At 35.7% G+C, this 72,089-nt stretch overlaps 1 pseudogene; it reads right to left on the reverse strand.

The window, feature by feature from the left end:
• Window positions 1-23,888: 23,888 nt before the first annotated feature.
• Window positions 23,889-39,440, reverse strand: LOC101694580 (annotated as a pseudogene).
• Between the last annotated feature and the right edge of the window lie 32,649 nt (window positions 39,441-72,089).

Genomic DNA, 72,089 nt, shown 5'->3' on the forward strand with positions numbered 1-72,089 from the left:
GAGGGGGTTTGGGAGAAGGGGGTGGGATTATGGACATTGGGGAGGGTATGTACTTTGGTGAGTGCTGTGAAGTGTGTAAACCTGGTGATTCACAGACCTGTACCCCTGGGGATAAAAATAAATGTTTATAAAAAATAAAAAATTTAAAAAAAATCTGTAAAAATAAGCACACTTAATGACCTAATGTGATGCATGTATATGGTGTACATATGGGTGTACATATATATTTTATGTATATATATAATATATATTACATATATTATATACACAGATAATGTTGTTATAGTGGCACAATGATCAAGTGTTTTGATAATATGTCCTATGGAATATTCTAGAAAATAGTTTTCCCAATAGTTGTTTTCCAGTCATCATATCCATGTCAACATATCCACATTTTAAGCCATGAGATGGAGGGGGAGAGAAAAAAGGGTATGTTTCTTCACCTTGGAGAAGGTTTCCTGAAAGTCCATATAACACTTCTACCTATATCTGTCTGTCTATAATTTAGTCACATGGTTCTGCCTAATTCTGAGAAACGATGGGCCTTCTAGCTGAGTGTCAATGTCCTAGCAGGAAATCAGTATTCTGATCATTAGAAAGGTAAGGAAAATACAGATTTGTTTGGCATCAACATTTTCTGCCTTCCTGTGTTAAAATGAAGATGCTCTTAGAAAGAGAGTGTTTTTGTTACTAATGTAGAATCAAACTCATAAGTGAGTATTGTAGAAACTAAGGACACTAGTCCTGATTTGAAACACTGCTCTAGGAGAAGAAGCACTTGAACATCTAAGGGACAGCATGAAGTAGGGAAGAATGTATGTTTGAAATAAAAAAATGTAGAGCTGGAGAGTATAAAAAACGGCAATGTAAAACATTTTCCTAGAATCAGCTCTACACTGAACTTTAAAATAATTCTGAAAGTCATCAAGGACAGAATATATTTTAAATTAAATATCCTGAGATGAGATCTCTTGTATTTCCTTAAAGAAAAAATTTTGGAGGGGAGGGTATAAAAAATAGTGCATTGATTTACAGAAAACTCTAATCCATTGTGAGACAAAAAATTTGCCACTTGGAAAATGTAATATAAATATTTTTGCTTAGGAAGGAAATAACCATACTACAAACTCTAAGCAATATTATAAAAGTGGCAAGAAAAACAAAATTCTTAAATCTATATTATCATAGTTCTATATGTTTTTTGACATGATTTTGTGTAGAAGATAGTAATCTATAATGACTTAAATGAGATGTGAGGGCAAAAAAAACATATGTCTGTTGGACAAATATAATCATTCTTAGTGATTCTATTAAGCTACATGACAGATGATATATTCCATGAGTTAATATTTAAATTATGCCTCATCTTTTCCATACATAATTTATTATCATATCTCGGCAAATCAAAAGTATATCACCTGATTAACTTTTACCCCCAATTATCTTAAAATTCTTTTATATTTGTATATCTTAGTTTCAAAGTTATCCTTCAATAACATTTTTCTTGCATTAAGTATATATTACAGAAATAATATTATTATAATTTTTGTTCTTTCAGAATACAAATGATTTGGGGGGAAAAGTGGATTGGTGAATAATTTTACCCTAATAAATTAGGAAAATCATTTCTTATAAATATATAGAATACAAATGGCACAAAACATACTAATGATACAGGAAAGATGGCAGAAGAATGTCAGGAGATTTCTAAAAAGGCAGTCATATATACTTCATAACCAAACAAAATTTGATAAATTAAGAGTATACTAATATATAAGCTCAGAAAATTATTAGTAAAAGCAATAGCTGGTAAAAATTTAGAAAATAATCTTTGTCCTCAGGATACCTGGACTCCAGATAGCAGGAGTACTTTGTTACTGAAGTGTTTACCCATTGGCATTCGGAGTATTGTTTGTAAAACAAAAGATATTGATTATAATGTCTGACTTTTATTAAGTTCTCATACATTGTTTCATATGATATTTGCAACAATCATATTGAAAGCAGTATCATTATCTTCATTTTACAAATGGAGAAACTGAACCTTAGGGAATGTAAATAAAATGATGATCACAAAACAAGCCAAGAAGAGAACAGTGAAGGAGCCTGACTAGTTGAAAGTTTAAGTCCAAATTCTTAACCACGCTAAGTATTGCTTTTGTGTGTGTGTGTGTATGTGTGTGTGCAAGACTGTTTTTCTTGCTGAGGAAGTTGCTGTGCTAAAAATCCTGGATGTAAGTAAGAGAATTAAAAAAAAAAAAAAAAGACATACCTCAAGGAAAAGAATGTAGTAAGGAGTAGAGAAGAAGTATATGAATTAGTATTTTTATTTCATAAAATGTAACCATCAAATCAAAAGTGTCACATCACAGAGCATCTTGAGAATTCAGTTATGTATTTTTGATGCTGTACCAAATCTCTTGACACTTGGCACTTTTAAAAAATATCAATTGTGCTGTGGAATCTAAAACACTATCAACAAGCATTTTGCATTTTTTTACATTAAAATCTATTGATCTTTTTAAAAAATACAATGTATAAAGGTGTTTAATTTCAACAGGAATCAATTTACTTTCTGTTTATCTGGTATAAGGAGTAAAATATGGCCCCATAATCTGTCTCGTTTGAAAACTGGACAATTGGACAACTTTTATACTACTACTATATCTCATTCATCTTTAAAATGGTAATAAATATAAAACTTATTTAATACTGTTGTTGTTTTATATGCATTAATATATGAAAGATCTTGAAATTCCTGGAGCAAGCTTTTAAAAATAAATTTTAGTTAAAGTTATTTTTAATATTATAAACATTTATAAAAAGTGGCCTATTTTCTTTAATCATGGTTCACTTATTTGAAAATAACAAAAAACAATGTTATTTATTTTATTTTTTTAATGTTATATTAGTCACCACTCAGTACATCATTAGTTTTTAATGTAGTGTTCCATGAATCATTGAACAAAAACAGTGTTTTTATTAAAAACAGAATGTCGAAACATAGTCTATGAGCTTTCTAAGTATAAGGACAGCAACTCCTTCATGTTTGTGTTCCCAAGACCTGGCACATTGGAGGACTCCACATGCTTATTAAGTAAGTTAATCAAATATCTAATGTAGGTATACTTAAATATTTGGATCCAAATATTGAAAAGTTGTTCATCTTAAAATAATCCAATAGTCCTATAATGGTTGAAAACTTACAAATAACTTCTACATATGATCACGTGCCCTTATTACAATTCCCTCTGATATCTAAGGCCTTTAAATTATTAATTCAAATATTTATTGAAATTGTCCCCTGTAAAAGACATTTTACTAGGTGATATTTGAGAGTGAGCATAAACATGTAAAAGATACAGTTTCTTTATTTAAGAGCTTTTAATCTATGACCTTAATTTAAAACAAGTTTTAAAAACTGCACCATAAATTTCCAGTTTCCTTTTCCATATACATGGAATTTGGAAGTGCAATTCTGTCCTCACAGCAACTAAAAAGCTGGCAGCCTGAAAAATCAACTTTTCTTAGGTCCATATGAGGGGGGAGGTCATAGGGCAAACTACAGCCCCTTAAACTGGAGAAAAGACAGGTGAAGAGAGGGTGTGATGGCTTACAGGAGCAGACTCGCAGGTCGAAGTGGGAACAAGTTCCTGATACGTCATGCCTGGGTACCAAGAAAAATTGAAAAGTTACAACTCTTCCAAATGGCAAATCTCCCAACAATTTGAAGACACAGAGTAAACATCAGAGTCAGACATGGCAGGGATGTTGGGATTATCACACCAACAATTAAAAAATACCTATAGTAATATGCTAAGGGCTCTGAAAAAGAAAGTAGATGGCATGGAAGAACACCTAAACAATGTAAGCAGAGAGCTGGAAATCCCAAGAAAGAACAACAAGTTAATGCTAGCAATAAAAAAAAAAATATGTATCATGTCATGGAGCAGACAGAGTAACTGAGTTTCTTGTCTGTAAATAGACATTAACAACAACTCCTACCTTTGACTGAAATATGTCAAAATTTGCATATATTCATAGGTGTGTGAGAAATCTACATAAATGTGGCAGTTGCATCACAAAGATTTTCTCTGTTCCCTTTCAAAACACAACTAACAATTAAGGAATCAAATTGTGCTAGTCTACTAAGACAAAGGCTGGCAGAAATGAAAACAGCAGGTTTGAAGGAAGGAAAGCAGTGATTACTGAAACATCCAAGAGGCAGAAGTTAGAATCTATGTGCTTACAGGAAAGTTTATCAATACGAAGTACCCAATCTGCCTCACAGATCCATGGGAGAGCTAAGGCTTAAGAGACTCAGGTGGTGGTGATGACAGGAAGTCATTAAATATCTATGTACTTCATATCTCCATTTTAACCAGTTTCTGCTCTTCTTTTCTTGGACACAGGATAGAACTAACTGCACTTTCTGAGCCTCTCATGTATGGTTGGGACATGAGATTCATCCTGGTAACTAAATGTGAGACAAATTAATCTATGTCATTTCTAGTCTGAGAGAATAGCCAATATGAGACTCTCCAGAGATTTCTTTTCTCTCCAGAAGAGTGACTGACAAAATTTAAGATGGTTGATGAGCCGTCATGATGAGTCCTATCATGAGGAGCAGAAACGGAACTCAACCTGTAATAGTCAAGTACATGATTAAGAAATAAACCTTGGTTGTTTTAAGGCTGAAGGTTTGGAATGGTTTGTTACTATAGCCAAATCTACTCTAACTTTATTGATAATAGTCTAGACATGGAACTGATAAACCTTTCTCACTTTGCGTACCTGGGAAAGTCTCTGCATCTCCAGGTCAATTGACTAGAGGAACTGAACCAGGAATGTTCCAGGTATGAGGTCACCAGGCACGGCAGAGAGTTAATGATAAGTTAAAGGACTGAAATGAAGGGTATGTGTGAAATACAACACGCTAAGTAAAAGAACCTCTGATGCTATCTAGCATGAGAAAGCTGACACTCGGGTATTTGTCGGTGAAGTATCTGAAGAATGTTCTTCAGAGAACATGTCAGAGAAAGACCTACAGATACTGATACTTAAAGTTGTCCCAATGGAAAGACCCACTCATTGCTTTACCATGTTATAGTAGTGCATCTCCCTCCATCCCATATATACACCAAACTGCGGTCAAGTCAATGATAAATAATGAAGTCATTTATTTAAATTAGCATTTAAAAAATTTTAAAAGGAAAATGTCATAATCTAAGCCGAGTATGTTAGACATTATTAGTTTCAGTTATAGTTTTACACGCCTGTGTGTGCTGGGATATGATGCAAAAAGTATGTATTAGTAGGGCTGCTAGATTGAAAATAAAAATTCAGGAGGCTGAGGAACATTTGAATTGGAATGTAAATTTCAGAAACTAAAAAGATGATGGCCCAAATTTTAAAAAATCAACAAAAAAATTGCAAGATTTGATTGAATGAAAAACTCTTGTTTGGCTTTGTTCTTATCTCAGACTTACTTATTTTAGAACTGGAAGTTTGCACCTTTTAATCAATTGAACAAACAACTTGAAAGTAAAACAAAACAATGTATGGAAATCACATCATTATGCTATACACTTTAATCTTGCACAGTACTGTATGTCAATTGTATCTTGATAAAATGGAAAGAGAAAAATATGAGGATAATAAAAGCCAAAACGTGGAGAAACATCACAGGGAAAGTAGGGATATAGAGTATGGATCCAGAGTACAGTCCCACATATTTTTAAAGAAACTAAAAGGAAATTGTCCAAGAACTAATGCAAGGGCATTTTCAGAACTGAAAAACTGTCATAGGGACTAGTCATAGGGACTATGTTCCACACTACAAAAAGTAAACCACTGATATTACATTACATCACTGTGGAATTTTTTTAAATTTTAGGGATAAATAAGACAAAGCCTTGTTTTATGCAAAGGCCTAAGAAATGAAAATGAATAAGAATCCTTACATTTACTAGAGGATAGTAGAGCCATGCAATAGCATGCAATAAAAATATTTTAAAATCTGGAATTCTACACACGCAGACAAACTCATCATCAAATGTGAGGTGAACAAAGTTAAAAATACATAAAGACCTTAAAATGTACTTTATCAGGGCAAGAGAACAGACTCAAAATTAGGAGCATGAGAAACAGATACTGATGTCATGAAAATGTTGAGGAGCATTCCTAAATATAGCTTGGAGACAGCACAGAATTTAGATTGGAACAGAAGGGTTCTAGAAAAAAGAAATTTAGTAAGGGAGATGGTACTGATTAACCCAAAAAAGTAATATTCTCATTAACAATCTGAAATGGAAAAGGAAGCTATTTATGATGGATAAGTGATAAAATCTGTAGAACTGACAAAGCGATTGAGGCATTTGAAAATATGCAATATTTTTAACAGATATTTGAAAAAAAATCTGCTTCTGTAGACAGAACGACAAGTAGGTAGATGGGATATAAGCAACTAGTAGTTCCTGGATGTTATGTTCACTGTAAGTTCAGAAGTGAAAAATAACACAAAACCCTACTTGATTTAATGGTGAGTGAAATTTTCATAATTATAACTATAATGTTGTATTAAATAAAATTATGGTTAGGCCGACTTATAGAGGGAAAATGAAAGAAGACTTAATGCTGCAAAAGAACTACATCCCGCTCTACCATAACAGAAAGACAATTGATATTATCTGATCACAATAAATCAATAAATAATAGTTCAAATATACTAGTCCAAAAAGGGGTAAACAGACCAGGGTAAAAAACCAAGAGTTGAAATTGTTAGCCTCTGAACAGCAGAAATGGGGAAAGGTATAGATGGTATTAAAGCTATCAATATGCTCTACTAGTGAATTTAAATTAAACGCAATGTGACAACTGGTAAGTTGGCCAAGGTATTCATCTTTTATCAGGGCTTTGTTGCAAATGCATTCTAGCAGATGATTTTCAATAATTCTGCAGTCCTATGTATATTACTATCATAATAATATCAAGGTAGTAAGATAATATTTGGAACCTAATCTTGTTTGTAAAATAGTAGTGTAAACACTACTAATTCACTACTAATTCACTGCTGTAGAAACGTTACATTCCCACAGTTCCACACATATCCTCACACACCATTTATTGTGTCACTTGCCTATCACACATTTTCTGCATCTATAGAATGCTTGACTTTGGAAATAGTTAAAATGTCATGGTATCCTATGTAACAGGTAAGACTTGGTTAAGAGTAATTGAAATCACCTTTTTCTAGTGTGAATTTTGTATTATATTGCTCTTAAATCTTCATAATTTTTTGTTTTATTCCTATCTCAAGAGAACAGTGTTAATGAACTTTAATGACCTATGTCTGTAGTGTGCAATGACATGTCCTGTAGTTGGTAATCTTAGGGCGAGATCAGATCATCAAAATCAATTATTTCCATTACACTTTAATTTAGACAAATAATATTTTATTTGCAGCTTTAGGTACAAATGTATGCTGTTGCTACAGATTTGTGGTCAGGTCTCCAATATTAAATATGTCCATTTAATCAGATTGTTGTATTATCATTGCACACACACCCATATTAACTGTATTGACCTCAATAACTTCTTTGGCTTCTCTTTGTTACAAAGCTTATCCTTATTCCCTGCTGAACAGCATAGAGATTCCTCGTCTTTCCTTTGCATTAAATCTATAGCATTTAGAGTGTTTTTTTTTTTTTTAAATAACAAGGAAACCATATGTGACAGAAATTATTATTTCATATGGGCCATGTAAAATCTTCTCCATACCAAACTTTATTTGTCCTTCATAAGTCACGTTTTGGGTTCATACTTAAGCTGATGAAACTCACAATGGTGTACAAACCATCCTAAAGTCCTGTAAAAATACTTGCATTTATGTTTGGAATTCCTTGACATCATTCATCACTACCATCGACACCCCCCAGCTGACTTACCGTCACCCTCTCTGGAGGACTGCAGTTGTTTCGTGGAAACCTACTAAGAGTTTCTGCATATGCTATTCTGGTTTTCAGTAATGCTTTCCTTTTCCACCTGGTTACGTTCCACTTGCTCTTCTCATCTCAGCTCAAGGGTCATTTCCTTGTCGCCTTGATTTGGTGAAATGCCTTTAGTACAGGATCATGAGCTGTGTCCCTATTTTTATTTTTTTTAAGAGAGGGAGAAGGAGGGAGGGACAAAGGGAGAGAGAATCTTTATTTAAATTTAATTTTTTCAGCGTTCCAAGATTCATTGCTTATGTACCACACTCAGTGTTCTATGTAATACGTGCTCTCAATCTTAAGCAGACTCCATGCCCAGAGCAGAGAGGGACATGGAGCTCCATCTCACAACTCTGAGATCATGACCTGAGCCAAAATCAAGACCAACTGAACCACAAAGCCACCCCAAGCTGTGTTCCCTATTTTGCAATATACTTGTCCATAAACTATTTTGTCAGTTTTATCAAAGGTCTTTAAACTCCATGGGTACAAGGGTGAGTTTGTGTTTATTCAGCACATAAAGTTAATATAATACTTATTGAATCAATGAATAATAGTTCTGTTTATAAATTATAATTATTAGTATGTGTCTTCTAATGCTAAAGTTGAAGTGCTGCTTTGTTTTAACTTACTATTGTAGACAAATAAATTTGTTTTTCTAATATTCAGACAAAATAATTACAAATGGATCTTATGGATTCCCCTCATTTAATATTCCGCACTGCATTATGTTCATTAAAACGTTTCTTTCTGGGCACCTGGGTGGTTCAGTCGGTTAAGCGTCTGCCTTTGGCTCCGGTGGTGATCCCAGAGTCCTGTGACTGAGTCCTGCATTGGACTCCCTTCTGCCTCTCTCTCTCTCTCTTTTTCTCTGTCTCTGTCTCTCATGGATTAAATAACAAAACAACAACAACAACAACAACAAAACAAAAAACCCTTCTTTCTATTTAAGAGGTAAACATACTGAAAACATAACTTGAAAACATCAGTTTCTTAAAATACTTTTATTTTATTATTATGTGTTCATCATGTAAGTGTACTCACTCTTTAATTCCCATCCCCTATTCCTCCACCCACTTCCCCTCTGGTATCCCTCAGTTTGTTCTCTATAGATAATAGTTTATTTCTTTGTTTGTCTCTCCTCTCTCTCTCTCTCTCTCTCTCTCAATCTCTCTCTCTTTCTCTCCCTCTCTTTTTTTCCTTTGCTCGTTCGTTTTGTTATTTAAATTCCACATACGTGTGAAATCATGTGGTACTTAAATTTCTCTGACTGACTTATTTTGCTTAGCACTATATTCTCTAGCTCTATCCATGTTGCAAATGGCAAGACTTCATTCTTTTTATGGCTGAATAACATTCCATGATCTATATAGGGATATGTATCTATCTATTTATACACGCACGCGCACACACACACACACACACACGCACACTCACACACACATCCCACCTCTTCTTTATCCATCCATCTATTGATAGACACTTGGGCTGCTTCTACAGTTTGGCTATTGTAAATAATGCTGCATAAACATAGGGATGCATGTATTCCTTTGAATTAGTGATGATCTAGTGTCATTTTGTTTTTAACTTGAGTAACCTCCATACTGTTTTCCACAATGGCTGCATCAATTTGCCTTCCCACCAACAGTACATATCAGTTTTCTTTTAGATTAGGATCAAGCTGTGACAGTAACAATCATTCGAAGCCCTAGCCTCCTTTGGATACGAATATGCTGGGATCAAGGAGCGAAGTAAGTTTTATACAATGGGCAAGAGATAAATAGAAAGAAATAAATGATTGAATTATTGCCATTCAGCAACTAGTGGTTGAGCATTCCAGTGTCTTCTGTCCGGGTAAAGAAATGAATCAAATTGATGTCCTCACCAAGTTTACCATTTTGCAGAAGAAAAAAGTGATTCATAAAAATTACAATATATAGTAGCAAGGGATATAGGTGTCCTAATATCTGAGAAACAGATGTTACCATTTTTACTTCACATTTCCAGAAACGATTTTTAGCAAATATTACATTCCTGGGATTGAAAGTCTGGGGACTCTCTCGGACTAAAAATGAGGTACTAATATATGCCTCCCCAAAGGCTTGTCCCACCCTCTACATTCTAAAATACTGTCAGTCTTCTCTGTGTCTTTAAATCCCGGTATCTTTAAATTAAAATTGATTGCTTTCATGAAATGGAGTCTGCCCACTGTTTAACATTAATAAATGAATGATATATTCTTTTAATTGTGTTTGCCAATCTGAATTTTATGGAACACTTTCTCTCCACCCCTTCATAATCCTTTTGTGCATGTGTTCAGGGTAAATGCTAGAGGGGCTCCAATTTTGAAGTGTTAAATTATCAAGTGAAATCATAAGAGCAATTTATAAAAGAGATAGCTGGAAATTAAAATACAAAAACCGCTCAAGGTAAAATTCGTGGGGGAACTCTCTTGTCACCACCATGAGACCCTGCAGAACAGATGGAACTGACTCTCTAGCTTCTGCTTGGGTACCTGCTGTTTAATTATACCCTAATTAATTAAAGGAAAATTTCCTGTGTGGTTTCAGTAGTAGTGAGCAGGAGGGCAGTCAGAAAGAGACACTTGAATTCAAAAGACTTCAAAATGAACACTAAGAGGCTCAGGATAGCAGTTACTGTTTACTCGTTGTGGTCATTTTCTAAGAGCAATTGTTAAAACAACAAATTGACTCTCTCACATCCAAAAGAATACATAGTATGTCTTCTTTTCAGTAAGTTCTGGAAATATTTTATTAGTATTTTAAGGATCACTAATACATTTTTAGTAAATACATGAGGACTTTTAAGACCAGAGCAGCATGCATAAAGTTAATCTCAACATGTTACTTTTGTGGTTATTTCAAAAGAAAAAGAAAAAAAAAAGAAACTTCTTTGGCAAATATTATTTCCGGGTTTAAGGTTTCACTCAGGTAATCTCTCAATCAGCTGCCTGCAAAAGTAGTTGATAAATGCAAGTAGATTGTATCCACTTCAGTGAGTGGAATGGTAGTAGGGAGGCATTGTACTAATCAGGTGATCAGTAATAATTTGTGGCCTTGCCATGCCCATTCTGTCTGTGTTTGCTTGTGCATACATACTTCTGGCTCTTTGAGTTTCTCTTCTTTAACACAGATGTCACTGGAGTATTACAAACCTTTTGACTAGCTATATAAAGGCAGAAAGATACTTTTTATAGAAAAACAATTAATAGAAGAGCATATTGGTAGTTTGCATTAGATAGGGCTGAGTAGATGTTTATGCATCTGTTGGAAGTGTCATCAATTGGTAGAGACACTTGAATTCAAAAGACTTCAAAATTAACACTAAGATGCTACGTCCATGAGCTCAGGACGTAAATGCTAAAATGAATCTTGCATTCATCAACTGTCCTTTATGTGTGGCCTTGGAAACATTAAATAATATACTTATTTAAATAAATAAATGAAACTTAATTGAAATAAATTAAACCTAATTCAAATACATTTAAATAAATGAATTAAATTGTATAAAATTAATATATGGTGTTACATATTAATTTGTTTATATTTAATTTTATAAATAAAATATATAAATGTGCTATATAAATGCTATATATGTTTATTTAGTTGTTATCTCCTTATTGATTGGGTAGGCTTCATAGAGTAGTATAAAATCCAATCTCACACAACTTACAATGTATTTGTAGAGCTTAAGTCAATTTAGTAAGCCAGATAAAAATATATACACCAGATCTCCATCTATAATAAGTAGCATGAGATAGATTTTTGTTCTCTTTGTTACTTCTAGGATTGTATTTGAGAATTACAAAGAATAGAATTACTGAGTGTGAAATATAATTATCACTGTAGGAAGACTATCTGACATCATTTATTAATATTAATGTGAATTACTGATACTATTAGTGATTTAGATGGATGAAGCCTTAAGAGTTCTCTTAACTCTCTTACATGAATGTGGACTTGAAACATTCAGTAAGCAATCTCTCATTGTAAGGAATATTAATCAAGAGTTACTTTTTCTGCTTATGAATATATTGTACATAGAACATTGATAAGAATCCCCAAATAGAGGAGTCAAGATGGTGGAGAAGTAGCAGGCTGAGACTACTTCAGCTAGCCGGAGATCAGCTAGATAGCTTATCTAAAGATTGCAAACTCCTGAAAATCCATCGGCAGATCGAAGAGAAGAAGAACAGCAATTCTGGAAACAGAAAAACAACCACTTTCTGAAAGGTAGGACCGGCGGAGAAGTGAATCCAAAGCGACGGGAAGATAGACCCCGGGGGGAGGGGCCGGGTCCCAGCAAGTGGCGGAGCAACGGTGCACAAAATCAGGACTTTTAAAAGTCTGTTCCGCTGAGGGACATTGCTCCAGAGGCTAAACCGGGGCGAAGCCCACGCGGGGTCAGTGTGGCCTCAGGTCCCACAGGGTCACTGAAGGATCGGGGGTGTCTGAGTGTCGCAGAGCTTGCGGATATTGGAACGGGAAAGCCGGCTACAGAGACAGAGCTGACAGTAAGCTCACAGCTCGGTGTTACCTTGAACTGGTCGCAGGCTCGGTGAGCTCGGAGCGCAGCCAGAGGTCAGGCAGACGGGAGTAACTGGGCGCTGTTCTCTGAGGGCGCACTGAGGAGTGCAGCCCTGGGCTCTTGGCTCCTCCGGGCCGGAGACCAGGAGGCCGCCATTTGTATCCCCGTCCTCTGGAACTCTACGGAAAGTGCTCAGGGAACAAAAGCTCCTGAAAGCAAACCCAAGCGGATTACTCACCCTGGCCCCTGGTAAGGGCGGTGCAATTCCGCCTGGGGCAAAGACACTTGAGAATCACTACACCAGGACCCTCCCCCAGAAGATCAAGAAGAAATCCAGCCAGGACCAAGTTCACCTACCAAGGAGTGCAATTTCAATACCAAGGAGAGCAGCAGAATTCCAGAGGAGGAGAAAGCAAAGCGTGGAACTCATGGCTTTTTCCCTGTGATTTTTTTTAGTCTTGCAGTTAATTTAATTTTTTTCTTTTTCATTTTTTGTTTTTTTTTTCTCGTCTTCTGGTAAATTTTTTTTAACTTTTACCTTTTTCTTTTTTAACGTTATTTAACTAGTTTAATATATATATTTTTCTTTTTTATATATTTCTTTATTTGTTTTCTTTTTTTTTCTTTCTTCTTTTTATTTTCTTTCTTCCTTTTTGAACCTCTTTTTATCCCCTTTCTCCCCCCTCACGATTTGGGATCTCTTCTAAATTGGTTAAAGCATATTTTCCTGGGGTTGTTGCCACCCTTTTAGTATTTTACTTGCTCCTTCATATACTCTTATCTGGACAAAATGACAAGACGGAAAAATTCAACACAAAAAAAAGAACAAGAGGCAGTACCGAAGGCTAGGGACCTAATCAATACAGACATTGGTAATATGTCAGATCTAGAGTTCAGAATGACAATTCTCAAGGTTCTAGCCGGGCTCGAAAAAGGCATGGAAGATATTAGAGAAACCCTCTCGAGAGATATAAAAGCCCTTTCTGGAGAAATAAAAGAACTAAAATCTAACCAAGTTGAAATCAAAAAAGCTAATAATGAGGTGCAATCAAAACTGGAGGCTCTCACTGCTAGGATAAATGAGGCAGAAGAAAGAATTAGTGATATAGAAGACCAAATGACAGAGAATAAAGAAGCTGAGCAAAAGAGGGACAAATAGCTACTGGACCACGAGGGGAGAATTCGAGAGATAAGTGACACCATAAGACGAAACAACATTAGAATAATTGGGATTCCAGAAGAAGAAGAAAGAGAGAGGGAGGGGAGCAGAAGGTATACTGGAGAGAATTATTGGGGAGAATTTCCCCAATATGGCAAAGGGAACGAGCATCAAAATTCAGGAGGTTCAAAGAATGCCCCTCAAAATCAATAAGAATAGGCCCACACCCCGTCACCTAATAGTAAAATTTACAAGTCTCAGTGACAAAGAGAAAATCCTGAAAGCAGCCCGGGAAAAGAAGTCTGTAACATACAATGGTAAAAATATTAGATTGGCAGAAGACTTATCCACAGAGACCTGGCAGGCCAGAAAGAGCTAGTATGATATTTTCAGAGCACTAAATGAGAAAAACACGCAGCCAAGAATACTATATCCAGCTAGGCTATCATTGAAAATAGAAGGAGAGATTAAAAGCTTCCAGGACAAACAAAAACTGAAAAATTGCAAACACCAAACCAGCTCTACAGGAAATCTTGAAAGGGGTCCTCTAAGCAAAGATAGAGCCTACAAGTGGTAGATCAGAAAGGAACAGAGACCATATACAGTAACAGTCACCTTACAGGCAATACAATGGCACTAAATTCATATCTCTCAATAGTTACCCTGTTAATGGGCTAAATGCCCCTGTCAAAAGACAGAGGGTATCAGAATGGATAAAAAAACAAAACCCATCTATATGTTGCCTCCAAGAAACTCATTTTAAGCCCGAAGACACCTCCAGATTTAAAGTGAGGGGGTGGAAAAGAATTTACCATGCTAATGGACATCAGAAGAAAGCAGGAGTGGCAATCCTTATATCAGATCAATTAGATTTTAAGCCAAAGACTATAATAAGAGATGAGGAAGGACACTATATCATACTCAAAGGGTCTGTCCAACAAGAAGATTTAACAATTTTAAATATCTATGCCCCTAACGTGGGAGCAGCCAACTATATAACCAATTAATAACAAAATCAAAGAAACACATCAACAATAATACAACAATAGTAGGGGACTTTAACACTCCCCTCACTGAATGGACAGATCATCCAAGCAAAAGATCAGCAAGGAAATAAAGGCCTTAAACGACACACTGGACCAGATGGACATCACAGATATATTCAGAACATTTCATCCCAAAGCAACAGAATACACATTCTTCTCTAGTGCACATGGAACATTCTCCAGAATAGATCACATCCTCGGTCCTAAATCAGGACTCAACCGGTATCAAAAGATTAGGATCATTCCCTGCATGTTTTCAGACCACAATGCTCTAAAGCTAGAACTCAACCACAAAAGGAAGTTTGAAATGAACCCAAATACATGGAGACTAAACAGCATTCTTCTAAAGAATGAATGGGTCAACCGGGAAATTGAAGAATTGAAAAAAATCATGGAAACAAATGATAATGAAAATACAACGGTTCAAAATCTGTGGGACACAACAAAGGCAGTCCTGTGAGGAAAATATATAGCGGTACAAGCCTTTCTCAAGAAACAAGAAAGGTCTCAGGTACACAACCTAACCCTACAGCTAAAGGAGCTGGAGAAAGAACAAGAAAGAAACCCTAAGCCCAGCAGGAGAAGAGAAATCATAAAGATCAGAGCAGAAATCAATGAAATAGGAACCAAAAAAACAATAGAACAAATCAACGAAAGTAGGAGCTGGTTCTTTGAAAGAATTAATAAAATTGATAAACCCCTGGCCCGACTTATCAAAAAGAAAAGAGAAAGGACCCAAATAAATAAAATCATGAATGAAAGAGGACAGATTACAACTAACACCAAAGAAATACAAACAATTATAAGAACATACTATGAGCAACTCTACGCCAACAAATTTGACAATCTGGAAGAAATGGAGGCATTCCTAGAAACATATAAACTACCACAACTGAACCAGGAAGAAATAGAAAGCCTGAACAGACCCATAACCAGTAAGGAGATTGAAACAGTCATTAAAAATCTCCAACAAACAAAAGCCCAGGGCCAGATGGCTTCCTGGGGGGAAATCTACCAAACATTTAAAGAAGAACTAATTCCTATTCTCCTGAAACTGTTCCAAAAAATAGAAATGGAAGGAAAACTTCCAAACTCATTTTATGAGGCCAGCATCACCTTGATCCCAAAACCAGACAAGGATCCCATCAAAAAAGAGAGCTATAGATCAATATCCTTGATGAACACAGATGCGAAAATACTCAACAAAATACTAGCCAATAGGATTCAACGGTATATTAAAAGGATTATTCACCACGACCAAGTGGGTTTTATTCCAGGGCTGCAAGGTTGGTTCAACATCCGCAAATCAGTCAATGTGATACAACACATCAATAAAAGAAAGAACAAGAACCATAGGATACTCTCAATAGATGCTGAAAAAGCATTTGACAAAGTACAGCATCCCTTTCTGATCAAAACTCTTCAAAGTGTAGGGATAGAGGGCACATACCTCAATATCATCAAAGCCATCTATGAAAAACCCACTGCAAATATCATTCTCAATGGAGAAAAACTGAAAGCTTTTCCGCTAAGGTCAGGAACACGGCAGGGATGTCCATTATCACCACTGCTATTCAACATAGTACTAGAGGTCCTAGCCTCAGCAATCAGACAAGAAAAGGAAATTAAAGGCATCCAAATCGGCAAAGAAGAAGTCAAATTATCACTCTTCGCAGATGATATGATACTATATGTGGAAAACCCAAAAGACTCCACTCCAAAACTGCTAGAACTTATACAGGAATTCAGTAAAGTGTCAGGATATAAAATCAATGCACAGAAATCAGTTGCATTTCTCTACACCAACAGCAAGACAGAAGAAAGAGAACTTAAGGAGTCAATCCCATTTACAATTGCACCCAAAACAATAAGATACCTAGGAATAAACCTAACCAAAGAGGCACAGAATCTAAACTCAGAAAACTATAAAGTACTCATGAAAGAAATTGAGGAAGACACAAAGAAATGGAAAAATGTTCCATGCTCCTGGATTGGAAGAATAAATATTGTGAAAATGTCTATGCTACCTAAAGCAATCTACACATTTAATACAATTCCTATCAAAGTACCATCCATCTTTTTCAAAGAAATGGAACAAATAATTCTAAAATTTATATGGAACCAGAAAAGACCTCGAATGGCCAAAGGAATATTGAAAAAGAAAGCCAATGTTGGTGGCATCACAATTCCGGACTTCAAGCTCTATTACAAAGCTGTCATCATCAAGACAGCATGGTACTGGCACAAAAACAGACACATAGATCAATGGAACAGAAAAGAGAGCCCAGAAATAGACCCTCAACTCTACAGTCAACTAATCTTCGACAAAGCAGGAAAGAATGTCCAATGGAAAAAAGACAGCCTCTTCAATAAATGGTGCTGGGAAAACTGGACAGCCACATGCAGAAAAATGAAATTGGACCATTTCATTACACCACACACAAAAATAGACTCAAAATGGATGAAAGACCTCAATGTGAGAAAGGAATCCATCAAAATCCTTGAGGAGAACACAGGCAGCAACCTCTTCGACCTCAGCCGCAGCAACATCTTCCTAGGATCAACGCCAAAGGCAAGGGAAGCAAGGGCAAAAATGAACTATTGGGATTTCATCAAGATCAAAAGCTTTTGCACAGCAAAGGAAACAGTTAACAAAATCAAAAGACAACTGACAGAATGGGAGAAGATATTTGCAAACGACATATCAGGTAAAGGACTAGCGTCCAGAATCTATAACGAACTTAGCAAACTCAACACCCAAAGAACAAATAATCCAATCAAGAAATGGGCAGAGGACATGAACAGACATTTCTGCAAAGAAGACATCCAGATGGCCAACAGACACATGAAAAAGTGCTCCATATCACTCGGCATCAGGGAAATACAAATCAAAACCACAATGATATATCACCTCACACCAATCAGAATGGCTAAAATAAACAAGTCAGGAAATGACAGATGCTGGCGAGGATGCGGAGAAAGGGGAACCCTCCTACACTGTTGGTGGGAATGCAAGCTGGTGCAGCCACTCTGGAGAAAAGCATGGAGGTTCCTCAAAATGTTGAAAATAGAACTGCCCTATGACCCAGCAATTGCACTATTGGGTATTTACCCTAAAGATACAAACGTAGTGATCCAAAGGGGCACGTGCACCCGAATGTTTATAGCAGCAATGTCCACAATAACCAAACTATGGAAAGAACTAGATGTCCATCAACAGATGAATGGATCAAGAATATGTGGTATATATACACAATGGAATACTATGCAACCATCAAAAGAAATGAAATCTTGCCATTTGCGACAACATGGATGGAACTAGAGCGTATCATGCTTAGCGAAATAAGTCAAGCAGAGAAAGACAACTATCATATGATCTCCCTGATATGAGGAAGTGGTGATGCAACATGGGGGCTTAAGTGGGTAGGAGAAGAATAAATGAAAGAAGATGGGATTGGGAGGGAGACAAACCATAAGTGACTCTTAATCTCACAAAACAAACTGAGGGTTGCTGGGGGGAGGGGGTTTGGGAGAAGGGGGTGGGATTATGGTCATTGGGGAGGGTATGTACTTTGGTGAGTGCTGTGAAGTGTGTAAACCTGGTGATTCACAGACCTGTACCCCTGGGGATAAAAATATATGTTTATAAAAAATATAAAAAAATAAAAAAAAAGAATCCCCTAATAATAGCTCATCAATTATATTTATGTTTGGACAAAATCTTGTCTACCACTATATGATGTGTTATATGATACACATAGCTATGGGGATAGAAAAAGCAATGCTAGTTATTTGACCATTAGCATTTTGACCATTTTAAAACTATGTATGCCTTTTAAAAACAGCATTATTGTTCTACAAAAGCTGAGTTTGATAAGGTTGGACATATGCAGACACCTGTGAAATCATGGCCAAAATCAAAGTAGACAAATGCCATCTCCTCCAATAGTTTTCTTGGGTCTTTCTTCAAATTTTCAAGGCATAAAACAATGTTGTTAACTAGAGGCATCAGGTTACACAGCAGGTATCTAGAATTTTTTCATCTTGCATAACTGAAATTTTGTACCCACCAAAGACTCATTCTCCCCTTCAACTTGCTCTAGGTTCTGGCAATGACCATTCTATTCTCTGCTTCCACAAATTTGACTGTTTTAATTGCTTCATATTAAGTGGGATCATGCAGTTTCTATCCTTCTGTGACTGGGTTCAATTTCTTTTAGCCCAATGCTCTCCAGATTCATTCAGATTGTTGCAAATGGCAGGATTTTCTTCCTTTTTAGGGCTGAACAATATTCCATTGTATGTACATACCATATTTTCTTTATCCATTCATCTGTGATTAATTTTTAATTTCCAAAAGTTAAAGGAGAACCAGCATACGTGGGGAAAAATCACAAAAGAGGCATGATAGAAAACAGAATTCAATTAAATGCCAGTTTGCTTTTTAAAGATGTTATGAATATGTCCAGATGATTGATCATCATGTTTTTTGTCTTGTAGAATGTCGTCAACTATTTTTTATTGTCTCTTTTGTTCTCATTAATGGAATTCCAAGGAAGAAGTATATCATGGCCTAGAAGGAGTTCATATTGACAGCTATTAGAAAAAGTACATTTGTGGTATAAGAATAATACATGGGTAGAGAGGAAAAATAGAGCACCTTTTTTCTATCTACCTCTTTCAGGCAAAATCCAAAATGATATGCATTTTGAGGACATATGTAATGATAATAATAATTCCATTTTTATTTTTTTTAAAGATTTTGTTTATTTATTTGACACAGAGATAGAGAGAGAGAGTGAGAGAGAGAGACCACAAGTAGGCAGAGAAGCAGGCAGAGAGAGAGGGGGAAACAGGTTCCCCACTGAGCAGAGAGCCTGATGTGGGACTCGATCCCAGGACACCAAGATCATGACTCGAGCTGAAGGCAGAGGCTTAACCCTGTGAGCCATGCAGGTGCCCCAATATTTCCAACTACAAAATATCTATACATCCTAATCACATTTCCCTTTTTTAAAAAGTTCTATGAATTTCAATATTTTAATGAGATTTCTAGGTACCTGTCCAGTCTCAGGCCCTAAAGGAGATTGCTTTGCCTGATTTCTACAAGGCAGTTTCTCACAAACTAAAAGTGCTAATTGTTCTTGTATGGGGACTTTACTGCTATGTTTGGAACCTCTGATTGCTTCCTAACACAAAGGGTTCCAGAGAGAAAATGAGCAGGATCCCTGAATGGTTTTCTTCATATCCAGACACTTGGTCACTTATTTGGCTGATGTTTTATTTCTCTTTGAATAAGGACCAATTTTTAGAGGAAGTCCAATAATTCTATGAGCTGAAATGTGTACAAGAAGTCTTTTTAAGTACTCATCTTTAGATAATGTTCCCCAAATCAGGAATTGTCCCCTCTCTGGAAGACAATATTTGAAGAATTCTTGTAACAGGAAATTGTAGGAGAGGATGCTTGGAGTGAAGAAGGGAAGATAGAGAAAGAAATGACCCAAACTACAAAGAATACAGATAAAGACAAAATTATCTTTAGACTTCCCAAAATCCTCTTCTTAATGTCTTTTCTCTTATATCTGGTATTAACCAAGGTCAGAATATCTTAAATACCTTTCATTATTGGCTCAGCATGGGCTGCTCTGCCATGGTTTGAAGTGTTATACGATTTCCGAGCATAAACTGAGCTGTCTTTACTCTGGAGTCTGGCTTCAATGAATTTTTCATTTAATTTTTCTTTAGAAGACCATCAAGACCTTTGCTGTTAGAACATAAGGGAGGTTATATCAGAGACTCGTCAATAGTTTTATTTTCCAATTCCATTTTCAAAACGCATCCTCATAATGTACTCAAGTATTTCAGATTCAATCAAATTGTTTCTTCTTTGTAGTAGTGAGAAAAATTATTAATTTATTTTCATAGAAACCATGCAAATTTACATGGGAAAATTTACTCTTTCTCTCTTTCTTTTTCTTTCTTTCTTTCTTTCTTTCTTTCTTTCCTTCCTCCTCCTTCCCTCCCTTCATCCCTCCCTCCTCTTTTTTTCTTTCTTTTGTTCCTTCTTTCTTTTTTTTTCTTATGGTAAGCATGACCTTCTCAGCTCTTCATAACCCGATTAATTCATTAAGTGTGAATGAATGTTGAGCTATGGAAGAAAAAAGTTTGCACATTAATGGATGACTTCTTCTATTTTTATAGAGGTATGGAAGGTATATTATTTGTCACCACTGCCCTTTCCAATTTGTCTCCCCCACTCCATACTTAATTTTTTAGAGGGCTACTTTTTGAATTATAGAAGCACAGGGCAGAGATTAGATTGGGGAAGGAAAAAGAGGGTTGGGGATTTCTTACTTGTTCCTTTCTGACTTTGGAGATTCGACTCTGATAGTATCCACATTCTTTTTTCTCCTAGACTCAAGCTATCATTGCATTCCAGGAGCTCACTTTCTCCCCTTGCGCCTTCAGGACTGGAGGTGATGTTGCTATCTCTGCTTGCTCCAGCTCCTGTTGGCTTCCTAAATCCTGCCCAAACCTCAATGAACTTTCCTTCATTAACCTCTCTCTACTTGAGCATTTGATTTGATTTTGTTTTCTGTTGGGGACTTCGCTGATGATAAAAACAATAATAGTAATCTTAATAGTCTAGGAGTTATGGAATACCACATGTTGGATATTGTACTAGTGTTTCATATGTGTTATTTAATTGAATCTTTAAGAAATTCTTATGGGATATGTATTATTTCTCTTAATATGGATTAAATTGAGGTTTAGAAAGGGCATCATTGTGCAAGATCTCCCCAGCTAGTCAGGCAGCATCAAGACTCTAAACCTAGTCTGTGTGACTCTGGAGCCCTTGCCCTTCTTAATCTACTCTCAGATGCTGCCTGTTAGACGAGACATGGGAGATTGTGCCTGAAGTGTAAGAACAGCAAATATAAATCTTTAAATGGTGGTCTGTAACTAGATAAATAAGGAAAGTGGTAGTATTTAGTTCAATTCCACATATCTTTATCAATTTAATTTTTTTTAAAGGTTTTATTTACTTATTTGACAGACAGAGATCACAAGTAGGCAGAGAGGCAGGCAGAGAGGAGGCGGGAGAAGTAGGCTCCCTGCTGAGCAGAGAGCCAGATTCGGGGCTCTATGCCAGGACCCTGAGATCATGACCTGAGCTGAAGGCAGAGGCTTAACCCACTGAGCCACCCAGGTGCCCCTATTTTATTTTTTAAAAAAGATTTTATTTATTTATTTGAGGGAGAGAGAGAGAGTTAGCCTGAGTGATGGAGAAGGGCTGAGGGAGAGGGAGAAACAGATGCCCCACTGAGCAGGGAGTCGGATGCAGCGCTCAATCCCAGAACTCTGGGATTAGGATCTAGCCAAATACAGACACTTAAATGACTGAGCCACCCAGGCACCCCCACAAATATTTGAGTTGTTACCATATGCTCAGCATTATTCTAGGATTTGAGAATGTAGAGATAAAAATATTCTGTTTCTGGATGGATTTATTATTTGACAGAAGCATCAGACATCCCAAACACATAAATTAGACAATATTTTATACATGAAAATAAAAATATTTCCAGGCCACAGAGGAAGAATTTTGAAGTAGAATGGTATGAAGCTCTGGTGACTCACTGGAATTCCATGTTGATTTGGTTGAAACCTGTACACTGACCAGGGAACTGCAGTGCCGCAGGCCTGCAGGATTTACCCTGTGCCTTCCCAATGTTTTATATCCTCTTGTTGGGGGCAACAGTCGGGTGATTGCCTTTGACAACAAAACATGTATTTCTTCTTTGGGGGTTACAATGTTAGAACTTAGAGAATTATAAAATTTAACTATCCAACCTTCTGGTTATGATTAATATAGAGAAAATAAACAATGGAATAACAGATAACAGTGTATTTTTTCTTCTAAATCCATTTTTCTCTTTACAGATGTTAAAATACCAAGAGTTCAGTAGATCACAAATACCACATTTAGTCTGATATAAAACGCAGAGATTATAAGATGCACCAGCATTTTTAATAATAATCTTAAAAGGAAAAGACATTGTCATGGAATCTTTAACATGGTTCTTTTTTTATGACTTAGAAGTTGTATTTTATATTTATTGAAAGAGTTGTTCCACGATTAAACTTTGTATACAAGGAATAGTCTTAGAAATACATAAAAAGAGAATGTAAACAAAATAATTTGGTTAAGATATTTCTAATTTCTTCCCTTAAAGGATTAACTTTTTTGGAAATCATTTTTTGAACTATCACTGTCTGTATTGTGTCACACAAAATTTTGGAATTGGAACTCACTTTCCTCATCTCTAAAATAGTAGTAATAATAACTTTTCTCTCAGGGTTGTTGCAAATCTTGAGTGAAATGAGATGTGCAATGTGGTTAGCATAGTACCTGGTACATAATAAACACTCAATAAAATTTGTTACTAATCATGCTATTATTATTTTTATTATATTCCTTTCAAGGTGGTATCTGAGAAGTGGCCTAAAATTGGTATAAACAAAAATCTGTTAAAAGGCAGAAAGTCATTTTGCCTCACTATTCCCCACCTGATTGCTCTAGATTATAAACTATTTTTTGATGAGGGCTACAACTAAGACCAGGCCAGCTGTTTGGCTGGTTAAGCCAATAACTTTTCTCAGAATGAAAACATATGAAGATTCCTTCATAGGAAGATAGGAATAATAATTATGTAACCCATATGTCCTCAGCAGAACAGAGAATGATAAAGAAATGTGAACACACAGTATAAGCTTTGAAATGATATACAATGGTCGTGTATTATGAATATCAATTTCATAAATACTTCTCAACTGATTAAGTCTATTTTGAAAGAAAGGAACAGAATGTTGCATTCATTTTCCAGAAAGACCATGCATTATTTCCCTGGAACCTCAAAATAAAGACTCATGAATGAGAATAACAGATTTTTTTTTCCCCCTAGCTCCCTCTACTTAAGTGCCAAATCTTGGCGTGTTAAAAGTCATTTTTCTTATCTAACCTCTGTAATCATGGGGGCAGTGCCAGTGACAAATCTGAACTGAGACGTAAATCAGCAGGTTCCAAGCAACAGCAAACAATATTCAGAGACGCCTTTGTGTTGTGGCTTCCAGTGCCCAGGATCAAAGGACTGAAGCTCTGTCTCCTGTAGCCATCAGTCGCGTGTAGGTGTGAAGACCGAAGGTAACCCCCACGCACTCTGACCCATGATGATGGGGATGCTGTAATCGTTCAGTACCTCCTCCATGTTCGGAGTTCGTGTGAATGCAGAAGGTCGCCATGTAGGAGCTCTGCAAAGATTTTTCTCATGTTTAGGCTATTGAAAATTATTTCAGCAAAATTGACTCCACCCCTCCAGTTCTCTTTTCAATTTATGATGCTTTTACTTTTTTTCCTAAGGAATAAGTACCATTGTTTTTTCCTCTGATTACTTTAAAAATAAGAAATGGTGAGATGTGGCTTAAACTAGTGCAATTTTAAAGGAGGCAACTCACCCCTCCTCGTTTTCATTCACCCTTATTTCTCTCATTTCTATTGTCTTTAGGCAAACAATTAAATGAATACATAAATAAAAATCCTCTACCCAGCTAACACAGATACTTCACAAATACTTCACCGAGAAAACTTTCATTTTAAAGTGAATACATTAATAGACAAATAATGTGTAATATTTATTTTGGCCTCATCTCCTGATTTTCTAAATTTAGGATACACTAATTTCTTTTAGGCCTCAGGCCACAAAAACTAGTATTTTCTGTCATGAATAGTGTATTCTCTCAGCTTGGAATGGGCATCTAAAAATACCTGTTCCTTATAATGGATGCTGATCTACAGAAATAGCTAAGGGTTTTAAAGGGTTACTGGCAGAAATGAAATAAATGCACGTGCAAACTTCACATAGTACCACCTCAATGTTTGTCTGAATCTTCTCTCAGTGAAATAAAATTTCAAGGAAATCTCAGGTGATTTTAGAGATGCTGTAGGAGATTTTTTTGGGGGCTCTTTATTCTCTATATATCAATATAAAATTCTCTCCATTGAACTTTTCTGCTTTTGAAGTATGTAACATCAGTGTATTTCCATTGAGGATAAAAAGAACTTTAAAAATTTCAGTATGCCTTGCTTTGGAGTTTACATTCTAATATAAACTCACAAAGAAGAAATAGAATACTTATTTATATTAACTTACAGAGAACTGCTGATTTAAAAAATAGAAGTCATTCAAATTTTAATATCAGTACTTGCTACATGTAAGTATTGTTTACAAATTACTTATGTTTTAATAAAGATATTAGGATCAGTAAAGAAGAGACAAAGAAATTTCAGACCAGAAGTTTAGGAGTAACTGGAATTTAAAAATCAATCATATATTTATAGAACTTTGTGCAGAAAATAAGTTAATGTTAATATTGGGAACTAAGTCACATGAGTTATTTGTTGCCATTATTTGCTGCCTCTTATAAAAATGTATCTCTAACTGACTTATACAAATAAATAACTTACTCCTATAACTTCTGGATAAAAACCATTTATCAGACATTAACAGGTTACTGAAACAAAATTAACATTCTTTTTCTGTTGCTATGTCTTTCATATTTTTTTCTATGCTATCTCCTACTTTGTTTTTTCCACACTGATCTTTTTTGTTCTGTATAATATTCCTTATTTGTTGTTTATATGATAACTAAATTAGTCTGCAGGTTCTCTAAACTATAGTTACATTTAGAGATGTAATTAGATTTAGGATCAGTTTAGGAGAGCAATACATCTCTAGAGATAGTTATGTGGACTTCCTAGTAGGTAAGTTCATGAGGCACATATCCCTGGTTATCAAACTTAGAGATTCAGTTTTATTTTTTCATCCATGGTTAATTTCCTCAATAGCATTTCACCCTACTAACTTTAGAACTATAAATTTAAAAAAAAGTTTCATTTGAGTTTACAAATGGTAATTTTAAATTCTAATTCCCCCCCCCCCCTACTTGTTGACTATGATTCTCCTGGTAAAGGCATGTTTTCAATTATTTGGTTTTTAATACAGTATATATAGAAAACAATGGTAAATATATGTTATTTTTCTCATTAATCAGTTTTAAAATATTTTGGTGCCCCACTGATCTTTAATGTTGACCAGTGAGAGTATTTTTGTTGTTATTAAGAGCGCTTACACTTTTACAGTTGACATGATTCAGTTTTTGAAGTTGTTTTCTTTATGATCCTTCAATTGTTCCATCTGATGCCAGTGGAGGCTGATTCTAGTTGACACTTTTGAGATGATCACATTAATCTTTTAGAATCCCCCTACTTTTGGAATAATAAAATGCTTCAGGTTGATCTTGTACTGTTAGTACCTGAAGACCTAGAACCAAGAATTGTTCCTAGTTCCTTGGTTATTTAATGAGAAATATCTTTAGATATTAAATTATAAATATTAGAGTTGCCCATCACTACTTGGGTGTTAGAATAAGCAAAGTTGGAAATACACATTTTTCAGGAGAAAATATTAATATGTTCACAATGATATTTCACTTTTTTTTTTTTAATCTTGTAGGTGAGAAGTGGTATCTCAGTGTGTCTAATTTGGACCTCTCCCATTTTGATAAACCCTGAAGGGTTTTTTCCCCCTCATATAATCTCAAGATTAGTTGCATATTTTAAAAAGTAATGATATGTTTATATCATTTGCCTACTTTCCAGTAGATTGTTGATGCTACCCAATTTTAAAAGCTCCTTATATGTTAAAGAAGTAATTTGTGATTAATCTTTTTTTTTCCTTTTTGCAATGTATGTTTTCTTTTCTTTTTTTTTTTCATTTTGATAATAGTGGACTGTAATATGAACTTAAATGTCTACCTGCAAACAGTTAGTAAAACTTTAAAAAGTATATCAAAGATATGCTTCAAAGGATTCACAGATTATGAATAATTTGGAAGCCAGGATTTAAAAAAAGGTAGCCAGAAGCAGTGATTCCAGTGCTAGAAGCAGTTTTTCTGCAAGATAACTCTGCTTGTTCCTGAAGGGTGGTGAACAGGCAGAAAGTTTACCTTTCTGTTCACCACCCTTCAGGAACAAGCAGAGTTATCTTTTTTTTTTTTTTTTTTTGTCTCATTGGAGGCAAAAGAATAACATTGCAATTCAGGGCTTGCCTGGAGTTAGCCAAACTGTGAAGGTTGAGGAAACAATCCTCCACAAGACCACTCTCAGGTCAGATACCAACTGGAAGTTCAGAGGGTCCTGAAATCACCCCCTCCCCAGTTTTGATAATTCTCTTGGACTCACAGAACTCCCAGAAAGCTATTTTACTCACAGTTATGGTTTATTACAGGAAAAGAGTACACTTTAAAATCAGCCAAAGGAAAAGATGCATAGGGCAGAGTTTGGGAGGGTTCCAAATATGAAGCATCTATTCTCCTTTCCTGTGGAGTCAGGGTGTGTTCTTTCTTTAACAGTGATGTAAGATAGAAGACATGGAGTATTGCCACGAAGGGAAGCTCACCTGAGCCTCAGTGTTCAGAGGTTTTATTGGGGCTCTATTACATGGTTCCATAGGTATGATTGATGGACTGATTATGAACATGGTTGAACTTAGTGTCCAAAGCCCCTACCTTTAATCCCATGACTGGTCTCTTTGGCCTGGAAACTCTATCATAAGACTATTGGGTGCAACTTGTTCCACTGCAATAATATCTTATGTGGCCAGAAACTGCCCTAATAAAGGCACTCTATAAGGAATGGTACAAGTTATCTCCTAGAAGCTGATGTAAAGATCTAAACTCTTTTTTAAACATTTCTGAATTCTTTACAACATAAGGGCTCAATAAGGAAAAGAAACTCTGTTAAACCTTCCACACATTGACGTGAGATTGCGAAAGTCCACTCTCTTTAGAGTAAGAATGAGCACACTTGAAAGAGTCCGTATAGGAACTGAGGTCCTATAATAATTTATATCAATTCTGATAAATGAATTAACTGATATGTAATTGCTACTTCCCTTGGCCATTTACCAAAAGGAAACTCAAAAACCATACAGAATGCTGTGAAGTGTGTAAACCTGGTGATTCACAGACCTGTACCCCTGGGGATAAAAATATATGTTTATAAAAAATAAAAAAATAAAAAAAACCATACAGAAGAAAATAATAGCTAAAACTCGGACATTTTTTACATTTTAAAATATTCAATGAAGATACCTAATCAAGAATAACCAAGCATACAAAAACTTATGATAACTACAATATAAAACAAATAAATAAAAGACAGTAGGAGCAGATCCATATGGTATTAAGATAATAAATACAGATAAAGACAAAGACAAAGGTTTAAATATATATATTAAGTGACATATTAGACAATATTGATAAATCTTGAAGAGAACTGAAACCATAAAAACTAACCAATGGAAAAGTGACAATCTATATACAAGTATAACTTTAGAAATTAAAATGGAAAAATTAGTAGAAAAGTTTATAGAAGTAAGTATAAGTGAAGAAAAAAATTGCTAAACTAAAAAGGGGACAGAAAAAAATACCCAGAATGAAGTATGTAGAGATAAAGGTATGTAAAACACTCACAGCCACACACATAAACATTAGAGGTGTCAGAGTAGAATCACTACAGAAGCACCTATAGAGCCTGGAAACTTACCATCAGGGTTCCAGCACTTGTCTAAGACTCTTCTGTATCATGCATGGAAGAAATTAATATGTAAGAAAAAAAAACATTAAAACTGCCGGTAGTGACCAGCATTGCCTGATGATTGCTGGGATAGGGGTTTTTCTTCAAAATGTAGACAGTGATTTCCTAGGCATGACTGAAAGTGTAATGGCTATAAACTCTAGAGTATTCAACTTTAACTTTGAAGTTAGGTTCATTTAAAAATGAAGAGGTAGACAAAAATTTTTCTTACATTTTATGGCTATGCTTATCATTGTGGTTAACTATTCTGGAATTCGAATTCCAAAGTTGTTTTCTCTATATGTTTGTTGGTAACAAGAAAAAAAAAATTGGATGATATTTGGAAGGTGGAAGGAAAGCAACACTTGCATCCAGTTGGTGCAGTCTACCAGATACTCCCAAAGCTCAGGCATCTGGGGCTGAACTCATGGTTCAACATGCTGACTTTGGGCACCAGTCAACACTAAAACTCACCCAGATTCCACAGGACCTTCTCCTTCAGCTTATTGTACCTGTGGGCCAGGTATATGCGGATTGGTGGAGAAGATGTCAGCTTCTTCAGAGCTCCCACATGGTCAAGGCTGCAGGTGGTGAGGGTCAGATTCTAGTTTGTGTTCAATGATTCTAGCTGGCCTGATCTTTCCCTGCTTCATGTGCAGCTTTCCTTCCCTACTGATGTCCTTGATAACATACAATAACTTCTAATCTACCATCAGAAGCAGAAGCAACAATTTTCTATAAACTTCTTCACCAAGAACTACAAATATGGAAGATCTAAATTTTAAAACAAATTGCTTTGTGGTTTCCTCCCTGCTAAAACCTTAACTGATGCTGAAATTGATACTAATATAGTTTTAGCTCCAGGAAAATAAAACCTTAAGGAAGAGTTATATACATATTTTCAGGGATATCTGGAATTCATCCTCTAATAGAATTAAAATTAATACTTCATTAATATCACTGTTGCAAGTGACAAAGTGAATATTGGTAGTCCATGACACACAATGACAAAACAGTGGCTTAAATGATTATGAAGACACCTAAAATCAAATGTCTATAGAAGGCAAAACTTTAAACCAAGTAGTGCTTATTTGGAACATCATTTTTATGGAAATAAAGACCAAGATGGAGTTTGTTGTTTACTTGAGAATGCACTAGAGAACTTAAAGAAAGAAAATAAATAATTCAGGGCTTTAATTTCCTACCTTAAATTATGGATAAGAAAGCAAAGTTTCAAGACTTTGCTTTAAATAAAAACCTTTAATTCTTGTAGATACAGGGCAGAGATTTCTGAAAACCAAACCTCAAGTGTAATCATGAAAGTGTCTGCTTTATAGAACAAGATGGACTCATAAAATCACATGGTTGCATATATTAAATGTAGGAAATTCACTGGAGGAGGATTTGACTTTGAAAAAGGGGAGAGCACATATGAAAAGATTCAATAAAATTAGATACCTTAAAACTAAATTTTCCTGACCCTGAGCCTAAGCCTAAATTTCCTGGGTAGCAGTACCTCTTCCCACCCTAACTGAGGGTTAGGGTAGGTTATCTCTCTTTGGATGGTTGTCTCTCTTTGCTTTAAGAACCTACAATGGCCATCCCTGGAGTAACAAGGAAACATTGATTCTTCTGATGATGTACCTTCACCAATCTCATTGCTTTTGGATCTATAACCAGATATAACCAGATTCAAGTACCAGAGGAACCAAAGGCAATATGCAGATAAAAATAAACATGAGATTGACTATTCCAGATATGGGAATAAGTCCTAAATATGCTTGGCAAAGTGGAAGAATATAATGTTGGATCAAACTGAATTTGTTGTTATGTTTGCATTAAGCAAAGAATTTAGAGTGAATTTATCATGAAAGACTCTCTCTTAATTCTTTATATTTTTCAGAATGACTAAAGATTATTTGCTTCACCAAAGCTGTGAGAAATATATCCAGGAAGACATTCTAGTATCCTTGATGATCTTGGGATTGGCTATTCTCTGTAGGCCAGTAATGACAGTGGGAACTACTACAATTGAATTGGAGTCCCTGATGAAGGGATGATGCATCCTAGGGGTTAGGGACCAGCCTGTGGTATTTAATTTCCAGAGGCAAATTAGGTACAGTTATTATAAAAATTTCTACAAATGCTTGCTAAATAAAACCGAAAAGGTTGTAAGAATGACTTGAAGTTCAGATATCAGTGGTCTTGGCCAATTGTTTATGGTATTCTTAAAACTGAAAGCAGTCTACTAAAGTCTTACTTGTTAAGATAAATGGAAAAGCTTTAGTATGGTGAACAGAATCGTGACCTGAATCACAACAGTTGCAACCTCTCAACAAATTCTCATACCTGAGCCCTTTCATAAATTCAGAGTACCTTGCATAAAGAGGAGACTGGATCCCTTAAGGGAGGAACTTTCTACACATTTAAAAGTGTATGCTATAAATCTTCCTTATGGCCTTCCCAAAAGGGATCTACAAACATTTAGATGGTAACTGTGCACTAGAGAAAAGTATATAAAAAGCATTTATGGGTATTATTGTACAACAGCTCTGAACAGCCACTACTCTTCAGAGACCCAAACCAATCTGAATAAGGTGGAGGCCAAGGGGTTAGTAAGTTCTAGTTAAGGTCCATCTCACAGAGGGCTCAGTGGGCTCCTGGATTAACCTTGTGGTTATTTCTTCAGTCAGGAAATCATATTGGATTATACATGCTCACCAACAGACAGAATCCAAAGAATGATCGTTTCTTTTTTCACCACAGATCTTACTAAGGAGTGATTTTATTTCCTCTTAAAGAAGTTTTGAGGCCATTATGTTAAGAAAGGCCATGTGGAAATTACTAGAACTCCCTCTATCTATCAGATAGATGTTACATTGAGAAGGTTTGCAGAAATTTGTGCCATTATCAAAGACCTGAAAGATTAATGGCATGGTGAATATTACCAAAGACTCATTCAACTCACCTGTTTGGCCTGCACTGAAGACAGTTGGATTTTGTAGAATGATAGTGGATTGTTATAAATTTAATCAGGTGGTGACTTCAGATGCATCCACCATTTCGGATCTGATTTTGATATTGGAGCAAATAGACATGCTCATCATCATGTGGCATGTTTCAATTGATGTAATAAATCCTACTTTGACTTGTATATGCTATTTTTTTTACTGGGAACTGTTTGCTTTTACCTGACAGGAATAGAAATATATGTTTAATCTCCTACCCTAGGACAATATCAAATTCCTAGCCCAATATCATAATCTTGTACATAGATACTTTGATGGTCTCTCAAAACTAGAGCAACACTAGGCTGTTCAATTAATGATCTGATTCTCACATGGCATGGTGAGAAGGAAGACACAACTTTTCCAGACACATTGATAATACACATGTGTGCCAGATGGAAGGAGGTAAATGCCACAGAAATTCAGTAGTCTACCACTTCAGTGAAATTTCTAGAGTCAAAGCATCTGGAATATGTCAAGATATGATTTTCAAGGTGAAGGAAATATTGATGTAGCTGCAAATTGGCTCATGTTTATGGAATTTATTGATTCCCATGATTATCATCACACTGAGGAAGCTAGCAAGATAGAATAGTGAAAAAGCCTTTAGGAGATTCAGTTACTATGCCAGATGGGCACATCAAATTCTGGGGTAGAAATAGTATCCCCTAGGATGTGATGTCTGTTAAAAATCAGTGACCAATATTTAGTGCTGTTTCTCCCATAGCAAACATTCATAACTCAGGAAACTAGGCATAAAATTTGGGGGTAATTCTCCTACTATTACCCCTAGTAAATAAACCGTTAGTGGAAGTTTTGCTTTCTGTCCTCATATCTTTGAGTTCTGCTACTTGAAATGTCTTAGTTCTCCAAGAATAAATATTCTCACAAGGGAACACAATTGTTTTATTTAACTAGAGTTGAGATTACCACCTGGCCACTTTAGAATTCTCATGACAGTGAATCTGTTGACAAAAAGGGAATTACTATGCTCTCTGGGATAACTGATCCTGACCCTTCAGTGGAAATCAATTTGCTACTATGGGGTAAGGGGACATAAGCTGGAATGAAGTAGATACCACAGCTACCCTCTTAGTGCCCCATGTTCTGGGATAAAGTTAGTGGAAAACTGCAAGTACTCAATTGGGGCAGGACTGCTATCGCCCAGACCTTTCAGAAATGAGGGTTGTGATGTCTTCTGAAGCAAGGATCCATGAATTGCTGAAGAGCTCACTGAGTGCAGAAGAAGGACAGAAGTGTCAACATAAACATCAGCTACACAAACATACTTGGACTTTTCTTCCTTATATTTATATGAATATGCATGCATAAACTCATTCTTCTTTTTAAATCCCATAATCCTTATAATTTAATATAAAGTATTTTAATAATACTTAACCCTATTCAACATTTAAAATGTGCCTTGAGGGGTGCTGGGTGGTACAGTGGGTTAAAGCCTCTGCATTCGGGTCAGGTCATGATCCCAGGGTCCTGGGATCAAGCCCCACATCAAGGTTCTCTGCTCAGCGGGGAGCCTGCTTCCACCTCTCTCCTCTCCCTGCCTGCCTCTCTGCCTACTTGTGATCTCTGTCAAATAAATAAATAAATAATATTTTAAAAAGTAAATACAAAAAAAAAATAAAATGTGCCTTGTACAGAAAAGAAAAGATGGATCATCCATCTTTTTATTCAGTCTACTGATTCAATTGTTAATCTCACCATCCATCCAAAAAAGGGACAAAGTGACTTTGGGACTTTTATCCTCTTTTGGAAAAAGAGTTAGTGTGTTTTTGTTTGTATGAAGTTCAGTTCCTTCTTGGAGTGTGACTTTGCTTGTATCTTTCTTTAGGGATTAAGTATAGTTAAAAGATGTGTACATGTATCTCCAGTTGACAAAAAGAGAATGGGGTTATTTTCCCACTTTTTCAATTTAGCTATATCAAACAACACTTACTAGAATTCTTTTCCAATATAGTTTCAGGTTAGGGTTGTGTTGAAAGTTTAACTAAACTACTTCATAATATTGCTACCTCAGCATCCATTTTGTGTAGCCAAGTAGCCTGCAGGGGTCTTGAACTGATGCCAGCTCCTCCTGTGTACACATGCTGTAGATAACACCCTCAAGAGCCACAAGTAAACGTGATGGGATTCCTGATATTCTGATATCCTAAAATGGCTCCAACATTCTCCTTTGTTGTAGGCACTCTCTCCTGCCTCCCAAGGCCTTCTCCTTATACTCCCCTTAGATAAGGTCCCCAGGAACCTTATCAAAACCCCACTTCTTTTTTAGGTTTGATTTTATCTCCGCTTGGGAAGCCCAAAAGCACTCTCCCATTAGGCCCTAATGAAAGCATGTGCCGCAGGTTCTGCTGGACTCTTTCTGTTGAAACTCTGCCTCAGTGTCCCTATGTGGCCCCTTAAGGAATGCTGTGTACTTCCTCCAGGACCTATGAGTAGTAAACTTCTCTATTTTGATTCCCTTGTAGTCTTCTGTTGAACCCTGGCTCACTAACACCCTGGGCTCTGTTTAACAGCTTTTTTTTTTTTCCCCCTAAGTATTCACTGTGTTTATTTATTTATTTTTTTAATTTTATTATTTTTTAAAAATTTTTATTTTTTATAAACATATATTTTTATCCCCAGGGGTACAGGTCTGTGAATCACCAGGTTTACACACTTCACAGCACTCACCAAAGCACATACCCTCCCCAATGTCCATAACCCCACCCCCTTCTCCCAACCCCCCCTCCCCCCAGCAACCCTCAGTTTGTTTTGTGAGATTAAGAGTTACTTATGATTTGTCTCCCTCCCAATCCCATCTTGTTTCATTGATTCTTCTCCTACCCACTTAAGCCCCCATGTTGCATCACCACTTCCTCATATCAGGGAGATCATATGATAGTTATCTTTCTCTGCTTGACTTATTTCGCTAAGCATGATACGCTCTAGTTCCATCCATGTTGTCGCAAATGGCAAGATTTCATTTCTTTTGATGGCTGCATAGTATTCCATTGTGTATATATACCACATCTTCTTGATCCATTCATCTGTTGATGGACATCTAGTTCTATTACAAAGCTGTCATCATCAAGACAGCGTTGTACTGGCACAAAAACAGACACATAGATCAATGGAACAGAATAGAGAGCCCAGAAATAGACTCTCAGCACGGCAGCTTTTGAATATGGTTAGTGATGTCTTGTTGAAGTAGACCAGCAGTCTTTGGAGCTACCAAAGATCTCCTCAGGCCCGTTTTTGGGTGAGGTGATTGTGCCATTTGGCGGCAGAGGACGTCAACTTCTGCAGATTATATAGGTCACTGAGGATGGAAATGGTGAGAGAAGTGATTTCAATTTCTGTTTTTCCTCAGGTGTTCCAATTTCTCTGAACCCCCTCCCTTCGCATCTGGCTGTTTTTCCTGAAGGTTGGCTCTGCTGTTCTAGTGTGTCATCTACTACCTGAGTCAGAGGCAACTGCCTTTCATGGACACTTTACCAGTTTCAATAATTTCATTAGGTTTCATCACTCCTGGTGTCCTATGAATTTACATAATTCCCAGTAGTCCTATTTTCCTAAATAAACCTATGATGGTTATTTATGTGTCAACTTAATAGTCCATAGGTGTCCAGATATTTAATTAAATGTTGTTCTGGGTGAGTATGGGTAAGGGTGTTTCTGGGTGAGATTAACAATTGAATCAGTAGACTGAATAAAGCAATGTAGGACTGAATTTCACAATGTAGGAGGACATGATCCAAGTCGTTGAAGGCCTGAGTAGGAAAAAAAAAGGCTGAAGAAGAGAGATTTTCTCTCCTTGTTTGATTGTCTTTGAGGTGGAATATCAGTGTTATCCTGCCTTGGGTCTCATGCTAGGACTGGAATTTATACCAGTGATTCTCCCGATTCTCTGGCTTGCAGACTCAAAATAGAATTATACCACTCAACTGTCCTGTGCTTGCTGCTTGCTAACTTGCAAATCTTGGGACTTCTCATTCTCCATAATCACACAATTCAATTCTATGTAATAATTGCCTCTTTATCTTTCCCCCTCTCTCTGAAAATAAATATATATAAATATAGTATATGTAATATACCAATTTTATATATATATATATATACACACACATAATATTTTGCCTATTTCTCTGAATAACCTAAAAGAGTACAAAACCTTGACAAACACATATTCTACATAAATAATCTGTAATGTAGATCTTTAAAATCTATAAAAGTACTCCAGTACTTCTTTTAGTATGTCTGTAATTTATGAAGATTGAGTAAAATTTTGAGTGCCGTATTTCAGGAAAGATGTTTAAAAGCTTAAATCAAGAAATTTTAGAGGCAGAAGGACTAAAAGGTTTATGGAATCCCTCTTTCCCATATGTCCCTCAAAAGAAATATCAATAATTATCTACAAAATAAGCATAATATGTCCAACTATATTCTAATTATTTCCAAGATAATTATTTCAATAAATAAAAAAATACACATCTTAAATGCCAAATACTTTCACATTTCCTTTATCTCGCACCCTTTGATGTTCCTGTTTTTTTCTAGTACACTAAGCACACATGTTTAGTCTAACTCTAGGAAATTGTAGTAGACTGCAAAAATAGTTCTAATTTTCCTCTCTATATATCTACCACCTTTGTAAGGTGACATTGCAGCTCCTTCCATGAAGAGGTGGAATCTTTCCCATCTCTTGAGCCTGGGCTGATTCTTAACAAGTTTTGGTCAACAGAATATAGTACAATGGTGTGGATGCCAGTCCTAAACTTGGGTCTCAACTGTCTTGTGCTGCTTCTTTCTCTCAGTGACCTGCGAATCTGAGCTAGCCTGCTAGGAGTTGAAGACCATGTGGAAGAGAAGCCATTTGCCCCAGCTGATGCTTCCTAATCCTGTCTACTACTGGTAAATACTAAAACATGTGAGCAAGCCTGGCCAACATTGCCAGAGCTGTTTACCAGACCCATAACTGCCCAGGTATTTAAGAATAAGTCCAGCTGAGACCAAAAGAACTTTATGACATATAAACTCATGAGGGATAAAAACTGGTTTTTCTTTCAAGCTCCTTTGCATTGAGGTGATTTGTTACATTGCAATGGCTGAGAGAGAAATCCAGCACTGGACATTATTAAGCAGAAGTATATACAGTGATTAACCTGTCAAGAGGTCTGAAAATCAAGCTGTATGAGAATGGATTGAAAGGATTAGGATATTTAGCATAGAAAGCAAAAATATTAGGAGGGACATAGTGGCTTCCCCCAAATAATTGGTGAACTGGTATGTAAGAGGGGATTATGTTTACCCATCATAAATTTAGAAGGCTAACAGTAAACATTGGCAGATATTAAGATGATGAAAGATGTTGTAATAGAGCTAGATAGATTGTAGAACTTCCTCAAATTTATTTGGTGGGGATGGGGCCTCACAGTTCAGTTAGTTTTTGTCATTAGAAATGTTCATAGAGAATGGATGACCTTTTCACAGGTTTGTTTTGGAAGGCAAATTTCCTCTTTGGCTTGAAGTTTTGACTAGGTAACATATAACATTACTTTAAGTCTAAATTTGTAGGTGTGGTGAGAATTTATATGTTTCTTTTCATTAAGTATGCTTTTCATAATTTTCAATATTCAGAAATTTATATTGTTTAAATACTACTAATAAAACTGTTTGATTTTTTATTCATTTTTATTTGAATTGATAATATCATAACTATACTCCCAGTAGAATCATCTGAAAATCTATCCAACACCTTACCATTGATAGAGCTGTTAAAATGTGTTCTCAGTTCCAAATAATTCATTTCAAAGAGACTGTTGGGTTACAACCAATTTTGAAAGTAAAGACAAAAATTCACACAGAAGTAATATAAGAAATTTATTTCTGTTTCTTTGCTCAACAAATATCTATTGATTTCCTGTTATTTGCTAGACACTGATTCAAGCACTGGGGTATGTTAATAAACAAGTGAAGGCATTACCTTTAGGAAGCTTATCTTTTGGTAAGGAAGGAAAACAGTAGACAAATAAGAATTCCATTTATTGTGCGTTGGTTCACAACCCTGTCAGGAGCTTAGCAGGTATACTTGAAACTGGCCCTCATATTCGGAGGGCAGGAAGAGACCAAAGAAAGGTACAGGCCATTCTAATTGGGAAGTGGCAGTTTTACTAAGCAAAGGGAACTTACATACAGGGCTTTTTGTTGGTGGCAGCAAGACAAATGGGCTCCCACACCCACCTACCAAATCTTAAAAATTTGAATAGGGGCCTTAATGGGTTCAGTTACATATATCATACAGGGGTTCTTGACACCACATGCCTGTCTAAAGGCTCTATCTTTGGAGTAACATCTAGGGGCAGGAAAAGCTAGTGGAATCCACATTCCAAGGATAGGCAAGGGAATGAAGATGTCAGGGCCTACTAAGCTCATGGGTCGTTTGGCAGTCAGGTCTTTTTGATGATGTTCCCCAACATTGTGAAGTAGTGACAGTGCTAAGAAGAAAAAATAAGCATGGTAAGGAGATATAAATTAGGGGATGAGTCAATATTTTGGAAAAATGACCACAGAAGTCCTCTGTGGGGAGGTGTTATGAGAGCACAGGCCTGACTGAAGCTGGAAACAAACCTAGTAAACAAGGGGAATGATTTACCAAACAGATGGAAAGATGGGGAAGAAGTTTTGCTAGATATGGACAATGAAATGCAAGAAAGGCTACATACTGAAATGAGGTGAGGCAGAGGAGAAGAAATTAGAGTAGTAGAAGTGGCTAGTTTATGTGAAGCATCATAGGTCATGATTAGAACTTGGTATTTTATTTAGATTATGACATAAAACCATTGGAAGTTTGATATTAGGCACTTGGCAGGATATGTGTTCTATTTAATGTGTTCACTCTTGCTTTTGGGAGAACATAAAGCTATGGTGGGGTAGAGTTAGGGGCAGGGTTAATTGGTCCTTGACCCAACTGCTTTAATATCCATTCTTTCCTTTCTCAAGTTCTGCCTTTGTACTATATTTTCTAGGCTTTTTTATGAGACAGCTGGGTGAGACACTGACAAGTAGATGGAAGAGAGAAGACAGGACATTTTTTCAATCTTCTTTCTTTCTGCCTCATCACTGTCAATGAGCTAAGTGAATTACGGTGGTTCTACTTTTCCTGGCATCAGTAGTGAGTACACTTTTGTGCAATGGTTATGTCTCTTATTTTTTTTTCCCCATCCACCAAGAAACTATAACTTTATTAATAATAGAAATATTATACAAATTTCAAACAAAGCTGCTGTTATTCTTTTGAAACAGCAAAAAAAAAAAAGTCCTCATTTTCAGACAGCTACATTGTTAACTCTGTTATAACACTTGTTATAACACTTACAGTATCATTACTGTAGTTCTTCAGGGATTGGGTTGCCTTTGATTTTGACATATTAGTTTGTGACATGACACATTCTATGTCCTTAACCTCCACACCTGTTTCATCAACCTTTTCCTCTTCACTCTCCTCTTGTACCATTGGAGACTATATGTTTTCTTGAATGTCTGAGACAGCTTCACCTTGAAATTGAATTTCTCAGTACTTGCTAGTTGTGCCTGCTGAGATAACTCTTTGATCTTGGCTTCCCCAAAAACTATGCAGGCATCTGAAGCTGGGTTCTTGTAGACATCTGGTTTTGTGATGACAAAGAAGATATTCTTAGATTTCCAGATAGTGACTCTCCTAACCCCTGTAACCTGTCAAAAACCCACTTTGGATATAGCCTTCTGTGCCTTCTTTTCACTTCAGCTCTGTTTTGCTTTACTGACTGGTTCTTCATTGATTTCAGCTGTGGCTGCCAGCTGGGCTTATTGTGTGGTCGCCTGTGTGGAATCCTGTTCCTCAAGCTCTGGTACTGATTCATCACTGTCAGATTCTCTTCCAGACTCTGTCTCAGCCTGAGGCCCTGGCAACTCCTGCTCTGTAGCAGGCATGGTTTCTGTGGCTTCACCAGGCATTGCATTTTGTGCAGTGAGTGCAGAACCAAACGGTGGAAGAAAGAGAATGAGTCATGCCTCTTCTTTTTTGAAACTCAACCTATGATATGGGTGAGGGATTCTCCAACGTGATTTGTTTGTCTAGTTGGGCTCTGACCTGACTGAAACAAGAAGTGAAGCTGAAGCAGGAATACTGTCGTGAGACTAGTCCAGTAATCTAGGCAAGAGAAGAACAAGTTGTACAAGTTATTGTCACAGAATGGATAAGGTGAAAAATGATGGAATTTGGTATCTCTTTTGATGGTAAAACTCACATAGTTTAGTGATACAATAAAAGAAAAGAAATATAATGTCTTCAGTGTTTAGTTTGAAAAACTAGGTAAAGGCGGTATTGTTGCTAGGTATGGAGAAGATTGAGGAAGGAAAAGATCAGGAGGGGAGGGTGTATAAATCAGGAGTTCTATTTGGTAAACATTAGCATTGACATAGCTATCTGGGATCTAAGAGGATCAAGTAGAAAGTTAAATATGTGAGCCCAGAGTTTAGGAAAGCACTTCAGTTTAGAGAACTGCTGGCTGGGTGGGTAAGATTATTGGTATAATAAAGTCACACAATTTGAAAAGATTACTTAGGAACTGGCTAGGCATAGAGAAAAATCCATAACCAAGGACAATGCCCTAATGCACTCCAATGTTTAGAAATTGGAGGGAGAAAAGAAACCATCCTAGGAGACTGAAAAGACACAACTAGTAAAGCAGAAGGAAAAAGAAAAAAATGGTATTTCTAGAAGCCAAGTGAAGAAAGCTTTTCAAGATGTCATGTCCAGTGGATAAAATGTCTGTGTCTACTATATCCTTCTTCCTTTCCCCCTCCTCCATCTCTGTCCTTTTCTCTCTCCACTTTTTTCCTCCTCCTTTCTTTCATTGCTTTATTCAGTTATTTAACCAATATATATCAGGAGTTTGGTGGATGCACTGTGTTAGTTAATTCAGAACTCAGACAGAGGAGGCTTTCAATAAGAGTTGTTAATAATAGTCTTGTGGAAAAGGGTTAATTATTTTTTTTTCAGACTATTCCTTTAAACAAAGAATCATAGAATTTATCTTTAGAATATAAGGCATTGGTTCACCTGGAAAACAAACGCATTATTCTACGTCTTAGGAAAAGAATGAGATTTTTACCTTGCTTCACACTTTATATGCATTTACTCATACAAATAATATGTATATATGCATAAATATTTTACATTCGATTCTATCATATTTATTCACAGCATCTTGCAATGAAAACAATTTAAAAAGTTTCTCATGTATCTATTTTATAATTTTATTTTTCTGCTTGGAAATGGCAAATGCAACAGAATTTTCCTCAAAGCCCTATTTCTCTGTGACAATCCAAGGGTTAAATTAAAGGAGAAGTCAGCTTCTTGTCCTTGGCTCAGAGGAAAGCTAACTGTAGCCTTCATTTATTTCCTTCACATCCTATTTTGCTCTTTTCTCTTTTAGGACTGAGCATGTAGCCTTCATTTTTCTCATCCCCAGCCAAGATGCACAACTACAGCGGGGAGATATCCAGAATATGGGTAGGATCTAATTCTTAAAATCAAAGATAGGTAAGCTCCAAGGTTAAATTTGGAAAGCTCAGGAAATCCTAAGTGCAAACACCACCTTTCAATCACCTGCAAATCATTTCCTGCTCCCTTGTCTCTGAAAGGCAGGATTGCAGCCTCACTGTAATTTTTCTTTCTAAATTAAGCAGCACATTTCAGGTGTCTGAGAAGCAGCTGAGTGAGGAAAGGGATTTTAGTACTGGATTGCATTCAACTTTGCTACTGGTTTATTTTATCATTACATTTTTACAAATGCGGGTGAGAATTTTAGAATTTAGCTAAGGTCATTAGAAGAAGAAAATATGGCAGCAAAATAGGACTTGATGTTTTAGCATTAAAAATAGAAAATTAAAAAATATGCTTCTAAAATTCTGTACTCTTAATTCCTTTTTTTCTCAGTATAATTATGAACCGCATGTGACAAACAAGATACATTAAGCAGACTGAGCTCGGTAAAATAGTTGTATTTAACTTCAGAACTTAATTAGGGAACTTTTTGTCTTCGACCTTATTCAAACCATTAAGAGCTTATGTTTATATGTTTATATGCTTTAGTCACTAGGATTGGGATTTAAATGTAGCAGAAAAGACAAGAACCAGGCCCCACTGTTAATTTACTGTTAGCTCAGGAGAACAGCCAAGCCTCTTGAATAAAATACGAAATACATATTTTAGACTTTTAATAACATTAAGTTCTATTGTTGACTAAATTTATTTCTGAAGTATGTGTACCCAGAGTGTACCTAGAGAAATTCAATCTACAGAAGGCTTTAGTGACTTCAGATAAAAATAGTTATATTTGCTAGCTTAAGAAATAACCAGATAAAAGAATAATCTTCCCCACTTCATTTCTTTCATTAGAAGTCATATCTACAGAGACCAAGACCTTTTGTCAGGCTTTTCATCTGCCCAGTTTGTATGGATAGTGATGATACATAGTAAATAACCTTCAATGAAGGTCAAAGAGTAAAGAATTAACATTATGATATAATTGAAGGAAAACAAAAGAGGAGAGAGAGAGAACACAAAGCCTTGTAGATTCCTGGGAAAATTAGATAAAAACAAAAATCTTGCTATTTATGCATTAGAAAATTAATACCACTGAGATGACATGGATATGCTCCAGTCAGTCTGCCCTGAGGTTTGAAATCCAACCACAGTACCAGAGTTACCTATATCCCTTACCTTGGGTTCCACTGGTTTTCATTCACTGATGATATCCAAACATTAGTGAAGACAATGAGCTGCTTTCAGGAGTTTAAGAGGAAAGGGAATGTGTCTATTACCAATGAAAGTCATAAGTAGATATTATCTGTGGTAGGCAGACTCTAAGATGACACCTCATGATCCCTGACTCCTCATATTCACACTCTTATGTAATCCTTTGCCTTGAGTATGGCTAGATTTGGTGATTCACTTCTAATGACTTGAATACAGCTGAAGCATTTAGATGCCAATTCAAAAAGCAGATGGCTTCTGTCCTGGGATCTGTCTTGGGATGGCTTCTATCTTGGGATCTCTCCTTCAGAATCTGTACCCTACAGCCATGTAAGAAGCCCTGAGGATACCCAGCAGCCATGTAAGAAGCCCTGAGGATAAAGGATAAAGCCACAGGCCAGGAGCTGATAGTTCTAGTCTTCTGCTAGCAAGGACCCAGAGACCTGTGAACAGCTACTTGAGTGTACTTCAAAGTGAACTCTCCTCCAGCTGAATACTTATATGTCTACAACCTTAGATAACACCATGATGCAGACTTCTGAGAGAGTAGGCCATAAACACCCAACTAAACCACAGCAAGATCTTGACTCACAGAGATGATAAATGTTATTTAAAGCTGTTAAATTTGGGGGAATTTGTTATACAACAATAGATAACAAGTAAAGTATCTTTTTTTTTTTTTAAGCTTTTATTTATTCAAGAGATAGAGTGACCAAGAGTGAAAGAGAGCATGAGCAGTGAGAAGGGCAGAGGGAGAAATAAACTTTCTGCTGAGTAGGGATCCCAATTCAGGGCTGGATCCCAGGACCCTGGATAAAGACCTGAGCAGAAGGTAGATGCTTAACGGACAGAGCCACCCATGTGCCCCAAAAAGGAAAGCATCATTATGCATTCTCCACTTAGTTGTCTAACCTACCTTTATTTGATAAAATATAGGATCTACCTCCATTAACCCAATTACTTAAAATAATTATATTATAATAACATAAAGATATTGAACTATTGCCTTCCCTAAAGAGTAGCTTACTCATTTAATATCATTTACTCATTTTGATACCTGTTTAAGAGCTCTATGAAAATAATAATTTGTGGGCGCCTGGATGGCTCAGTGGGTTAAGCCGCTGCCTTCGGCTCAGGTCATGATCTCAGGGTCCTGGGATCGAGTCCCGCATCGGGCTCTCTGCTCAGCAGGGAGCCTGCTTCCTCCTCTCTCTCTCTGCCTGCCTCTCTGCCTACTTGTAATCTCTCTCTGTCAAATAAATAAATAAATATTAAAAAAAAAAAAAGAAAAATAAAGAAAATAATAATTTGTTTCTGAATTCCGGGTTCCATTTTCTTCCCTTTGCAACCATCTAGTCCAGAATAGAGACATCATGGAATTCAGCTATGAACTACCTATATTGGTTTTTAAAAAATCTATCCATCTCTTTCTTTATTAGCACTGGAAATTTATGATAAAAGTATTTTTTCCATTAAAGTAAGAAAAAATAATATGAAATGAGATACAATGATCTCAAGTAAAGATAGAATTACCCTCAATAAAAGTAGTTCTTCTTTATTCTTTCCCTATCTGTATTATTATTTATTCTTTATGATATTTTTACTTATCTTAGAAAGAGACATTTCTTAGATACTGAAGTTGAATCATCTGGTAACTAAAATTCTTTTGTAGAGTGATAAGAAACAAGGAAAAATTTCTAATTTCTTCCCAACTATGAAGTTGTAAAATCTTTACAATTGAGGAGAATAATTTCTCATTATGGTGGCAAAATAGTTTTTTTTTAAGAACAGAAAATATTTTTTTTTTTTTTTTTTTTTTTTGCTTTTCCAACTTTATTTAGAAAAACAAATCCAGGTCCCATTGCCCCACACCCTCCCCCACCCCAGCCATAATTTAAATAACTTAGAACAGAAAATATTTTATTAGCAAAGTAGGTCACAGCATAATTCTCTGAGCATAGGGCACTATGGAGGAGAGGGGAGAGTACCACTACATCAGAATTTGGATCTATCTATATAATAGCTGGATGTCTCTTCCTTATTACTTTAAGTTGACAAACTTTAGCTAGCCTAAAGAAGAAAAAAAAGAGAAAACACAAATAAATAAACTCAGAAATGAAAGAAGAGACATTACAATCAATGCCACAGAAATAAAAGGATCATATGAGACTACTATAAACAATTATGTACCAACAAACTGGATAATCTAGAAGAAATGGAAAAATTCCTAGAAAGACACAACTTGCAAATACTGAATCATGAAAGAATAGAAAATATGAACAGACTAATTACAAGTAAGATGACTGAATTCATAATCAAAAACTTCTTAACAAAGAAGAGTCCAGGACCACATGGCTTCATTTGTGTATTCTATCAAATATTTAAATACGAATTAACACCAGTCTCTCTCAAACTCTCCAAAACAATGAAGGGGAGAGAACACTTTCAAACTAATTTTTGATCTCAATATTACCCTGATAGAAAAGACAAACAGAGACATCACAGGAGGAAAAAAATATATATATAGGACAGTATCTCTGATGAATATAGATGTAAAAATTCACAACAAAATAGTAACAACCTAATTCAACAGAATATTACAAGGATCATACACCAATACTAAGTGGGATTTGTCCCTCAGATGCAAGGATGGTTCAACATACAAAAATTAATGTTATGCATCACATTAGCAGAGTAGACGATAACAATTACCTGGTCATCTCAAAAGATGCAGAAAATTTTGATACAATTCCTCATTCCCTCATGATAAAATCTCTTAACAATGAGAAATATAAGGAAAGTGCCTCAACATAAAAAAGGCCATTAGTGACAGGCCCAGAGCAAACATCATTCTCAATAGTGAAAAAGTGAGAACCTTTTCTCTAAGATAAAGAATAAGGTAAGGATGCCCACTCTTACCACTTGTACTCAACATAGTACTAGAAGTCCTAGCGAGAGCAATTAAAATAAGAAAAATAAATAAAAATCATGACCAGGGAGACTGACATGGGGCTCTGGGCTCCATTGCAGGACCCTGGGATCATTAACTGAGTTGAAGGCAGGTGCTTAACCTACTGAGCCACACAGACACCCCAGAAAATAACTTTCTCTAAACACTGACATAATTGTATATGTTTAAAAGATCTTTATATTGAAATAAACTGATATGTCTTGATTTTGGAAAAAATAAAATAAATAAAAATAATAAAAATTTTTCAAAATCATCCAAATTGGAAAGAAAGCATTAAAATTGTCCAATCATCAACATACAAAATTCAGTTGTGTTTCTATACAGTAACAGCAAATTATCTGGTGAGGAAATTAGAAAAAAAAAGTCCCATTTATAACAACATTAAAAAGAATAAAATACTTAAGAATAACCTAACTAAGTTGGTGAAGGACTTGTATACTAAACATTACAAAACACTAATGAAAGAAACAGAACAAATATATAGAGAGTCATGTCATGTTCATGGATTGACAGACTTAATATTGTTAAAATGTCCATACTGCCCAGGGCAATCTACAGACTCAATGCTATCTCCATCACAAAAAGTTTTATTTTTTTACAAAAATAGAGGGACATCTGGGTGGCTCAATCTGTTAAGTGTCTGACTTGATTTCAGTATAAGTCATGATGTCAGGGTTCTGAGATTGAGTCCCATGTTGAAGATTCTCTCTGTCTCTCCCTCTCCCTCTTACCTTCACTCTCTAAAAAAAAAAAAAAAAAGGACAAGGGTCCAAAAATATACAATGGGGATCTTTAATGGTGTTGGGAAAACTGGATATCCACATGCAAATAATGAAATTGGACCCTTATATTATACCACACACAAAATCAACTGAAAATCAATCGAAGACTTAAACACAGACCTAGAACTGTAAAACTCCAAGAAAGAAATCTAAGTGAAAACCTTCATGACATTAATCTTGGTAACAATTTCAAGGGTACAACACCATAAGCATGGCAACAAAACCAAAATAAGCAAGTGGGACTATATCAAACTAAAAACCTTCTGCATAGGAGAATCAACAAAGTGAAAAGGCAACCTTGAAAAGAGAGAAAATATTTGCAAACCAAAGGATTAATTTAGAAAGTATATAAGCAACTCATACAGTACAATAGTAAAATAACAAATAGCTTACTTTAAAAAATGGACTAACAGCTCAAATAGATATTTCTCCAAAGAAGATACAGAAACGAACCACAGACTTCTAAAACAATTCTCAATATCACTAATCATCAGAGAAATGCTAATGAAATTACAATAAGATATTACCTCTCACTTGTTAAGGTGGCTATTATGGAAAAACAAAACAAAAGAGTGGTTAGTGAGGATATGGAGAAATTAGACCTTTTAAAAAATTGTTTATATATCTATCTATCTATTTATTTATTTATTATTTTTTAGAGAGGAAGAGGGGAGGGGCAGAGGCAAAGGGAAAGATAATTTTTTGAAGATTTATCTATTTTATTTATTTATTTATTTATGATTTTATGTATTTGTTAGAGAGAGAGAGAGTGAGCGAGCACAGGCAGACAGAATGGCAGGCAGAGGCAGAGGGAGAAGCAGGCTCCCCGCCCAGCAAGGAGCCCGATTTGGGACTCGATCCTAGGACGCTGGGATCATGACCTGAGCCTAAGGCAGCCTCTTAACCAACTGAGCCACACATGTGTCCCGATTTATTCTTATTTTTTTAAAAAATATATATATTTTTTTAATTTTAGAGAGAGAGAGAGTGAGCTGGAGGGGCAGAAGGAAAAGAATAGAAATTGTTAAGCAGACTCCACACTCACTAGGAAGCAAGAACCAGGCATGATGTGAGCCGAAATCATGAGTGGGGTGCTTAACTGACTGAGCATTTTCTAAAAATATTTTTATTTGTTATTTATTTATTCATTTATTCATCCATTCATTCATTTTTAAGAGAGAGCATGTGCATGTCTGAGCAGAAGCGGGAGGGGCAGCGGAAGAGAGAATCCTAAGCAGGCTCCACGCCCAGTGCAGCCCAAAGCAGAGCTCCATCTTACAACCTTAATATTGTGACCTGAGCCAAAATCAAAAGTCTGATGCTTACTTGACTGAGCCACTCATGTGCTCTTAGAAATTAGAGCTCCTATACATTATTGGTGGGATACAAAATGATGCAGCTGCTATGGAAAACAGTATGAAGTTTTTGAAAAATTAAAAAAAAAAAACTCCCGTATGATCCAACAAAAGCTCATTTCTGGGTTATCGCAGAGAATTGAAATCAGGATCTCTTGGAGATGTTAGCAATCCCATGTTCATGATAGCACTACCCACAATAGTGAAAATGTGAAAACGATCTAAATATCCTCAACAGATGAATAGAGAATGAAATATCATACATATATATTGGAATATGATTCGGACTTGAAAAGAGTTAAATTCTATAATATATAACAACATGGAAGAATCTTGGAGACATTATGTAAAGTGAAATAAGTCAGTCACAGAAATATAAATACCACATGACATGATGTCACTTACATAAGGTAACTACAATAGTCAAACTCATGGAATTAGATTGGAATGGTGGTTGCTAGGAGTTATGGGGAGGGAGAAATATTTAGTTACTAATCAATAAGCATCAGGTTTCAGTTAAGCAAGATAAAGAAGATTAGCTTCATGATAAGCATATGTATATAAAATATATATTATATATGTAATAAGAAAATATCTAAAATATGTACATTAAGCTCCTGAGACATATTGTATAACACCGAACCTATAGAAATGACAATGTATTACACACTTAAAATTTAAGAGGGTAGGTCTCATGTAAGGTGTTTTTACCACAATAGTTTTTTAAGTAAAAGATAAAAACATACTGCATGACTACAAAATATGCCAGATATTTTGCTATATAATTGTACACATATAATCTCTTTGAAAATTAAATTTTCTTAACAAAAAGCAAGTGATTCAAATTAATAACAGAGCATTAAAAAAAGCGACTCCAAGCACTGATTCTACCAGCTAAAATAAGACATGAGCAAGACATTTAACCTTTTTGAGATTTAGTTTGTCCATCTGTAAACTAAGGGGCATAATTTCTCTCTGAAATCTTTGGGAGAAAACCAAAATGAACGAACAAACAAACAAACAAAAAACCTGTCGGGGATGGCCAGTCGTGGAATCCCAGGCTTCCATCCATGTCAAAACTTAAGTATCAGTATGAATAAAATGTACTGAAATGTTCTAAACTTTCAGAAGAAAATAATCCAGAATTCCCTACATTCATTATTTCATATTTGTTTTATTGAACCCAGTTCCCCTACTGGGGAGTACATGCTCCACGTGGATTAGCTGAGCTCAAGATTTAGAAATAGGTAAACAGCCTGGTGGTATAATTGTTCCCCTTTCTTCCAACCCCATCCTTGTGGTGCAGACAGGTGTGCCATCCACACTTTCATCATTCATACATAGTCAGGTTCATTTCTTTATTTTGTTTATTTATTTGTTACCATTTTCTTAATGAAGCACAACTGGGATGATTGCTTAGGTAGCCTGAGTTGTCAATATTGCCGTTTCTTCCTATGAACGCTGCTCATATTTTCTTCTTTCCTTCATTTCTACCTCCTTCCGAAATCCTCCTTTTTATCCTTTTAATCCTAGGCTGAAGGTATGCTCACTAATTCTCAGATCTAATGTCTCTTCTATTTCCTCTTTCGGAAGCGGACACGTTCACACAATGGCTGGATCTTTCATGCAGTCCTGAATGAGAAATTCTGAGGATAAGCTGCCCTTTCTTAAAAACAAACATTAGATGGTGTGTTGACTCAGTGGGTGGGGTGGTTGGTTCTTCAGGAATTCGATATTATTATTATTACTATAGATGATACTTATCATATGTTTGAGGTGTTATAGCCTTGCTATTAAGTCAGGATTTGAGGTCTGGATTTGCATTCTCCTAAAGTCCTGATTTTGCAATACTGGGTAACTTAGTTAACTTTTAAATAGTCAGTTTTTTCATCTATACAGCATATAGAATTCTGAGTATTGAAACTAATTTACTACACCCATTTCTTGCATTATTTTTCCAATGTATTTGTCTAAATTACCATATGTTCTTTTCTTTTAAAGATTTTATTTATTTATTTAAGAGACAGCAAGAGTGAGAGAGATCACAGAGGAAGAGGGAGAGGGAGAAACAGATTGCCCTCTGAGTGCAGAGCTCAATGGGGCTCATTCCCAGGGGCATGAGATCATGACCTGAGCTGAAGGCAGACACTTAACTGACTGAGCTCCCTAGGCGCCCCCAAATCATTGTATATTCTCATTTTACTAATTTGTAAGCATTGTTATTTTTGTCTGCTTATCACTGTAGTATGGAGTCTAGTACTCTTAGTATGTAGAAAGAACTTAATAAGAGGGTTATGAATGAATGAAACAATGAAATATGATTAATGTGATTTTTAAAACATGAATGCAGACTATCATAATTAGCACAGGACTACTAACAATCCTTCCAGAACCTTGTAAGGAGGTTAATGTTATTATTCCCCTCTTGGTCATAAGGAAACTAAGGCTCAGAGAGCTCACGCAGCACAAACTGGTGGAATAAGGGCTCATTTCACCCCCTCTGAGGTTCAGAGCCCATCCCATATCAAAGGTTTTTAATTTTGTAAGAACCATCAGTAAAAGGTTTCTTGGATCAGCTTCCTGAGAGAGCCTGGGACAAGTTTATAGGAGCTAGCATTCCTGGAGTGCCCTCAGAAGATACCTGTAAGGGAATAAACAGAAGCAGGATAAGGTGGGGCAAAAAGCTAAGCAAATAGATGGTTTTTACCAAAGTCTGGACTAAGTCTAACCTCATGGGGAGGTCTGGAGGGTGAAAGGCATCACAGAGTTGTCATGCCTTAGAGGTAAGTGTGTTAGGGTTACAATTTTGCATCACCGCAGCTAACCCATGCCTAATTTTTGTCCTCCTCTTTAGAGGGTGCTGAAGTTCTCAGGCGCTTCTAGCAAGACAGTTTCTGCCAGTCAAGGACAATTCTCTGGAGAAAGGTGCAATTGTACCTACGAGTAGTCGGCACTAACAGCAACAGATGATAAATGCATCGGTCCAGTAAGGATAATCTGGGCAAAGCACCAGCAGCCTCTCTCCAGGGGAAATCTTAATTGTTCTGCTGTCTCCCACACGTTCATTTTACTTCAGCAGCTTACATCCACATTTCCTGAGCCTGTATCAGCCCAAGATCAACCTATGTATCTGCTCTTCATTTCAAGCGATAGTGAATCTAATAAAGGAAACAAGGGGGAAATTAAGGACACATTGTACCAGCAGCCACTTTATCAACATGGATATTTTATGGTTGGTCCTACTTGACCTTGATGTCATGGTCACCAGTCACTGGGCTTATGCCTTTCCACTATTATTTTCAGATAACTGACAGCAGAATTATACTATGTTCCGTACTGGTTGTGCCTCCAATCTGTTTTGCTCTATGCAAGTACGCTTGGGGCTGCTGTTGGATGTTCAATGAATGTTTACCCTGCCTTTTGGGATTCTGCCTAGGACTCACCTACTTATACTTCCATCTTCTTTGAACTGATTCCTCTGTTAGGAATTCCTCTTTCCCTGTGCACAATTACATAACATGTTTAGTCCCCGAGACATTATTCAATTCTTTGGCTCTGCCTGACTCTAAGCCAAGCTCCCCATATCTTGCAGCCAGTGACCTCCCGGGACGAGGGCATCTTTTTAAAATTTTTTTTTTCTTTTCCCCAGAAGCCCAATCACAATGGCCTTCTTGTGGAGAGGGCACTAATTTATAATTGCAAATATCTATAAAATATTTTGAAATGCAGAGCATTTAATTATACAGAGAAGGTTAATGCTAGAATTTTAAACCCCTTGAGGACTCTTTATTTGCCCATTGTAACTCCCATAAATGTCAATAAAACCACAATCTGCAAATTAGAAAGTGAGAAACCACTTCTTGAGACAGCTGAGGTTTGGGTGAACCACAGGGAAATGCCTTTACCTGGAGGCCAAATAATCATGGTAAAAGGGCAAAGAACTCTGGTGACATTATTCTAAATCATTGAGTGCTAGGGGACCATAGATTTAATAAAAATGAATCTTTTATTTTCTAGCATCCTACACTGAGGATATTGGTGTTATTTACATTTAAAACTAGTTTTTTAATGGTTCACATATGTAAACCTGCATTTGGATTTCCTGATAAAGAATAGTAACAATAACAACAACAACAAAAATAATTAATAATAATAATAACAAAAGCAGCCACCACTGCCACTGCTACCAGATGTGACTCTTATCTTGGAATAATTTTCCAAAAAATAAAAAACAAAGAACTGGGCAAAACCAAAAATGAATAGTAGTAGTAGTGATAATATTAATGAAGAGGAAGGGGAAGAAGAAAATAATTATAAACCATAAATCTCTCAGCCCTGACTTCTCTGTTGTACTTTTGGAGGCTATGAGTTGCTAGTGCACTTCCACTCAGGGAGAGCCTATCCCGTGTCAGGCATGTGCTAAATTCTGAGGAAACACAGGCAAAAAATTCATAAGACAGTTTTCCTATAATAATTCTTGGACTTAGAGTTTAGGAAAGGGAAGGGAAACGTGAAAAATTAGCCATTATAAAATGTTACATTTGTTATATCCCCCCCCCCCACACACACAGAGGGAGAAGAAGCAGAAAGACAAGAATTCTATGTGTGTCAAAGTGAAGAAAGTTTTTGTGGAGGAGGCAGTTTGAGGTGAATCTTAAAAAACCTCTTTCTTGCCGTCCTCCTAGCTTTTGATTTGTAAAACAATGAAGGATTGCTGCTATTACTATTCTCCATTGATTTGTGGAAGCAGAAATGTAAAATAAGCTCTTGAGCTCTAGATGTAAAGAAAACAAAAGGCAATATGACATGGGATAAATATGGAGGGGGTGGTGATGTTTGAAGTGATGAACCACAACCCACACAGAGGCTTTGAGGAAAGAGATCTTACATCAGAGAAGGCATCGGAGCATTCTGATGAAGTGGCAGGATTACCACAGGAAAGCAGATGAGTTATGACACACGTTATTATTCCTGACAACATAAGTACAATTAGGGCAAAGAATCACAAAATGGTTAATTATTTACCTTTTGAATTTGTTAAGAATGTATTATTTAGCCATAATGCATGTAGGAAAACAATACATTATTGTTTGAGTGTAGTATGGGCTTTTTGAAAGCCAAATTAGCATTTTCATTAGCAGATAAAGTCCCTAGCCTTCATGGAGTCTACTATCTAGTAAGGAAAACCCAATTAAAAGTTGTACAAACACACACACACACAGATACATACCTATATGAGTTGTCTTTTGACATATGACTTATGCCTTAATTAATCAAGATCATCTTAATGGAGAATCTACCACATACTGGAACTGCTAGGTTCTGTGGGGAATAGAAGAATGAATCGGAAAGAGATTCAACTCTGCAGGAAATGTCAGTCCAAGTGGAGCAATAGGGCATAAAACTAACAACTCAAAATGTATAAAGGGTCAGTGCCGTAAGAATATAGATTACACTATAGGATTCCTGAGGGGAGAGAGAGAGTACATGCTAGTAAGAGAAATAAGGACATTCTGATGGAGAAATTGGCAAGATATCTAAATCTCAAATGAAAGTTCATAGTTGGGATGTGTGCACAATGACATTCAGATATGGAGGGGAAGAGTGAAGAAGGCAGTGTCTTAGCTTGCCGGGGCTGCTGTAACAAAGTTTCATGCGGATGGTTGGGGGGAAGAGGGTTAAACCACAGACCTTCCCACAGTTCTGGAGGCTAGAAGTCTGAGACTGAGGTGTTGGCAAGGTTGGCTCTCTGGAGATCAGGGATGGAGGGATTTGTCCCAGGGCTCTCTTCTTGGCGTGTGGATGGTTGCCTTCTCCCTATGTTTTCGTACTGTCTTCCATCTCTGCATGTCTGTGTTCAAATTTCCTCGACTTATAAGATCACCAGTTATATGGGGTTAGGACCCACCCTAATGACCTCATCTTAACTGTCTCAGTAAAGACCCCCATCTCCAAATGCTATCACATTTTGAGGTAATGGGGTAAGGATTTCAACATATGAAATTTTGGGGAGACATAATTCAACATATAACAAGGATTGAGTTGTGAGATATATAAAGAGAACAGTGAATTTTGGTTTGACTGAAATACTGCTACATAAGCTAACATGGAAATCGGGCTGGACAAACGACTGAAACCAGATGGCACAGAGCTTGAATTTCCAGCTAGAGAGTTTGGACTTTGTTCCTCCAGCAGTAGGGAACCAGAAATGAATTTGAGCAGAGGAGTAGCATAATAAATACAAAATTATTGCCTGCTTACAGTGCGCCAGAGACCATGCTAAATGTTTTACCTAATGATCTCATTTTATCATCATCTCATTTTAATCTTTGCAATAATACCTTTAACCAGGTTTTATTAGTCTTGTTTTACAGAGTAGTAAACTAAGCTTAAAAAAGTTATTATAGTTTATGAATATTAGAGCAGAGGATCTAATTTAAGTCTTCATAATCTGGCATCACATCCAGTGTATCTTAATCTCAGACACTATAGTTTTCATCTCTAAAATTTCAATGTAACTTTCTTTATGTATCACCAAAGGCTCTGCTTCAATCTTGAACATATGGGATACAGTTATAATCACTTTTTTATGTCCTTGTCTGATAATTTTCATCTCTGTATCGGTTCTGGGTCAGTTTTAAGTGATTGATTTTTCTCCTTATCATTGTTCCAATTTTGCTGCTGCTTTGAATACCTGGTCATCTTTGATGGGATACCAGACATTGGGTTCTGGATGTATTGTTATAAATATTCTTGATTTTTTTTCTGGGATTATAAACTATTTAGAAATAGCTTAATCCTTTTGGGGATCTTGTTTTTAAGATCTATTGGTGAGAATGGAGCCAGTGTCAGGCCAGTCCTAATGTTCCCCATTTCTGAGGCAAGACCTTCTCTGTGCTCTACCCCATATCTTGAGAGATTTTCCAGTCTGGCTGACGGCGACAGACACTATTCTCCCTGGGTATAAGCTGGGTACCATTACCTCTAGTCCCTACTAGTGGCTCTTTCCCATGCCCCAGGTAGTTTCCTCAGATGTACATACTGACTACTCAAGGGGCCCTCTGCAGATCTCTGGATTCCTGTCTCTGTACAGATCTCTCTGCTCTAGCACTCTGTCCTGCATTCTCTAGACACCTTAATCTACTTAGATTCTCAGGTCTGTCTCAACTCAGGTATGCTTAGGGTTCCACCTCAGCTCCTCTTCCTCATGCCATCGCCTGGAAACTCTCCAAGGCCTTAAACTAAGACATTTGTAGGTCTCACCTCATTTGAGTCTCATTTCTCAAGAATCACACATTCTTGAGAATGTGTGTTGTGTGTTTGTTTTATGTGTGTTTGTATTATGTGTTTGTATTGTGTGTTTGTTTTGTGTGTTTGTTTTATGTGGATTTTCCATTTCAGATGGAAAGTAGATTGGATCCCTTTCATTTAATCTTGGTCTGACGCAAATGTCAACCCAGGAGTTTTATATTTTAAAACATTGTATTCCACATAAATTTTAGGATGGAGGGTAGAGAGTAAGGTGGGTAGCAAAGTCCTAAAGTTAAAAATACTTATAAAATTAAAAATCACCAAGATAAATATGGCGTTAACCATATTAGTGTGACTAAGAGTGGAACAAGTAAGGCAGATAGACTTACATGGTCTTTTCCCCCAGGAGCAGGAGGGGAACAAAATAATGTCTCATTAACTGTTGCTGCTGAACAGCAAGACTTCTAGGACACTGGGAATCCCACTCTACTCTAGAACTAGTCTTCCAAAGACAAATCCTTCTTTCTTTTCCTTTTTATTCCTTTCCTTCCCTATCTGAGCCAGGGTTGGTCTGATAGCTATGGCGTCCTTATGTTCTCTCTCTTCCTTGTAGTGAATACACCACTCTAAGAGAACAGGGCATCTGATATCTTAGTTGCTATTTAATGATGCTTTTATATCCTCACCTTCCTGTTGCTAATGTGCTAAAATGAATTTTAATATCTCTTCAGTATCCACTAGAAGCCCAATTGTGAATATGATCCTCATTAAGAAAGACACCCTATATACTTGGTGGGCATTTCTTTAACATCCTAGAAGAATGGGCATCATGGACACAGTCCCAAAGAATGATGTGTAAATTGTGTTTTAAAAATTGAATTGTATTTTAAAAATACTAAATATATTTAAAATATATTAGTGGAACTTGGTTTTTAAAATATAACTTTAATGTTATATAATGATTACATCTGAGTTATTACTAAGGAAATATAACATTTTGTTAATATAGTATTTCTGGTCTCCATATAACCTTGCCCTCAAATCACTATGTCTACTATAATTCTTATTAGTAATTTTCATAATAAAGATTAGATACAGCTATGTAAACTACATACCTACCTCCTATTTGTTGTAATTTAGAAATCCTCTAATGGAAATGATTATTTGAAATATAATTAACATTGAAGACTGAACCTTATTTTATTTTTCACTTGAATGAAGTTAAATTGAACGAGAACTACATCTTGCTCAATCACATAATTATAATTTCTGATAACACTTCACATATGAATCATGTAAACACAGAAAAGTGTCAAGTTGATAGCTTAAATATCTGAAATCTGGAGAAAACATTTTATTTCATTTTACAGAGATTTTTATTTCCCTACTCATTATACACAAAAGGGAGGATTAATTGAATTCTAACGTATATAGTTAATAATACATAGTTGATAGATTTTGATAGAAATAAGATATTAGATATTTACTTTCTATATTTGGTGTTGATTATATTAATACATAGGCTAGATCTGACATATATCAACATTTGAATGATTAAAATGAAAATGCCTTAACTTTACACAACTTTGCAATAATGCTTCAATTTCCTTCCGCTTTTGATTTTGGTGTGTTCTACTCAAGAGAATATTTTGGAAGTCTTTGAGGTACTCTTTTATTGAATATATGCCTTTTAAATATGAAACTGTCTTATTTCAGTGTATAAACAATACTTGAAATTACCCAACACAAATCTATTCACACACATGATACTGAAAATGAAGAAATGATTTTTTTGCCTTTTATTTCTGGATGTTAGGTTAATTGTGATATATTGACAAAATAAAAGCTACACAATCTCTCTTATTTTTTATTGTCATGGTTTTTAAATGTCACTTTACAGACAAAGGTGTGTGTTAAGAGAGTAATCTTGTATGGATACCCTAAATAGAAAATAAAGCAAACGTACTCTACTGGCTTTTGTTTTCTCTACACCACCCCCAACACTGTCTTCCCTGTCCTTCTTGAAAATGAATGATTGAATAGAATGGCCATTTCTCTTTGTGCCTTGTTCAATGTGAAGATCCTACAGCCTGAAGCAATATCTCCTTTAGAAAACAGGGAATTATTTAGAGAGTGCATCCATCCTGTGATTGCAAGAGAGGATTCCAGGGTTTTGTAAAGGCAAAAATAATGCTTTCAAATCCACACTGATGTCATTCAAAGCGCAAAGCTAAGTGGAAAAAAAAAAAATTAAGCAGCTCATGACTTTTAGATTTTAGGCTGAAAGATGCTATATCAACTGAAATTTGCATTTTCATTACTTACTTAATAGTCACCCAAACTAATAAAATAGACTACATAGAAGAATAAAAAAGATAGATATGATTTTTATACTTACTAAATAATAGCTGAGATAGAAGAAAACCACTAATATAAAGTTATAATATTATTAATTCATAGCAATTTAGTGAATAAAAACCATTTTTTTAATCATTAAATTCTCTTCTTCAGTTCATGCTTTCATTTCATTTAACCAGATTTTTGAAATGCTCTTCTGAAATTTTGGCATGGTTTTAGTGGTTCCTACTATTTCTTTAAGTTAAAAGCAAGGTTTTCTAGGACCTAAATGAATAAAAACATGACAATGGTAAGACTAATTTGGGAGGTTTGTTTTAAACTGCATACATGGATTTGAGGATCAGGCATGGGGTAGGAGAATTACATTCAACCACAGGCTTGGTACAGCAGGTTTCTTCATTTTCATGGGCATGCAGAAAACCTAGCCAGGCCAAGCAAGTGCAAGGGGCTTTAGCATAAAATCAGAGGGCTCTCTCTAGGGAGAAAAACACTGAAGCGAGGGGAAAGAAAAAATATTGGGAACTCGTAGAAGAGAAAAAGTGAAGAATTAAGGTGGAAATAACTCTTTCCAAAGAAATCATCCTCGGGATTAGTAATTTCTCTAAATATTGATGCTCTTGAAAATGAAAGTGCATAATAAATGATTCAAAAGACACCTGAAACTCTCAGGCACATATTTTAATATCGGGTAGGAAGAAAAAGGTAGAATCTTGAGCGTGAAAAATATATTTATTAAAAAAATATGGTTTGTCCACGAGACAGGTTTCTTTAAGCTCTCAGAGTTCACCGCACATCCTCTGCAATTTAGTGGGCTCTGCCGCAGAATCATCATAAATCAATGAGAGGATGTCTTGAGCCATGGGGAATTAGCTGGCTCGCTTATGTATGAGGCGATTCACAGCACTTCCATTCGGAAACCAGGAAACCTTTTATGAGTCCACATGCGCGCTCGTCTGAGACACACCTATGTCTAGGCAGGGATAGCTTTGGCCACATTATGTGAGTTTTCCCTGTATTTTTTCTGTCTGACTAAGGAAATTTTTTTTTTCTAGCCAAATCCTTTCACCTTTTGGCAGCGAACCCGATTTAATTCCTAGTTGTTTGGACCAGACTCGATGCTGTGGACTACCATTAATATTATCAGCTCCAGGACACACAAGAATTCAAATTTGAGGACGGGAAGGGAGTGGGGGAGATCTCTTCTTGAAATATAGATAAAATCAGAGTTCTCCGATGGAATCCACCAGGGGGCAGATCCCTGGTGATAGGCTCTCAGCATTTGCCTGTGAGGCTGCTGCCTTCTAGAAGCATTTCCACAGACTATGACTAACTTGTCCTTGTCACAGGTCCATCTAACCATCAGAAATCCTGCCCTGCATTCTTGTTTTATGTAGCATCGCGTATGTAGTGAAGGTTCTTATAGGAAAGTAAACGTGGCTATTAGAGGAATTTTAGTATCAAGAAGCTGAAAGACTGTTCTTAAAAGCCACATAAATGTGAGGCTATTAAATAAAAGCATAGAACCTCTTTCACTGGATAATGTTTTTATTATTATTATTTCCTGGAAGGAACTGACAGTATCCTGCAAATGAAGAGCTTCAAAGGGAAAAAGAAGTTTAAATCCAAATAAAGAAAACATGAAAAAGGACACTTTTTAAATAACAATTATCATAAAGAGAGCAGTGGCTCTTTCAATGTCACTAAATCGCATTCAGCAGTGGCTAACATTTAACAAATTTTACTGGGATCATACACTAAAAGTGAAAGGATAGTGAAAAGATTTGAATACCAGAACATCATAGGAAATCAGAAAGTCAAAGCAGAAGCAAAGCAAATTGTTCTATATCAAATGCATTAAGAATACCTCCCATACTTTGGGAGGTATAAGCTTTGGCTTAATAAGCTTTGGCTTATGTACTTTATGATAATAAACCATTTTACAATGTTGCATCTTAACAATATTGCCACATTTGATGTTGTATGGCATTGAGTAAAACTTGCTTTTGTTTTTGTTTTTTGTTTCTTTTTAGATTTTATTTATTTATTTGGCAGAGAGAGATAGAGAGATCACCAGTAGGCAGATAGGCAGGCAGAGAGAGGCAGGGAAGCAGGTTCCCTGCTGAGCAGAGAGCCGATGTGGGGCTCGATCCCCTGAGAAGATCCTGAAAATTCACTATTAGTCAAGGCTGCAACACCTGTGTTGTCAAAAGCTCTTATTTTTTAAATGTACAAAAATGTGGCAAAAACTCTCAGCAAGGTGTTGAGAGGGATCTAGAAGGGGATGGGATGGAGGAATGACTGAGACTCTTCAAATTAACACAATTTTAAACAACACTGTCTAAGGTAGTTACTGGATGACAAACATTTCTGGACAAGCCTAGAAAACATTATTACCAGCATATATTTTCTATTCTATTTTACTAAATAATAATTCTAGTTAGCATGTATCTAAGTTAATAGAAATATAGCCTGAAACAAACTGTTGGTATTCCTCATTCTGAAATGTTGACCCTTAGTTAGCTACTGTTGAAAAACATGAAAATAACCAGGCTCCAATGTCCTAGCATCTCTGTAGCAAATCCCATTCCTCATATTATTAAAACAGAAGGGTCCTTATATGTCTCCCAGACTATCTTCATCAAAAGTTATTTTAGGATACAGGGTAGGCCATGGTATCAAGGCATCCTTAGGTAGTGTGCTTACACAAGATAGACATGAATTAATTTCTTTATGATGAAACTCTCCAGACAGGTGATTCAGGGTTGGCAAAGGACCCAGAGGAGTCAGAGATGTAAAATTCTTCCATTTCTTTGGCTCTGACATTCCTTGGCTATAACATCATCAGTTTGGTTGAAATTGGTCACAATGCCCACCTTACAGTCCACTGGAAGGATGAAAGAAAAAAGAAATAATTCATATCCTCCTTTACTTTTAAAGGTATGATTCAGAGGTTGCACTCTTGAGTCCTGCTCCTATACCGTTGGCCAGAATTGGACATGTAACCTTACCTGGCAAGAATGGAGATTTGAAAGGTTATGCTTAGCTGGATAGCCAAGTACTCCATCACAATACCTATTTTTATAGTTAGGAAGGAAAATGAATTTTTGGCCAAGGCAATTGGCAATTTCTGCCACAAGCATTCATAGACTGAAGGTACAGAAATAGTAATCAGGTAGACATGGGAAAGTTTATTTAAGCAATTCAAAATTTCTTATAAGATTTTATGTAGACTCAGGCTTTACATAACTGCCTTTGCTAGAGAAATGACTCAGAAATTTTCTGTAATTTAAACGCGAATGAAACATCTTCACTGGATAGTTTGCCACTACCCTTCATGCGTCTATAAGGATTTCTTTTTATATCTTTCAATATTTCTAATTTCATTTTGCAGGTTTACGACTTTCCATTTCTAATTTGTTTTCAATCAGTTATAGTAACTCCATTCTTTTTATAATACTGAGAATGTAAATTCACCTTAATGACCAAATATTGGAAAATTAATTATAATTAATTATATGCCCAAAGATAATAATACAGACATAGATACACATCAACAAAAACACTTCCAAGGCCAGTTTTTTAAATGAGTTATTTGAAATTTTTTAGGAACAAACAATGCTAGTGCTATGTAAACTATTATAAATCAGAGAAAAAGGACAACTCAAATGCCAGGTTCATTTTAGAACAGAAGTTCCTCACACATGTCCTGTTTCTTTTTGTACATGCTTAAGACATTGCCTTAAACATGCTGGACACACAATAAAACTCTGAAAGTCACTGATCATGTGAATAATTTGTTCATTGTTTTAAAAGTATTTTCAAAATTGAAAGGGTGGGGCACCAGATGGCTCAGTCAGTTAAGGATCTGCCTTCTGCTCAGGTCATGATCCTAGGGTCCTGGAGTCAAGCTCTACATCAGGCTCCCTCCCTCCTGCTGTTCCCTCTCTCGATTCCCCTCCTCGTGTTCTCTGTCATATAAATAAATAAAATCTTAATAAACAAATAAGTAAAACAAAATCTAAAGATGATAGCTTCTGCTTATTAAGAATTATGATAATAGTGAATTTTTCAGCTCTGCTGAATGAGTACACATTCTGGTAGAGCTTGTAAGTTGTTCTTTTTAGGTTATGACTTTCTCCTCTTCACTGAGGAACTACTCCAACTTAGTGATTTAGAATTGGACTACTACTTACAGTTCAAAAATTACCACCCAAATGCTATAAAATCACAATATTATTTCTAAAAGGATAAAGGTGTTTATCATTATTGGTCATAAACTTATGAATGACTAACTTATATTAAAACAAAGCATGAAACAAAACATAAAGGAGAAGTAGACTGTCCCATTTTGTTAGATTTGTACTGTTTATTTTCTTAGGCCTTCAAAGTCCTGATGAGACATTCATATTCAAACCTCATTACTACTAACTACTCCACTACTCACTACTCTGCTAAGAGCCACAGGTTCGGAGAGGACTGTTTTATCTTATCCTGATTACCAGAACATTTTATCCACTTTACCAAAAACCATCTGGATAGGTCATTCTTCTGAAACAAATCCTTTAAAAAATTATTGTCCTTATCTTCTGTAGGCTTCATTTTGGAACCCGAGTCTTCTGTCTGCTAACCTTAAGTAACTAATCTTCCCTGATAAGTTGGAACAAATCTCTCATTTGCCTTCCTTTGACTTTTTGAGGTCAAGAATAGTGTGTCAGTATACCTCAGCTAATGTTATATCTTTTACAGTTAATTGGAAGACTTATAATTCCTTTTAAATAAATAAAAGGAATAAGTAATGAACTCACATACAAACCAACTTAGAGCAATATTTTATAAGTAGAAAATGTGTTTAAAATTAATGTATAAGTGTTTTACATTTCTTGTAGATTTTTAAAACACTCTTTGTGACTTATATCATTATGCTTTTACAAAAACAATAGCAACATAAGAAAATGTAAGGAAATACTTATTTCCCTTGCTTTGGAGAGAAAGCATTTGTTGAAGTACAACAAATTTAATAATGAAATTAAGATTACTGAATGAATCAAGGCATTGCTTGTATTAGGACTTAGGTCTTCTGATTATGATCTTGTAGATCATTCCGCGGGATTGATAATCTCCATTTTTTCCTCCATGTCTTTATAAGTAAAAATCTAATTCAGTGTTTACCCCTAATATATGCATATTTATTTATTTACAAGATATATGCAGGTGCATAATAAACATTAATTCAGTTTATACATTTTATTTAAAAACAAGAGAAATGCAAAAGAATGGATAAAAATGGAAGAAAATAAAACTTTCAAAAATTTTTACATATCCTAATGCATCATAAACTACTCCCTCTAGGTAAATTCTATTAACCTCATTTGGAGTCCCAGCCACCATCTCATGCCGAGTTAAGGCATTTCAAGTCTAAACTACGCATACAGTTTACTGATATCTGCAAGTACCAGATAAGAAAATGGGTATCCATTATTATGAAAATATGTTCTCCCCTTTGTTTGCTTCTCTTTTGCATCTCTTCATTTTTTATTGTCATGAAACAGTCGTATTTTTCTTGAGGCAGAAAGAACAACAAACACTAAAGGAGCAGCTTGAAAACGTGTTCTCATGGCCCATTTCCTAAAGCTTTTTCCTCCAAATCACCTTGCTCTGAAAGATCTTGTTGGGCTTTCTGGTTCTCTGAGATCAAAAAAGGCAGTCGTGTCTTTGACCAGAAGTAACAGCATGGGAAGTTCACCTAATGATAAGTGAGCGCCCTCCACACAGCAGAAGGACAACGGAGCGTCTGGCAGCTGGCTGTCGCACCGTTCAGCCTCCTCACTTTCCAGCAAAAAGTGCTTACAGAACAACTGTCCAAAGTGCTGGATGAGGCCATTAGTGGCTAGCTTGTATAGTGCAAAATGAATATAGTTCACTCCATTTGAGCTAAGAAAGGTTTGGAGCTTCAGTGACATAAATTGGACTCCATTATCACTTAGCGGCTCTTCTGGAATTCCATATCCAGTGAATAGTGTTTTAGTTGGGCCTGGAGAGAAAGAATTTCATAATGGCCTATGGCCATTTTCAAGAGGTAATAAGAGGACATAATGACTATATGCAGAGTTTAGGAAGCCCACTTTCCACCTTTGCTATTTGTTTGGCTAATATAAGACTTTCAAAGATATTTATGTTCTACCCACGTTACATTAGAAAATTATTCTTCAGTTGATATTACCTACAAATCAATCCTAATATAATTATAGGCTTAACCATTTCTGGTTTTGTTTTCAGATTTCTCAATAATCCTTTGCAAGGCTCCCAATCCCTCACATCTGCTTTCTTCAGTGAATAATTAGTAAGTTTCAAAAGAATAGAAGTGTATTCTAAACCTGTTTGTGATGATGATTTAACTGGTAATGTAACACTTCAGTTTCCTAATCAACTGCATGTATATTATAGAACCATAATCATGGGAGAACCCCCCAAAACCATACTATTTTACTTCTCTGCATGCATATTTTGTATAACTAAGCATGAACTTTCTCCTCACTTTAGTATGTGTCATTTCTAAGACTTCTGGGTAAGATTTCAAATACTTTGTTGTAACATTTCTTTAGTTTTTATGCATATTTACATATATTCTCATTGAGAAATTAAACAAGAAAAAGTCATGCATTAAGTTTACCTCAGCCAGTTTCTCCTTTATTTCATTAATTCCATTCCTCTTCTGAACACTTTATATGTTGATTTGCTTCAATATCACTGGTATCTTAGTCTTCAGCGGGCAATGCCATTTATTCTTCCTAGATAACATTAGATTTAACAGTGATTCCTAAATCCTTTCTTTATATCTTTTTCCAGTCATTGCCAACTCTCTCTAAAAGTCATTCACTATGGCACAATCAGAATCAAATATGGCCTTACACTTTTAACAATATTTTTTCTGAGAAAGATGCTGTCACTGCTTTTCAGAATGTGCACACTTACTATTAGTAGTGGCTTCTTTAGTATAATTTCCACATTTCATCTTTTCTTGCCCTTTAACTCCTATTTCCTGTTTTCTCTCAGTGAGCTTTATAATACCTTCGTGTTTCAATGCATAAATTTCTATTTTTATGAGTATTGACAATTGTCAACATTTTCTTGCACATAAATTACCTAGATTCAATATTTTAATTTAATGTTGAACTTCAAATTCTCCATATTTTTACAGTATTACTTACATAAAACAATTTTTCCTTTTCCATTTTGTCATGAGTTTTCAGCAAAGTTTATATTCACACTATTTTTGTAAGGTGGGCATCTAGAATTTAAAATTTATTTTCATAGTTGACAGGTTGGGCCAACAACAAAAATGTATTACTTTATAAAAATATTCTGTCTCTTTACAACTACTCACCTTCCCTCATAAGAGATATTTGGAGTACTTTTTCCCTTCATTTTGCTGCAAAACATAGCTTATTTGCTATGACCAAGAAATTAAGCAAGTTCTCTCTCTGAAGAGCAACTTGTATGTTGTCACAAAATTGACATTATTTCATTGCTCTGGAAATTAGCCAAAGGCATAGAAATGGAGAAGTATTTATGCTTGGAAAACTGCTGAACTTTGGAAAAGAGAAGAGATAGTCCGTGCTATTTCCTCTCCTTAGTGTGGTGTTTATATTAGGACTGCAAAGCTGTGAGGATTGATCGATAATTTTCTATCTGGAATGTTGGGTGATACCCATTTCCATCAACATTATTAGCGGATCTGATTTATTGAAGGCACACAAACAGGTGAGAGCCAGTTGCTTGGCTCTACCAGACTTAGAGCATGGATGAGATTGAGCCAAACATGTTTCAGCTGAAGCTATGCATGTGTTCAGCTGACACCAGAGTAGGCTATTCAACACTATTGAAACACTCTTGGTTAACCTTGTGACAGCATGCATGTATATAGGAGACTTAAAAATGATCATAGGGAAAGTAAAATACACGCCACTTGAAAATGGCCTAACCATTGAATGTGTTCTCCTACCTACACACAGATCCATCTGCAGAGGTCAGAAACCTTACTTTCAATTTCTAGACAATCATTGGAAAACCACTAAGAGACATAGGAGCATCTTTTAGGAAGCCATTTTAAAACAAACAAACTAACTAACTAACTAACTAACACACAAAACAAATCAATGAAAGATGAATAGCCACACACTATAATAAAGACAGATACCACAGATTGTGTCAAGGCAAGTTCCAAAAACAAGAATAAAGAAATATACAGTAAAAAACTAACCACTACTGCTTGAGGCAAAATATAAAAATCTGGAGTTGCTACAATATATAATCTAATACATAGATGACAAATAGCTGGATAAACTGACAATTAGATAGTAATAAATATTACTGTTATTTTATATAGATATTATTTGTAAAAAATGATATTACTAGTTTTATTATGAGAGAAGCAAAGAAACAGGAAACTGTGACATGTTGACAAAGAATTAAAAAAACAGTGATAGAAACTGTCCAAAAGACTTCAAATGTGCTAATTTAAATCCATTCAAGGAAATTAAGGAATCCATGTTAAAAAATAAAGAAAAAATATGACAACAATAAATCAACAAATAAAAATTTCAACAAGGATACAAAAGTTATAGAAAAATGACCAAATAACAATTCTGGAGTTAAAGAGTTCAGAAACTGAACTGAAGGTGCCTGGGTGGCTCAGTGGGTTAAGCCGCCGCCTTCAGCTCAGGTCATGATCTCAGGGTCCTGGGATCAAGTCCCGCATCAGGCTCTCTGCTCAGCAGGGAGCCTGCTTCCCTCTCTCTCTCTCTCTGCCTGCCTCTCTGCCTACTTGTGATCTCTCTCTGTCAAATAAATAAATAAAATCTTTACAAAACAAAACCAAAACTGAACTGAAATACAGAAGAAAGAGGTTCAACAGCATAATCCAGATGGCAGGGGAAAAAAATCAGTGAAAAAATAATGGACAAAGTCATCCCAAATTTGATGAAAAATATTAATCATCAGATATCAATAGGACAAATACAACAGTCATACCAAGGTGCACTATAATCTATTATTTTAAAAATCTAAATGCAGCAAGAAAATCTTGAAAACAGCAAGACAAAAAAACCCTCATTTTATATAGGAGAGCATCAATGAAATCAGTCAAATAGTTTATTTACCATCAGAATTAAATGGAGTCTAGAAGGCAGTGGAATGACAGAGTAAAAGTACAAAAAGAGAAAACAAAATAAAAAAAAAAAACTGTTAGCCAAGGATCTTATATCCAGCAAATCTATTCTTTTCAATATAAGGCAAAAGAAAGGCATTCCAAGAAAGCAAAGACTGGGGATATTTGTTGTTAAATAGGCTTGCCCCATGTAAATCCTGGAGAAAGTCCTCTGGGCAGAAAGGAAGTGACACCTGAGGATCACTGGGATCCTTTGAAAAAAATGAAGAATATCACAAATGGTAACTATGGGCTAACATAAAAGATTTAAAAAGTGAATTCTTATCATTTCTTCCTAGAGGTTTTTATTTTCTTTTATTTAATTTATTCTTTAAAAGATTTTATTTATTTATTTGACAGACAGAGATCACAAGTAGGTGGAGAGAGGAAGAAGCAGGCTCCCTGCTGAGCGGGAAGCCCTATGCAGTCTCTGTCCCAGGCCCCTGCGGATCCTGACCACAGCCCGAAGCAGACGCTTAACCATCTGAGCCACCCAGGTGCCCCTGTTCTTAGAGGTTTTTAAAAAGACATCAGATTGTATAAGCAATTATAATAATACATTGTGTTATCAAATATATAGACCTAATGTGTGATTCTCATGGTGTGAAGGGGGAAATGGAGTTCTACAGCAGCAAAGTTATTAAAGTTATTAATCCCCTTCTTTTTCTTCCTTTGAATGTGGCTAAGTGCCAGTGAAGTAGAGTTCTAGCACTGAAGAGAAGAGAGAAATATTTGGCTTTTCTCATTGCTCAACAGTTTCAGCTCTGGAAAGTATGTGAATAAATATATGCAATATGTTTTGAGTTTATATTCTTATTGCAGTATTTTTAAATCAGAATATATTTCCTCCAATGTTAAAGAAAACCCTCCCTAGAGACAGAAAAAAAAAAGAAGCATGCAGTTAAACAAAAGTACTTTTCTAATCAATCCTGTATTCTTCAGGCATTTTCATTTTAAATATCTAAATTTAGATTATTTGTGCAACTTCCCCAGAAACATAGCAGTTTTTCATACAAATCTATCTTCTTACAGTTGGAATGTCATTATAAAAGAGTTTGGATTCCTTAAAAATAACTGTTATTTTAGACTTTTATATGCACTGATCTGAAAGAAATGTCCTTATTCATTATTTTTTAACATAGATTCCCTGTTAATTTTTTCTTCCAGTAGCTAAAAATATATGGAGAATACACTGATGTCAGAACCTCTAAAAGCTAAACTTCCTAGTTACTTGAAGATTAATACATAGTGAGATGCTTTTTCTTTAAGAGTCCATCCTCTGTTCGAAGACTTTTTTTTTCTTAAATTGTGTTCTCATCTGCATGGAAAGGTAAGGTTGCTTGGTCTGGATAATGCTCTCTAGAGAGTAGTAGGTTGACTATGCATTTCTTTGCTGCTGATCTAATACAATCACTCAACCCAAGAGAAGCAGACAGAGGGTAAGTACTGTACCCCAGGAAAAGTCATCACTTTGAAATTTCAAGCTGCAAACAGTAGAGAGAACAAAAGGCAGGTTATACAGTTTCTCTAAATATTCAGGGTTATAGGTAACAAAGATGAGGAGCAAGAGAACACTACTTCATCCAAGGTTTAGTTTTCTCTGATTCTAATTTAGAAAGAAGAGATGAAGCTAATGATAAGGAGAGGTGTAAGAATCTATATTGTGAAAATATTCATACTGAGTCTACTGCCATCTGGAATTTCTTCCAGTGCAAAAAAAAAAAATACAGTTTTAGTTTTTAAAGACATCATATCAGACTGCATGGCATATTGAGAATGACATGGCCATAGAAATCAGTATAATGAATTCAGTATTTCCTTCCTTCAGTATTTCCTTCCTATAATGAATTTCATCCTTTCCTTCTTCCTTCCCTCCCTCTCTCTCCTCTTCCTTCCTTTCTTTTCCATCTTGTTCTTGGTTGAAAGGACATTTCTTTCTTTCTGTTTACTAATGGTATTTCTAACACTCTATCAGTCGGGATCTAGCACAGTCTCATCTTGTTCTTGTATTAATTCTCGGAAACACACACACACACACACACACACACAGATAATATTATAAAACCAAATACAATTCCAGAGAAGTTACTTTTACATGATGACACATAAGAAATGTATACTTTAAAAACTGATTTTAGTGAAAAGAAAAAATAAATCTGCTTTAGGAGCTTAACATGGTAGGATAAAATTTGACCTTAACAAATATAATCTGTATAACAAAAGGAGAGGGAATAAGATGAAATGTTGCTAGGCAGAGATTGCCTACCAATGTGAATAGAGAACCACTGGATACAGTGATTAAAATACTTGCTTTTCTCCATATAAAAATAATAGTGAGAAAAAAAACCCAAACAACATTGCTTTACCATTATGGTGGTGATGTTATTTTATTGTTGTTTCCAAGGACAATCAGGGAAGGATATTTCTAGAAATGAAAACTGAGTTTTAAATAAAGAGAGAAGCCATTTTAGAATGTAAAAAAAAAAAAAAAATCAAAGCCAAACATTTTAAAAGGATGCCATAGATATAAATATTAACAATAAATAATTACATTAGAACTGATAGGAAATTATATAAGAATGATTATATAAAAAAGGTAATTTAAAAATTAGACTGAAATATCTCCTGGAAAAGGATGTTATAAAAATGCTATCACATTCCTGAAGAAAGAGAAAAAAAACTAATAAAAGATGTAAAATTACACATATGCTAGCCATAACTTTTCAGTTTGATAAAGAAAGAAAGAAAATGCCAAAATATCTAAAGCAGAAAAAGAGCTACTTAAAAAAAACAAAACAAAACAAAAAAACCCTTCTATTAAACTTCACATATAAGAGTAAATTTCATATAAAATCATTTGAGAAGGCTCAAGGACAGACTTTGAAAATAAAATTCCATACCTACCCAAGCTGTCATGCATAGTTATGTAAAATTTATAGAAAGTTGTTTACGAATATGGTAAATTCCTATGTTATTCTTTCTAAATAAATTATTAGAGAATACACTCTAGCCTATCAAATGATCAATAAAAATTAAGGACTTAGGAGAGTAGGAATTCTGTAGAACAGGAAATGTTGGTGAGTGCTAATACTAGTTAACTATTCAGATGTAAATCCAAATAATTGCTGCAACTCTAGCTATAAAATTAAATGCAGAAGACTATAGTAATTATTTAAATACAATTATAGTAATATAATTATAGCAATAATTTAGATTATTTTCCTAGAGTAAATTAAGAAAACCTGAGAATTTGAAGGGAATAGGAATATTAATTCTTCTACTTTCATAGTGGAAAGTAAAATTTTATTATTTAATTCTGGACTTTGATTATTTGGAAAGATTTAGTTCAGCTTTTTATTTTATTTTAAAGATTTTATTTATGTATTTGACAGAGAGAGACACAATAAGAGAGGGAAAACAAGCAGGGAGAGTGAGAAGCAGACTTTCCACCAAGCAGGGAGCCTAATGTCTGATACAGGACTTGATCCCAGTACCTTGGGATCATGACCTGAGCCAAAGGCAGACACTTAACAACTGAGCCATCTAGGCATCCCTAGTTTAGCTTTTTTTTTTTTTTTTTGAGATTTTATTTATTTATTTGACAGACAGAGATCACAAGTAGGCAGAGAGGTAGGCAGAGAGAGAGGAGGAAACAGGTTCTCCACAGAGCAGAGAGCCCGATGCAGGGCTCAATCCCAGAACCCTGGGATCATGACCTGAGCCAAAGGCAGAGGCTTTAACCCACTGAGCCACCCAGGCGCCCCCCTAGTTTAGCTTTTTAAAGAAGGCTTAAAGTTACTTTCCAAAATACAACAGAAGATAAAGCAAATAAAGTATATCTCATGTGACAGAATATAAAACAAAGGTCACATTAAAGAAATATGAGAGTAAAAAGAATAAAATAAGAACAGAAATAATACAGCATCATTTGTTATTTTTGGTAATTAATTTAAGTAATGCTTATTCAAACATAATGAGTAAATACTTGCGGGGTTTTTTGATTTTGAAAAAAAAAATAAACCTTAGTGTCTTGGAGCTTTAATTCTAGAATCAGAGTGGAGGGTTAAATATAAATGCTATATGTATAACTTCATTAAAAAAGAATATTCTCATATTGGGATCAGAAGCAGAACTATGAATAGATGAAATGATTTTAAGAAACATTATATTGACCCAAAATATTCCTACCAACTTTCTACTAACCCTATTCACTGGCACTTTTTTATTTTTTACCTTTTATTTAAACATGCCACACTTAAAGTGGGTTGAATAGTGCAGAGACAGGAGGTCATATAAAGGTGAAGGCGGAAATTGGGGTGATGAAGCTAAAGCCAAGGGACACTAAATATTGTCAGAAGTCACCAGAAGCTGGGAGAGAAAGGCATGGAATGGATTCTTCCCTATAACCTCAGAGGTGGTACAGTCCTGCCAAGCCCGTGATCTCAGATTTCCAGACCCCAGAGCTGTGAGAGAATAAATTTCTGTAGTTTTAAGCCAGCTAATTTGTGATATTTTGTTATAGCTGCAGCATAAACAAATACAGTTATGCATTTTTAAATGAAAAAAAGTAATGAACAATAAAATAAGTAGTGAAAATTCAATGAAATTGTGATTTTCTCATCAGGAATATTAAAATACTTCTTCAGAGGCTTCAAATATCTTCCAAATACTTTTTTCAGTGTCATTTCTTTAGTAATTTTCCTTGATTTTTCTGTAGTTTATTAGGTAAACTATAATCCTATATTGTAAGCAATTTCCCAGAAGATCTAGCTTAACTTCTTCCCCCCAAAAATCATTTTTTTTTTAGATTTTGTTTATTTATTAATTTGAGAGAACAAGTGTGAGATGGAGGAAGGAGCAGAGGGGAGGAGGAGGTGGGAGAAAGAATCTCTAGCAGACTTTGTGATCAGTGTGGATCCCCGTGGGGTTCAATCCCACAACGCTGAGATCCCTTATCTTCTGATGGCCATCAGTGATATAGAAGAGAACGAGCTCTGTAAGTCTCCACAACTTCTTCAGAATCTATGAGAGTATTTAGCATGGCATTGTGCTCTGAGGCAAAGAATCCTGATGTAGTTTTGCAGATTTAGACAGAGGCAAGGGACAGTGGCAAGAATCGGCTCAGAGGACAACGTGATATTACAGGCTTAGCCTCCTTGTGAAGGGGCCTGGAGAGGCAAATATAAAATGGGCAGAAATTAAAAGAATCTAAGGAAAGAATTGGTATATTCACAGTTTTGCTTATATATAGCTGTAGTTGTAGAAGTACCCCTTATCAAAAAATATTACAAGCAAATCCCCTGGGCCAGAGTGGATTTTATTTATTTATTTATTTGAGAGAGAGAGAGAGTGCATTAGGCCATTGTTGGGTGGTGGGTTCTAGGAGAGGGAGAAAGAGTCTTAAGCAGACTCCTCACTGAGCAGGGAGCCTGACAGAGGGCTCGATCTCAAAACCTTGAGATCCTGACCTGAGCTGAAACCAAGAGTTGGACACTTAACTGACTGCTCCACCCAGGTGCTCTAAGAGTGGATTTCTATCCTAACTTAAGGAAATTGCCTACAACTGTGTTTTTCAAAATATATTCCAATGAGTATGAATATAACGGCATTTTCTGTTAAATTAAAGGGGATGATACTGTATTTTTATTTGGGAATACATGTCATATATAAACCCTTTGAGATTATCAGATGAATTTTACCATTTTCAGGACTCTGCGTTGTGTTGCTCAGCCTTCTTGATCCACTGACGGCCTCTTCTGCTGCCACTTCCAGCTTTTTTTTTTCCCACTAAGGTAACTTATCCAGAATAAGGAGCAAACTTGGGGTAATGCTAGTCTGAGAATATGAGCATGATTATCCATCAGAGCTCTTCTATAATCTAGTTTCTATATAATAATAAAAAAAAAACTAACAAAGCAATC

This window comes from Mustela putorius, unplaced genomic scaffold, assembly GCF_011764305.1.
Source record: "Mustela putorius furo isolate JIRA1106 unplaced genomic scaffold, ASM1176430v1.1 tig00003871_pilon_pilon_pilon, whole genome shotgun sequence".
NCBI lineage: Eukaryota > Metazoa > Chordata > Mammalia > Carnivora > Mustelidae > Mustela > Mustela putorius.